Here is a 72,089-nt window from a genome sequence, read left to right as displayed (position 1 = left end):
CACAACCCAAGTATTTCGATTGTGGATGTCAGTCTTTCGTAGAAGTTTCTACGCAATTCATGGTGGAGGGTACATAAGATTCGGCCTGGCCGAACTTATGTCCGTATATACTTGTTTAATTTAATATATACCACGTATGGACTCACTTACAATTTAGAAGACGGTGTTAGGAGGTTTCTTAAATACCTTGCCATCGGCAAGCGTTACCGCAACTCAAGTAGTTCGATTGTGGATGGCAGTGTTTAGAAGAAGTTTCTACGCAATCCATGGCGGAGGGTACATAAGCTTCGGCCTGGCAGAACTTACTGCCGTATATACTTGTTTTTCTTTAGGGTCGCAATGTCCCAGGTTTGATGCGATTTACTTTTTTCCTCGAATATCTTGTTGTTTAACTCAATAAATTGACGTTACCGTTAACCTCTGAAACAGATTCTTTACTTCCCTTCCAAGTGGGGCAAGTATATAACTCTGATCTTGTTCTTCTGCCAGTTTCCTTTCTAGTGACTATAGTTTTGTTCTTTCTTGTAACACTGTCTACATCTGCGGGTACCAAGACACCAATTTTTGGAGGAGTTCACATCCTTCCTATATAAAATCCACATCACATTTGATTTTAGTTGAACTTGGACAAAACAAATTGACAATTCATTTAAAATATAGATGAGGTCAATTGTACGTTCAAGATATAAAATTTCTTAGTCTTTCCAATATCCTATCTAGCATGTCTTGATCGATAAAAAGTATTCTCAATCCTCAGAGAGGGAAGGAGAGAGAGAGAGAAAGACTGACTAGGTTATACATGACCCTTTTGCAATACTACAAGAATTTCTTATGTCCATTCAATTTCATAGGATTTCCTTTAGGAAACAATAGTCGAACATCACACAAAACAATGTCCAAGCAAGCCATCGAAACATTCATTGCATTTCATTGACCATTATGTGAGATTGTATTGGAGTATACAACCATATAAAAAATACACGCATAAGGATTGTTCCTTCACGGGAGGGGAGGGGAAGATTTACTGTTCAACATGTATTCGCATTAGGACAACAATCCAACAACATTAGAAAACTATTGGATACAAATGCTCGTAATAATGGCACCCACTATATGAAGGACAAGCCATTCTACTTAAGTGGCCATAAGTAGAAGTCTTATTTCTCCATTTAAAAGGGGATTAAGGGAGCATTGGGCTCGTGAAGTTACCATTTAGGATTCTTTAATAAAATGTGTGGTTAACTTAAATTTAGCAATAAATAATCGGAAATCTGTTTAAGGTTGTGTGAGAACCTGAAGTGGATTTTGCATAGGCTATGCATGAGAATTAACGGTCGGACTTGGTAGCCATAAGTACAAATCCCTGAAAATCACACTACAAGAATTATGGGTAACAGAAATAGGATTTTTGGAACATCTGGTTCACGGTTCATCAAAATGTACTACATATTCTCAATGAGTCTTAAATCACGGGCTGCCAATATACCTAAAATGGATATGTACCAAATTTCAGGACGATGACGCTATTACTAAAGGCTGTAGCGTGATTACAACTGACAGACGGACATATTTTATCATCTAAGAGGTAACGGGGTGCAATGGTTAGCATGACGGAACACCAAACAGATTTTTAGCGGTTGAATACCACCTCTCAGTAATGCTGGTGACATTTCTGAGTGTTTCAAAGCTTCTCTAAGTGGTTTCGCCGCAATGTGGAACGCCATACGGACTCGGCTATGAAAAGTAGGTTCCTTGTCATTGAGCTAAATATAGAATCGGGCAGCAATCAGCGATAAGAGAGAAGTTCACCACTGTGCTATCACAATGGACTGAATAGTTTAAGTGAGTCAGGCTGCCACCTAACCTAACCTAAAAAAAATTGCAACCAACTTTAGAACGCTATAATTTGTAAACCGCTCATCTAAGCGTGCAAGAAAATTATGAAATAACCCCATGATTATAAATCTAAACTCTGCTGATTTGTATCCCCATTGTTCGAAAAGTAGGAGAAAATCTGAAAATCGGTCTATATGGAGGCTTTACCGAACATAACAGGGATAAAAACTAAATTCGACACAGGTCTTAAATACATCTAAATATCCCTTTTTAAGGAAAATCGAACAAATGCGGTTTCTACCCTTTCAAGAAGGCTAGACCAAAACATGGACCAATACACAACATATTCGGCACACCTCTTCGTGATCCTAAAATATTTTCTAGATATAAATTTTCAGGAAAATCGGAAAAAAATTGCGGCCACTACAAGCTCAAGAAGTCTAATCGGGAGATCGGCCTATATGGGAGCTATATCAAAACACACTATATTCGACACAGATATTTATGGATCCAAAACACCACTAGATTTACATTTTAAGGTAAATCGGAAAAAAGTTGCGGTTTCTAAAAGCCCAAGAAATTGACAGATCGGTCTATATGGGGCCAAATCGAAACGTTCTTGAGTCAACTGATCCTAATTTCTTTAGAATAAACAGAACATTTCTGTGTTCCTTGAACCGCTTTCTTGAAGATTTACCAGCTTTTGATGTCGTTACTTTAGGAAAGATCCGACTTGCCAAAGAGGTGTCGCAACCTGTTGATCCGTCTTCAGTTTATAATTCGAGAAATAAATTGTTACTCGTTCCAAATTTCTAATTTCAGGCAAATCGGAAAAAGCTAGAAGCACAAGATCCCAAATCGGGGTCGGTTTATATGGCGGCTATATCAAAACCTGGACCAATATAGCCCATCTTTGAACTTGGTCTGTCTGCAATCAAAAAATGGATCTGTGCCAAATTTCAAGACGATATTTAAGGTACGTAGCGTGATTGCAACTGACAGACTGGCGGACATGGTTTTATCATTTGGGGGGATCCTTGGTGCAATGGTTAGCATGCCCGTCGTGGATTCATCCACAGTTTCGACGAAACACCAAACATGTTTTCAGCGGTGGATTATCCCCTCTCAGTATAGCTGCTGGTAAATCACTCAGATTTCAAAGCTTTTCTAAATGCCATACCATCGTATAAAAATTACGATGATTTTAATTACACTGAAACCGCACATAAGTGGAACCCAGGGTTGCCCAAGTTATGTCCACATTTGGGTGATGTCTTTAGAGGTTAATTTTAATGCGATAAGATAGCAAAATCTAACGAATATTGTCCACGTTTCTTTCTTTTCAATCCTTTATTGATGACATTTCCTCCCTCCGTAAAGATATTTACTTATCTGGAGCAGGGCTGTGGAGTCGGAGTCGGAGTCTTGGAGTCGGAGTCTGAAGATTTGGCTGGAGTCGGAGTCGGAGTCGTAAAAATTTTGCTCGACTCCGGCTAAACCAAATTTTTTAAAACACTTCACATTTTTGTAACTAAAAAAGTTTTTACGCAAATTAGTTTCCAATGCGTTATGCATTCGATCAATGTACACCACGATTGGAAATAAAAATCAACTTCCAATTACGGCTATCATTTTATGTTTCCTAGAATGTTAGACTAGCAAATGGGCTGGATCGATCCATTTTAATCCCCATATCAATTTATTTGAAATAATTCGAACAATAATTCGAATTTATTGTTTTTAATTTTATTTTAAGGCTATATACCTACACACATATGACAGAAAAAATTGTCAAAGGTGTTTTTTATAGAAAATTTTGTCACTATTGTATTTATATGGAATGTTTTGTCAAAATTTAATTTCTATAAAAAAATTATTCGAAATATTATTACTATAGAAAATTTTTTTCCTATAGAAAATTAAGTCAACATTTATTTCTATAGAAAATAAAAAATAAAACAAGTATATACAGCAGTATGTTCGTCCGGGCCAAATCATAAATACCCACCACCATGAATCAAATATACTAATTTCCTTAGAAAATTTCATGGGGGTTTGATGACAGATCAGTTTAACCAGTTCGCATCCCGAAAATAAATGCAAAGATTTTACCTATCAGATTCCGGATTTATAAGAACTATTTTTGTTTGAGTTTTAAAGGAATCATAAACATATCCTGTAAATGTGCAAGAAAATTAAGAAAAAATACCTTGATTTGAAATCTAAAATCTATAGTACACCAACTGTTTTATGATTACGAGAAGTAATATCTGGCAAATTTACATTCATGGTAAATGCACCTTCTGTATCCTCAATATCTGAAATCGGTCTATATGGAGGCCTTACCAGCGTTGCAACAACGAATTTTTATTTTGGACCAAATTTTTCCAAAATTCGTACCAGGGGACCAGTTTTCTAATTTAAATTAAAATAATTTAAAAGTTACAATTTTTCTAAAATTTTTCTTCGAAAGAAAATTTTTTCAAAATTTTATTTCTATATAAAATGTTGACCTCATTCTATTTCTATCGAAAATTTTGTCCATGTTTTATTTCTATAGAAAATTTGGTCCAAATTTTATTTCAATAGATTTCATTTTAGCCAAAATTTCAATTTAGCCAAAATTTAATTTCTATAGAAAATGTAGCCAAAGTTTAATTCTATTGAAAATTTAGCCAAAATTTAATTTCTGTAAAAAATTTAGCCAAAATTTTATTTCTATTACATATTTAGCAGAAATTTGTACAAAATTTTTGCATAATATTGTATCCCAAAATTTTTTAAGAAGCTTATTTCTATACAAAATTTTGTTAAAATTTTATTTCTATGAAAAATTTGTTAAAATTTTATTTCTATGAAAATTTTGTTAAAATTTTATTTCTATAGAAATTTTTGTCCAAATGTTATTTCTGCAGAAAAATTCCATTTGGTCTGACCATCGGACCAACTTCAATAATTTTTTGGGTCTATTTTGGTCAATCGGACTAATGGGGCTAAGCCAAAAACATGGAAGGATACGTACAGTATTCAGCACATCTATTGTAGTTCTAGAATATAGACTCCAAAACGGAGGGCCGGTTTATAAGGGGACTATATCAAAAACTGGACCGATACACAATATATTCGGCACACCTCTTAATGGTCCTAGAATACCTCCAGATTTCAAATTTCAGGCAAATTGGATAAAAACTACGGATTGTAGAAGTCCAAGAAGTAAACTCGTAACATCGGTCTAAAAGGGGGCTATATCAAAACTTCGTCCGATAGTGACCATCTTCGGCACGCCTTGTAATGGTCCTATAATATCTCCAGATTTCCAACTTCAGACAAATTGGATAAAAACTACGGATTCTAGAAGCTCAAGAAATAAAATCGGGAGTTCTGTCTATATGGGAGCTATATTAAAACATGGTCCGATAATCACCATTATCAGCACTCCTCCTTATAGCCCTAGAATACCTCTAGGTTTCCAATTTCTGGCAAATTGGATAAAAACTACGGTTTTTATAAGCCCAAGACCCCAAATCGGGCGATCGGTTGATATGGGAGCTATATCAAAACCTGGACCGATCTAGCTCATCTTCGACATGACAAACTTATTATACCCCTGTCACCATTCTATGGTGGTGGGTATAAAAATATTTTTATGTAGAAAATTTTGTCAAAAATTTATTTCTATAGAAAATTTAGCCAAAATTTTGCTTCTATAGAAAATTGTGCAAAATTTTATTTACACAAAAAATTTTCCAAAATTTCTATTAATAATTTTTTCAAATTTTTTTCTATAGAAAATTGTGCCAAAATTTTGTTACTATAGATTTTTTTTATACAAAATTTATACAACATTTTATGTCGATAGAAAATTTAGTCAACATTTTATTTTTATAGAAAATGTAGTCTAAATTTCCTTTCTATAGAAAATTTTGCAGCATTTTATTTCTTTAGAAAATTTTGCAAAATTTTATTTACTACACAAAAAATTTTCCAAAAATTTCTATTGATATTTTTTTCAAAATTTTATTTCTATAGAAAATTTTGTCAAAATTTGTTTACTATAGTCTTTTTATAGAAAATTTGGTAAAAATTTATTTATATAGAAAATTTTCTCAAACATTTATTTATATAGAGAATTTAGTTCAAATTTTGTTTCTATAGAAAATTTTGCAAACTTTTATTTACTACACAAAAATTTTTCCAAAATTTCTATTTATATTTTTTTTCAAAATTTTATTTCTATAAAACAATTTGTCAAAATTTTATTTATGTAGCAAATTTTTTTCTTACTGCTACTCACTGCTAAGTCGAAAACAGGTAAAAGTGACTCAAATTTTGCTATATAAAAAATTATGAATGTTTCCCAAATATTGCACGAGATTTTGTAGAAGTCTGATTTCAGATTTTATCAAAATGTTGATCTAAATACAAAGTTGTGCAGAGTATGTTACAATCGGCCCGCCCGACTTTAGACTTTCTTTGCATTTTTATTTTTTGCTATAATTGTGTTACGTCCCATAACGTTAGATTTAAATTTTGGGTACAGAGATTTTCTAGAAGTATATACAATTTTGTCTAAATCGATTCAGATTCAAATTCATGCATATGGGAATATAACCCTTTATAATAATTTTCGTCCACAAATACATATACTGTCGGTATCTTCTCATATTATGATGAGTATTTATATCATTAATTTATTTATTAAACATTGCCCTAAATTTGAAATAAAGAGTTTAATTGGTATAAATGCGAAATTAAGACCTTTCTTGCACACATAAATAAATACGATACTTTATATCGATCCATATATATACCCCATATATATCCCCTCAATAGAACTACAAATTAGTGGTACTAAAATGAGATTTAGTTATATTACCCGGAGTCGACTCCGGAGTCAGAGTCGGAGTCGAGCTGATGAAAAATGCTGGAGTCGGAGTCGGAGTCGGAGTCGAGCAAAATTGGCTCGACTCCACAGCCCTGATCTGGAGTAACAATAATAATCTAAATCGGTGTTTTGTATTCTACCTTGCAACATACTTGCTATCTATTTGTATGGCTTATCCTTGCTATTATAGCCCTGTTCACTCAAGTGTAAGTAAGTTGTATAGTTGCACCACACTTTTTATTTATTTATCTACATACTAGTGTTCTACAGAAAAAAAATCATAATATACGTCAAGGTTACTAACTAGCATGAAAACTAGCAAAGGCAATGTGCCTTTCTTCAAAGTATTTGCATACAAAACATTCTTCAGCCACTCTCACACAATGGGAGAGGTAATGAACATGCTCACAAATCTCACAGATGTTGACTTACATTGTATATGTGTATGGTGAGCAGCTATAAGTTGAACAGGTGAATGGTTTAATCCAGTAATTCAGTCATGTGAGGTGTAAGTAGTCATGATATGTCTTGAGAGACGTTGCGGGGAGAGTATCTGTAGTATGTGAGAGGAAATGAACATTCTCACAAATCTCACAGATGTTGACTTACATTGTATATGGTGAGCTACGAGATGATTAGCTGTATAGTTTATTCCCTACTTCACTCATGTAAGCTGTATGTTGTCATGATATTTCTAGAGAAACGCTACGGGGCGATTGGTGGGTATATCTTATCTTGTCTGTCTTGTTAACATATTTGCCTATGTTTTGAAGAGCCATTTTCAATCCAAAATACATCTTTAACAAATATTCCAAGACTTGTTTACCTTGTTTTTGCACTCATGTACCTTTTGTTGGTCGTTCTAATGTCAAAGTGTCTACATGCCTGTTGGTTTGTTTATTTTTCATTTGACTCCTCACATGACAAGAGTGTGCATGTGTGCAAGAATAAGAATATATTGTGTGTTGTGAACTGAGAAAAAATGTTTTAAGATATTTTGCAGACATGAAGAATAGCTCAAAGGATTATTTTGTGTAAATATTGAAGAAAGAAGAAGAAGGAATTTGATTAAACCGATAGTTCGACCAGGTCGAATTTTATGTACCCTCCACAAATAATAGTACTAAAGACTGCCATTCACAAAAAAAATCACTTGGGTTGTGGTAACAGCAGATAGAAATTATGCTATGCTTAAATTTAAAAAGATCTTTAAAACAAGTCGGGCGGAGCCGACTATATCATACCCTAAAACGCCCCTACTGAATTATTAAAAAAGTTTTAAAGATATTTTTAAATTTAAGCATAGCATAATTTCTATCTGAAGTTGAGTCACGGATTAACGTAAAATTTACAAAACAATGTTAAGAAGATACTTTGTCGTGGGCAACTGTTACCACAACCCAAGTGATTACTTAAGGTATGATAACCCTAAGCCACCCCCACTGAATGACTAAACATAAGCATTTGTTTAGTATTTAAGAAAATTAAGGGGTACATTTTTATGGGAGCTTTATCATAATCTGAACAGAAATGTCTGATAATAGGAGCTATACCCCCATGTTCCGATATTCGGAATTCAAATCGCAGGAATTCAGTTTTCTAAAAAAGAACAAGTATATACGGCCGTAAGTTCGGCCAGGCCGAATCTTATGTACCCTCCACCATGGATTGCGTAGAAACTTCTACTACGGACTGTCATCCACAATCGAATTACTTGGTTTGCGGTAACACTTGCCGATGGCAAGGTAAATTAAAACTTCTTAACACCGCCTTCTCAATTGTAAGTTAATCCATACGGGGTATATATTAAACAAAAACAAGTATATTCGGCCGTAAGTTCGGCCAGACCGAATCTCCACCATGGATTGCATTAAAACTTGTACTAAAGACTGTCATCCACAATCGAATTACTTGGGTTGCGGTAACACTTGCCGAGGCATCCTAAAACTTCTTAACACCGTCTTCTCAATTGTAAATTAAATACCTATATAATTGAGTTTGACAAAATTTTTTATAGAAATAAAATTTTAACAAAATTTTTATTGAAATAAAATTTTGACAAAATTTTTTATAGAAATAAAATTTTAACAAAATTTTTATTGAAATAAAACTTTGACAAAATTTTCTATAGAAATAAAATTTTGACAAAATTTTCTATAGAAATAAAATTTTGACAAAATTTTCTATAGAAATAAAATTTTGACAAAATTTTCTATAGAAATAAAATTTTGACAAAATTTTCTATAGAAATAAAATCTTGACAAAATTTCCTATTGAAATAAAATTTTGACACAATTTTCTATAGAAATAAAATTTTGACAAAATTTTCTATAGAAATAAAATTTTGACTCAATTTTCTATTGAAATAAAACTTTGACACAATTTTCTATAGAAATAAAATTTTGACAAAATTTTCTATAGAAATAAAAATTTGACAAAATTTTCTATAGAAGTAAAATTTTGACAAAATTTTCTATAGAAAAAAAATTTTGACAAAATTTTCTATAGAAATAAAATGTTGACAAAATTTTCTATAGAAATAAAATCATGACAAAATTTTATATAGTAATAAAATTTTGGTAGATTATTTTTGGGGATCGGCTATATATAACATATATCTATAGACCGCTATCAACCATTCAATTTTTGCTTCTCTTAGAGGCTCCGCAAGCCAAATCGGGGTATCGGTTTATATGGGGGTTATATATAAAGGGTGATACGGTCAAAATTTGGTCAAGGGAAAACGCGTGTAAATCGGTGAAATCGTTTATTTAAAAAATCAAATTAAATTTCTTTTTCAAGTTCAATTAGTATAAAATTCAGGAAAAATATTCAGTTAGGCTTTCGCTTTTCCAAATCCGAATTGCCGGGCCTCACGCTTGACACCTGCCATCAGATTTTGTACAGCCAACTTGTCCACCTTCTTCGCCGCAGAAAGCCAGTTTGCCTTGAACTGCTGCTCGTCCTTAGCAGTTTTTTTGGTCTTCTTTAGGTTCCGCTTGACAATAGCCCAGTATTTCTCAATTGGGCGGAGCTCTGGCGTGTTGGGAGGGTTCTTGTCCTTGGGAACCACCTGCACGTTGTTGGCGGCGTACCACTCCATGGCCTTTTTACCGTAATGGCAAGATGCCAAATCCGGCCAAAACAGTACGGAACAACCGTGTTTCTTCAGGAAAGGCAGCAGACGTTTATTCAAACACTCTTTCACGGAAATTTCTTGGTTGACAGTCCCGGAAGCTATGAAAATGCTGCTTTTCAAGCCACAGGTACAGATGGCTTGCCAAACCAGATATTTCTTTGCGAACTTTGACAGTTTTATGCGCTTGAAAATATCTGCTACCTTCCCCTTCCTTTTGCCGTATAAAACTCCTGTCCCGGAAGCTGCTTGTAGTCGGCTTTGACGTAGGTTTCGTCGTCCATTACCACGCAGTCAAACTTCGTCAGCATCGTCGTGTACAGCCTCCGGGATCGCGCTTTGGCCGTCGTATTTTGTTTAACATAGCGATTTGGAGTCACTACCTTCTTGTAAGTCGATAGTCCGGCTCGTTTTTTTGCTCGATGCACGGTTGTAGATGATACACCCAGCTTATTTGCGGCATCTCGGAGAGAAAGGTTAGGGTTTCGTTTGAAACTACCGGCAACTCTCTTTGTCGTCTCAGCGGCTTCCGGTTTTCGATTTCCCCCCCCCCCCCCCTCCAGACATCCTGGCTGTCGACAAACGTTCCCCAAATACTTTAATTACATTTGTAACGGTTGATTTGGCAACTTTTAGCGATTTTGCCAGCTTTGCGTGCGAGTAGCTTGGATTTTCGCGATGCGCGAGCAAAATTTTGATACGCTCCTCTTCTTGCTTGGACGGCATTTTGACAACTGAAGAGTGAATTCCAAAATCAAAATAGGAGCAACATTCTACACACACACACCTTCAAAATGAGGGGTGTTCAGGTTTTTTGAATGCAAAATTGAAAGAAATACGTCAACTTTATATTGACCAAATTTTGACCGTATCACCCTTTAATTATGGACCGATATGGACCAATTCCTGCATGGTTGTTAGAGACCATACACTAAATCCTCGTACCAAATTTCAACCGAATCGGATGAATTTTGCTCATCCATGAGGCTCCGGAGGTCAATTCTGGGGATCGGTTTATATGGGGGCTATATATAATTATAGACCGATGTGGACAAATTTTTGCATGCTTGTTAATGACCACATACTTACACCATGTACCAAATTTTAGCCGGATCTGATGAAATTTGCTTCTCTTAGAGGCTCCGCAAGCCAAGTCTGGGGATCGGTTTATATGGGGGCTATATATAATTACTGGCCGATATAGACCAATTTTTGCATGGTTGTTAGAAACCATATACTTACACCATGTACCAAATTTTAGCCGGATCGAATGAAATCTGCTCCTTTTAGAGGCTCCGCAAGCCAAATCTTGGGATCGGTTCATATGGGGGCTATATATAATTACGGACCGATGTGGACCAATTTTTGCATGCTTGTTAGAGACCATATATTAACACCATGTACCAAATTTTAGCCGGATCGAATGAAATTTGCTTCTCTTAGAGGCTCCCCAAGCCAAATCTGGGAATCGCACAGTGGTTCCAAATCGCTTTTTTTGGAAATAATTCTGTAACTTTTGAACGGATAAAGATATCTGCGTGTGAAAGCTGAAGTGTTTTCCTTTAAGTTTTCCAATTTGTGGGTCCCTAGTGGGTCCACGGTCTGACCTGTAGGCGTTGAAAGTTGGTCACCTCGGGGATATGAAATTTTGTTTTAGCTGTTAACTTCGCAATTTTGAATGCTTTTTTTTCTGGGTAGAACTTGTAAAGTTCGCGTGCGTGTGCAATTATTTTTTACCGTTTGCAAGATATAGGCCCCACAATTTATTTTTTTGCCACAAGGTAAATTTGAGTAAGACACCAATTGCTAAAATGACTCATGAGGTGATTCTGATAGATTTTATGGGGTCTAAAGTCAATATTTCTGTTTATTTTGATTTCCTTTTCAATTCAGTAGGGGCTCAGACCTCCAGATTTGTACAGTGATACAAAGGATTTTATTTATTTATTACATTTACAATAAAATTATAAATATAATTATAAACTTTGACTGTTAGGGTCTTAAGCTTAATCACCTGTTTTATCATTGCCCGATACCATATTTAGACCAATGACAAGAGCTCATTGACAATGATGGAGGTTACATAAGCCTTGCCGAACCTTCTGCTTTATTTACTTGTTCTCTTTAAGAACATTCAGTTTTCTTTTCCAACACACTGTAATTTCCAAAATTTTTATTGTTCCACTTCTTTTTATGGTGTGCTTGCAAAACATCATCATTCACATAAATTCCTATAACACGACTTATTCGTTTTACCATTTCGAAGAAATGGAAATATAATATTTTTACATCAAATCTACAATATGATTTATAATGGCAATACATAAAGAGAATCATCATCAAATATCTGCAAATCGATAATCAGTGACTAAAGAACATTCAAGAAAAAAAAGGAAAATAGAAACGAGCAATCAGTTGTGAGGATTAATTTCCTCTAAGATGACTATTTTGGTTGCTACATAAACATTTAATGGCGAGTCGAAAAACCGAATGATGATGTCGATAATTGTATAGAAATGTATGTATTTTCCCGTCCCCTCCACAACAGCATCCCATTCTCGGAGTATTTTAATAACAATGCCTTCGAAATTCCTTCATATCCAATAGTGATTGAAATGAAATAGCAAATATTCTTTTAATATATTGCCTACACGTGCTATAGAATTATATATTGAAAGTCATTGATTTCATACTGTATCCTTATTGTATTTGGGAATTCTTGTGTGTAATAAGATCACAATAATTGCTTGTTTGATTTATTAAATAAATTCTAATTTAATTTAATTGAAAGACTTGAATATTTATCTTTTACTGTCCCATGGTGAGTATGAGTTATATTAATATAATTATTAATGAGTATACGCTCAGGTGGCCAGACTTTAATTATGCAATAATTACTTAAATTTAATGAAAAATTCATTTAAAATAAATTTGTAATTTCATAGGTTTAAGTATACTGCAAGAAAACTCTTTTTGAAATTTCTATAGTGAAAATATCCCCAAAACGGAAATTTTTGAAACAATTTATTTGTTTGTTTTAACATAAAAATTAATATGTCAAAAATGATGCATTTTTAAAATATATCCTATCATCGGAAAATCCCGCCGATCAGTTTAATGCTACAAAAATTCCGTTAGATGATATGTCACCTGTAACCCTGATTTCGAGGAATATGAACGCCACAAAAGGAATTGAAGAAAACTAACTCTACTGAAGAGACTATGATCAAGAAACCTTGGAACAAGCAAAGCAAGAACCTAAACATCGAGGAATGTATAAAAGTGGCTTTTGTGATTTTGACGATTCAAGTTCGAATCGAAGAATAAACGAGAAAAACTGGAAACGACTCAAGAGTATGTTACAAATGCAGCATTTTTCAGGCGAACGTATTTACCATTGTAAAAGCAGCCGAACTCATTTTGATGAGGCCAACATTCAAAAGCGATATCAGATTCTTCATCGACAGTCAGGAAGCAATAAAGGCCTAGGGTAAACCGAACATAACCTCGAAGGTAGTCAACCGCTGTCGTAGAGAGCTTAGAGCTCTCACTGAACAGTATAATATTTGTAGATAGTGTCTGGACTACGGTTGCCACAGTCTGGACTAAGGTTGCCACAGTCTGGACCACGGTAGCCACAGAAATAAAATAGACTTCTACCATTTTGTAAAATGTTCTATATAAATAATATTTTGAGAAAAATTTTTACATAAAAGAAATGTTCACAAAATTTTCTATAGAAAAAAAATTTGCAAAAAATTTCTATAGAAACGAAATTTTGCAAAAATTTTCTAAAGAAATAAAATTTTGACAAAATTTCCTATAGAAATAAAATTTTGACAAATTTTTCTTTCGAATTAAAATTTTGACAAAATTTTCTATAGAAATAAAATTCTGATTAAAATTTTTACAGAAAAAAAATTTTGACAAAATTTTCTGTAGAAATAAAATTTTGGAAAAATTTTCTGTAGAAATAAAATTTTCACAAAATTTCCTATAGAAATAAAATTTTGACAAAATTTTCTATAGAAATAAAATTTTGCAAAAATTTTCTATATAAATAAAATTTTTACAAAATTTCCTATAGAAGTAAAATTTTGACAAAATTTTCTATACAAATAAAATTTTGAAAAAATTTCCTATAGAAATAAAATTTTGACAAAATTTCCTATAGAAATAAAATTTTGACAAAATTTTCTATAGGAATACAATTTTGACAAAATATAAAATAAAATTTTGCAAAAAATTTCTATAGAATTAAAATTCTGACTAAAGTTTCTATAGAAATAAAATTTTGAAAAAAATTTTTAGAGAAAAACAGTTTCACAAAATTACTAATACAGAAACAACAATTTTCACAAAATTTTCTATAGAAACGAATTTTGCAAAAATTTTCTATAGAAATAAAATTTTTGCAAAATTTTCTATAGAAAAAAATTGTGACAAAATTTTTTATAGAAATAAAATTTTAAGAAACTTTTCTTAAGAAATAAAATTTTAACAAACTTTTCTTTAGAAATAAAATTTTGGGAAACATTTTCTATAGAAATAAAATTTTGCAAAAATTTTCTATCGAAATAAAATTTTCTCATATTTGTTGTTTTGATCTCAGCTTTAAAACCATTGTGTTGACTAAACTACTAGAGTAGCTTAACCAACAGTGGAAAGGAAAGTTTGTCAAAGTTATTTGGGCAAAGCCCTATAGACTGCAAGATGGTTGGATGGACGCACGTTTCGGAATTACCACATTCCTCATCAGCATCCTCAGCAAAACTATCAACCAATTATCAGTAACAACAACAACAGAGAATACACCGATCGCCGCTTCAGTGAGCTCCCGTCGCCCTCTCATGTTCATGTTGCCCAGAGGGCGTTCCGGGACATCATCAACGCAGCAGCCGCTCGCTTCATACCCGCTGGTCGAATTGCCCAAGTGAGGTCCAACTTCCCAGCCGAAGCGGCGGGACTCGCAGACGAGCGTGATGAACGCCGTCGTGCTAACCCTGCTGATCCTAGAATCAGAGAACGAAATCTAGAGATTAGTGAGATAGTCGACGAGCACAAGCGGAACACTTGGTTAGAGCACCTGATGCAATGTATCTTAGGCACAGGAACTGGTAAATTGTGGTCAACAGTGAGAGCCCTCTCGAACCCCGCTGCAAGGGATGATGGGATTTCAGTCACCTTTGGCGACGTGACTGTGACTGATCCGAAGAGATGCGCCAAATACTTCAACCGACAGTTTGTCGAGCATCCCGAGAGTGATAGAGCGAAAGGAGAGCCACTCGTCGCATACGTGGTCTCCGAGCCGACGACATACCACAATTTACTGCAGCTGAAGTTACCAATGTCATCAACAGCGCGAAACCATCCAAGGCGCTGGGCCCCGACGGAATTTCAATGCTAATGCTGAAGCATCTGGGAATACTGGGAGTTGAGTACCTGATCATACTCCTCAATTTGTCCTTAGAATCACTCATTATACCCGATGTCTGGAAGATGGGAAGAGTGATTCCACTACTGAAGCCAGGCAAAGATTCGATTAAAGGTGAATTGTTCAGACCGATATCCCTTCTTTCGTCAGTAGCCAAGACACTTGAGGCACTACTAGTCCCCAGCCTTGTGGAGAAATTTCCAGCTACCAAATACTTCAACCGACAGTTTGTCGAGCATCCCGAGAGTGATAGAGCGAAAGGAGAACCACTCGTCGCATACGTGGTCTCCGAGCCGACGACATACCACAATTTACTGCAGCCGAAGTTACCAATGTCATCAACAGCGCGAAACCATCCAAGGCGGTGGGCCCCGACGGAATTTCAATGCTAATGCTGAAGCATTTGGGAATACTGGGAGTTGAGTACCTGATCATACTCCTCAATTTGTCCTTAGAATCACTCATTATACCCGATGTCTGGAAGATGGGAAGAGTGATTCCACTACTGAAGCCAGGCAAAGATTCGAGTAAAGGTGAATTGTACAGGCCGATATCCTTTCTCTCGTCAGTAGCCAAGACACTTGAGGCACTACTAGTCCCCAGCCTTGTGGAGAAATTTCCAGCTGCCAACCATCAACATGGATTCCGTAAGGTACACAGTACGACAACATCCTTACATGCCTTTTCGACACATATCAATAGGGGACTTAATCAGCCCAAGCCATGTCATAGGACGGTCCTCGTGGCGCTTGACCTATCGAAAGCGTTCGATACGGTCAACCATGCCACATTATTCGAGGACATCGAGAATATGTCCCTACCGGCAGGAACGAAGCGTTGGGTCCTGAATTATATGTGTGGACGCCAGTCGTACGTGGAATTCAGGGACAAGAAGTCAAAACCCCGTAGAGTTAAACAGGAGCTCCCCAGGGTGGGGTGATATCTCCGGCACTGTTTTACTTCTACCTGTCCTCGATTCCACCCCCTCCTGACGACGTCGAGATTGTGTCTTATGCGGACGATTGCACAATTATGGCATCCGGGCACATTGTTGATGACATTTACGATCGATTGAATGTCTACCTCACTGATCTTACCAGTTATTTCACTGTAAGAAATTTGGGGATATCTCCCACCAAATCCTCAGTAGTGTGGCTGAGGATTTCACTACATGGACGGCGGAAGTACGCAGGCAGTTGAATGTTAGAGTCGCTGGAGAAACAATTCCGACAACAAATTACACCAAGTTTCTCGGAGTCACATTCGACAGCCTTTTTAAGTCGTCCGCCCATGCCACTGCAATTTGTGATAAGCTCCGCGGAGAAACAAGGTCCTCAAGTCGCTTGCCGACAGCACTTGAGGTGCGGACAAAGAAACCTTGTTAACTACATATAAGGCAATTGGGCGGTCAGTGGTAAACTACGCAGCGCCAGTGTGGACACCTCAAACGAACGATACGCAGTGGAATAACATACAGAAATGTCAGAACGCTGCCCTTAGAACCGCAACAGGATGTCTCCGCAGTACACCCCTGGATCACCTTTATGCGGAGACCAAGATCATCCCAGTGTCATCAAATCACCATCTTGTGGATAGACAACCTCCACCCAGGAATGTAAGGGTTATTCTTCACCTTCTAGAGCCCGAGATCCAGCGTTAAAAAAGAGAGCCTCTAGATCAGGCAGCATACCAGACAGGTCTGAACAGGATTCATGAGGACACTGTAGCTGAAGCGGTGAGATTCTACAATGTTAATCCTGTTCTCGGAGTCCGACCGCCTCCCATTGCACCGGAGGAGAGAGGCATCCCACGGCAGACAAGTTTTGGCCCAACTAAGATCAGACAAGTGCAGCCGCCTCAATTCATACTTAGCAGTGATTGATAGCAGCGTGTGTCCCATCTGTAATCAGGGTCACCTTTTTGCTTGCCCAGCTAAGCCTACCCGTCTCACTTCTATAGATATAAAATTTTGTCAAAATATCCTATAGACATAAAGTTTTGACAACATTTGTTATAGAAATAAAATTTTGACACACAACTACAAGAGTAGCTTAACCAACAGGGGAAAGGAATGTTTGTCAAATTTATTTCGGCAAAGCCCTATAGACTGCAAGATGGTTGGATGGACGCACGTTTCGGAATTACCATATTCCACATCAGCATACTCTACTTGCAACAAAACTATCAACCAATTATCAGAATAAATTCAGGCAGTTCAAATTCAGTTTTCTATAGAAATACAATTTTGACTAAATTTACTATAAAGGATGATACGGTCAAAATTTGGTCAATATAAACTTGACGTATTTCTTTCAATTTTGCATTTAAAAAAACCTGAACACCCCTCATTTTGAAGGTGTGTGTGTGTGTAGAATATTGCTCCTATTTTGATTTTGGAATTCACTCTTCAGTTGTCAAAATGCCGTCCAAGCAAGAAGAGCAGCGTATCAAAATTTTGCTCGCGCATCGCGAAAATCCGAGCTACTCGCACGCAAAGCTGGCAAAATCGCTAAAAGTTGCCAAATCAACCGTTACAAATGTAATTAAAGTGTTTGGGGAACGTTTGTCGACAGCCAGGAAGTCTGGATCGGGGGGAAATCGAAAACCGGAAGCCGCTGAGACGACAAAGAGAGTTGCCGGTAGTTTCAAACGAAACCCTAACCTCTCTCTCCGAGATGCCGCAAATAAGCTGGTCTACAGCCGTGCATCGAGCCAAAAAACGAGCCAGACTATCGACTTACAAGAAGGTAGTGACTCTAAATCGCGATGATAAACAAAATACGACGGCCAAAGTGCGATCCCGGAGGCTGTACACGACGATGCTGACGAAGTTTGACTGCGTGGTAATGGACGACGAAACCTACGTCAAAGCCGACTACAAGCAGCTTCCGGGACAGGAGTTTTATACGGCAAAAGGAAGGGGAAAGGTAGCAGATATTTTGAAGCACATAAAACTGTCAAAGTTCGCAAAGAAATATCTGGTTTGGCAAGTCATCTGTACCTGTGGCTTGAAAAGCAGCATTTTCATAGCTTCCGGGACTGTTAACCAAGAAATTTACGTGAAAGGGTGTTTGAATATACGTCTGCTGCCTTTCCTGAAGAAACACGGTTGTTCCGTACTGTTTTGGCCGGATTTGGCATCTTGTCATTACGGTAAAAAGGCCATGGAGTGGTACGCCGCCAACAACGTGCAGGTGGTTCCCAAGGACAAGAACCCTCCCAACACGCCAGAGCTCCGCCCAATTGAGAAATACTGGGCTATTGTCAAGCGGAACCTAAAGAAGACCAAAAAAACTGCTAAGGACGAGCAGCAGTTCAAGCAAACTGGCTTTCTGCGGCGAAGAAGGTGGACAAGGTGACTGTACAAAATCTAACGGCAGGTGTCAAGCGTGAGGCCCGGCAATTCGGATTTGGAAAAGCGAAAGCCTAACAGAATATTTTTCCTGAATTTTATACTAATTGAACTTGAAAAAGAAATTTAATTTGATTTTTTAAATAAACGATTTCACCAGATTTTGACCGTATCACCCTTTAAACCGATCACCAGATTTGACCTCCGGAGCCTCTTGGAAGACCAAAATTCATCTGATTCAGTTCAAATTTGGTACGTGGTGTTAATATATGGCCTCAAACACTCATGCAAAAATTGGTCGAAATCGGTCCATAATTATATATAGGCCCCATATAAACCGATCCCAAGATTTGGTTTTGGAGCCTCTTAGAGGAGCAAATTTCATCTGAGTCAGTTGAAATTTGGTACATTGTGCTAGTATATGGACGTTAACAACCATGTCTAACTTGGTCCATATCGGTCTATAGTTATATATAGCCCTCAGATAAATCGATCCCTAATCACACAAAAATTGGTCCATATCAAGTTCATAATTTTATATAGCCCCCATATTTCAATTCTGGCTCCCTACATACCGTGTAAAAGTCCATATCGATTCGTAATTATTTGTAGACTTATTTATACATACCTTTTTTGTCTAATATATACCACGTATGGACTAACTCACAATTTAGAAAACGATTTAAGATACCACAACCCATGTAATTCGATTGTGGATGACAATCTTTTGTAAAGCCGAACTTACGACCGTATATACTTGTTTTGTTTTGTCCTAATATAAAAGAAAATATTCTACTTTTTTATTTAGAGCAATTTTTCATAAAGAAAAATATTTTCAGTAATAAAATTTCTGAATAATTTTATCCCCCTTGGGTCTACAATTTCTTTATATTTCTTCATTATTTTAATTTTAATTACTTGGCAATATGTGTGTGTTTTTTTATACCCTCCACCATAGGATGGGGGTATATTAACTTTGTCATTCCGTTTGTAACACATCGAAATATTGCTCTAAGACCCCATAAAGTATATATATTCTGGGTCGTGGTGAAATTCTGAGTCGATCTAAGCATGTCCGTCCGTCCGTCCGTCTGTCCGTCTGTCCGTCCGTCCGTCTGTCCGTCTGTCCGTCTGTCCGGCTGTCCGTCCGTCTGTGGAAATCACGCTAACTTCCGAACGAAACAAGCTATCGACTTGAAACTTGGCACAAGTAGTTGTTATTGATGTAGGTCGGATGGTATTGAAAATGGGCCATATCGGACCACGTTTACGTATATCCCCCATATAAACCGATCCCCAAATTTGGCTTGGGGAGCCTCCCGGAGCAGCAAAATTCATCCGATCCGGTTGAAATTTGGTACGTGGTCTTAGTATACGGTCTCTAACAACCATGCAAAAATTGGTCCATATCGGTCCATAATTATATATAGCCCCCATATAAACCGATCCCCAGATTTGACCTCCGGAGACTTTTGGAGGGGCAAAATTCATCCGATCCGGTTGAAATTTGGTACCTGATGTTAGTATACGGCCTCTAACAACCATGCAAAAATTGGTCCATATCGGTCCATAATTATATATAGCTCCCATATAAACCGATCCCCAGATTTGACCACCGGAGCCTCTTGGAGGAGCAAAATTCATCCGATACGGTTGAAATTTAGTACGTGGTCTTAGTATACGGTTTTTAACAGCCATGCAAAAATTGGTCCATATCGGTCCATAATTATATATAGCCCCCATGTAAACCGATCCCCAGATTTGACCTCCGGAGCCTCTTGGAGGGGCAAAATTCATCCGATCCGGTTGAAATTTGGTACCTGATGTTAGTTTACGGCCTCTCATAACCATCCAAAAATTGGTCCATATCGGTCCATAATTATATATAGCCCCCATATAAACCGATCCCCAGATTTGAACTCCGGAGCCTCTTGGAAGTGCAAAATTCATCCGATCCAGTTGAAATTTGGTACATGGTGTTAGTATATGGTCTCTAACAACCATGCAAAAATTGGTCCATATCGGTCCATAATTATATATAGTTCCCATATAAACCGTCCCCAGATTTGACGTCCGGAACCTCTTGGAGGAGCAAAAGTCATCCGATACGGTTGAAATTTGGTACATTTTGTCAATATATGGCATCTAACAGCCATGTAAAAATTGGTCCATATCGGTCTTTAGTTATATATAGCCGATGACTTATTACACAAAAATTGGTCCATATCGCCAAAAATAATCTACCAAAACTTTATTTCCATAGAAAATTTTGTCAAATTTTATTACTATAGAAAGTTTTGTCAAAATTTCATTTCTATAGAAAGTTTTGTCAAAAGTTTATTTCTATACAAATGTTTGTCAAAATTTTATTTCCATAGAAAATTTTGTCAAAATTTTATTTCTATAGAAAATTTTGTAATCTACCTAAACTTTATTTCCATAGAAAATTTTGTCAAATTTTATTACTATAGAAAGTTTTGTAAAAATTTCATTTCTATAGAAAGTTTTGTCAAAAGTTTATTTCTATAGAAATGTTTGTCAAAATTTTATTTCTATAGAAAATTTTGTAAAAAAATTATTTCTGTAGAAAATTTTGTCAACATTTTATTTCTATACAAAATTTTGTCCAAATTTTATTTCTATACAATATTTTGTCAACATTTTATTTCTATAGAAATTTTTGTCAAAATTGTATTGCTATAGAAAGTTTTGTCAACATTTTACTTCCATAGAAAATTTTGTCAACATTTTATTTCTATAGAAAATTTTGTCAAGTTTTTATTTCTATAGAAAATTTTGTCAAATTTTTATTTCTATAGAAAATTTTGTCAAAATTTTATTTCTATAGAAAATTTTGTCAAACTAGATTATATACGTATTTAATCGGCCTTTTTTTGTTTAATATATACCCCGTATGGGCTAACTTACAATTTAGAAGACAGTGTTAAAAAGTTTTACGATACCTTGCCATCGGCAAGTGTTATCGCAACCCAAGTAATTCGATTGTGGATGACAGCCTTTAGTAGAAGTTCCTACGCAATCCATGGTGGAGGGTACATAAGATTCGGCCTGGCCGAACTTACGGCCGTATATACTTGTTTTTTTTATTTTTTGTTATGAATGCCAGAATGCTGGAGCAGTGCCTTAAATTTCGCTTTGCAAGCAGTTTTTTTTTATTTGGCTTTAAATGGAACTGCAAAGGTAGACAATAGAGCTTTCTTTAATTGCTGCTGACAAAGAATTTTATTGTTGGAAATGTTCTTTTGTTTGTATTTCTCAAGACGATTTTTTCTCAATTTAGCTCCGAATAAAATAATACTTGGCTGGGCAGGATAAATTTTCTAAAAGGATGAAGAGGTTAAATGTGTTGATGCCGTAAAATTGTTTTATGGTGTTTTGAGAAAAAAAAATAGTCTACAAAGAGTGAATATTTCTCTTGGTTTATGTATTATACGATTTAACTGGGTTAGCAGTCTTATAAAGGGTGATTTGTTAAGAGCTTGATAACTTTTTTTTAAAAAAAAACGCATAAAATTTGCAAAATCTCATCGGTTCTTTATTTGAAACGTTAGATTGGTCCATGACATTTACTTTTTGAAGATAATTTCATTTAAATGTTGACCGCGGCTGCGTCTTAGGTGGTCCATTCGGAAAGTCCAATTTTGGGCAACTTTTTCGAGCATTTCGGCCGGAATAGCCCGAATTTCTTCGGAAATGTTGTCTTCCAAAGCTGGAATAGTTGCTGGCTTATTTCTGTAGACTTTAGACTTGACGTAGCCCCACAAAAAATAGTCTAAAGGCGTCAAATCGCATGATCTTGGTGGCCAACTTACCGGTCCATTTCTTGAGATGAATTGTTCTCCGAAGTTTTCCCTCAAAATGGCCATAGAATCGCGAGCTGTGTGGCATGTAGCGCCATCTTGTTGAAACCACATGTCAACCAAGTTCAGTTCTTCCATTTTTGGCAACAAAAAGTTTGTTAGCATCGAACGATAGCGATCGCCATTCACCGTAACGTTGCGTCCAACAGCATCTTTGAAAAAATACGGTCCAATGATTCCACCAGCGTACAAACCACACCAAACAGTGCATTTTTCGGGATGCATGGGCAGTTCTTGAACGGCTTCTGGTTGCTCTTCACTCCAAATGCGGCAATTTTGCTTATTTACGTAGCCATTCAACCAGAAATGAGCCTCATCGCTGAACAAAATTTGTCGATAAAAAAGCGGATTTTCTGCCACTGATTTTGGTAATAAAATTCAATGATTTGCAAGCGTTGCTCGTTAGTAAGTCTATTCATGATGAAATGTCAAAGCATACTGAGCATCTTTCTCTTTGACACCATGTCTGAAATCCCACGTGATCTGTCAAATACTAATGCATGAAAATCCTAATCTCAAAAGAATCACCCTTTACTTTATCCGTTTGTAAAGAGGTGAAAACTTGCATTTTCTTTTGTTTATGATGTACTCAAATAGCTTGTGCATTTATGATTTATCGGTCGATAGATATGCATTAGAGGTATAGGAACATTTAATTTTGATTCATATGTACAATTTTTCGAATTAGCAACCAAAAATTTTGCCGAAATTTACTATAGAAATAAAATTTTGTCAAAATTTCCTATAGAAAATAAATATTGACAAAATACTCTATAAAAATAAAATGTTGGCAATATTTTCTATAGCGATATAGTTTTGGCAAAATTTTCTATAAAAAAACATCCAAAATTTTCTTACAAATAACATTTTGGCAAAATTTTCTATAGACATAAAATTCTGAGAAAATTTTCTATAGAAATAAAATTTTGGCACAATTTCTATAGGAATAAAATTTTGACAAAATTTTGTATAGATATAAAATTTCGGCAAAATTTTCTATAGAAATAAAATTTTGGCAACATTTTCAATAGAAATAAAATTTTGGCAAAATTTCCTATAGAAAATAAAAATTGACAAAATATTCTATAGAAATAAAATTTTGGCAAAATTTCTATAGAAAAAATTTTTTGGCAAATTTTTCTATAGAAATAAAATTTTGGCAAAATTTTCTTTACAAATAAAATTTGTAAAGAAAATTTTTTCTTTACAAATAAAATTTGTAAAGAAAATTTTTTCTTCACAAATAAAATTTGTTATAGAAGCAAAATTTTGGCAAAATTTGCTATAGAAATAAACTTTTAGAAAAATTTTTTTATAGAAATAAAATTTCGCAAAATTTTGTATAGAAATAAAATTTAGGCAAGATTTTCTATAGAAATTAAATTTTAGCAAAATTTCCTATAGAAAAAAAAAATATTGACAAAATATTCTATAGAAATAAAATTTTGGCAAAATCTTCTGTAGAAATAAAATTTTGGAAAAATTTTCTATAGAAATAAAATTTTGGCAAAATTTTCCATAGAAACGAAATTTTGGCAAAATTTTCTATAAAAATAAAATTTTGGCAACATTTTCAATAGAAATAAAAATTTGGCAAAATTTTCCTTAGAAATAAAATTTTGGCAAAATTTTCTATAGAAATACAATTTTGGCAACATTTTCAATAGAAATAAAAATTTGGCAAAATTTTTATAGAAAATAAATATGACAAGATATTCTATAGAAATAAAATTTTGGCAAAATTATCTGTAAAAATAAAATTTTAACAAATTTTTCTATACAATAACATTTTAGCAAAACTTTCTATAAAATAAAATTTTGGCAGAATTTTCTATAGAAATAAAATTTTAGCAAAATTTTCTATAGAAATAAAATGTTGGCAAAATTTTCTATAGAAATATATTTGCAAAATTTCCTGTAAAAAAAAGTTTGGCAAAATTTTCTATACAAATAAAATTTTCGTAAAACTTTCTATACAAATAAAATTTTGCCAAAATTGTTTGGTGCAGATATATTTATACCCTAAACCACATGTAGCCAGGGTATAATAACTTTGATCTGCCAAAGAATGTGCCTAGTCGAAATATTGATTTTAGACCCCAAAAAAATATATATCGATCGACTCAGAATCACCTCCTCAGTCAATCGCAGGATTCCGGTCGCAATTATTAACCGATTTGGAAGAAATTTGGTACAGGGTGTTTTTTGGGCACAAGGACGAACGCTACTGAATTTGGAAGAAATCAAAATTAGCAAAAGGTTACATTCTGGGGTATCAAACAAATCTGTCATATATCATCCAAATCGTTTCAGATTTAGATATAGCACCTATATATATGCATCGTCCGATTTTATCAAATTTGGCCATATATTTGTGGCATACTAACTCTGTAGGTGCAAAATCAACCGTGGTGCAATGGTTAGCATGCCCGCCTTGCATACACAAGGTCGTGGGTTCGATTCTTGCTTCGACCGAACACCAAAAAGTTTTTCAGCGGTGGATTATCCCCCCTCAGTAATGCTGGTGACATTTCTGAGGGTTTCAAAGCTTCTCTAAGTGGTTTCACTGTAATGTGGAACGCCGTTCGGACTCGTCTATAAAAAGGAGGTCCCTTGTCATTGAGCTTAACATGGAATCGGGCAGCACTCAGTGATAAGAGAGAAGTTCACCAATGTGGTATCACAATGGACTGAACAGTCTAAGTGAGCCAGATACATCGGGCTGCCACGTAACCTAACCTAACCTAAAATCAACTATAGCTCCTAATATCAGACATATCTGTTCAGATTGTAATAAAACTCCCATAAACATATACCCCTTATTTTTTTAAATAGGGACAAGCGGTTTATCTCCCATACCTATACCAATGATGTAGGTCGGACGGTATTGCAAATGGGCCATATCGGTCCACTTTTACGTATAGCCCCCATATAAACGACCCCCAAATTTGGCTTGCAGACCCTCTAAGAGAAGCAAATTTCATTCGATCCGGCTGAAATTTGGTACATGGTGTTGGTATATGGTCTCTAACAATCATGCAAAAATTGGTTCACATCGGTACATAATTATATATAGCCCCCATATAAACCGATCCCCTTATTTGGCTTGCGGAGCCTCAAAGAGAAGCAAATTTCATCCGATCCGGCTGAAATTTGGTACATGATGTTGGTATATGGTCTCTAACAACCGTGCAAAAATTGGTCCACATCGGTCCATAATTATATATAGTCCCCATATAAACCGATCCCCAGATTTGGGTTGCGGAGCCTCAGAGAGAAGCAAATTTCATCCAATCCGGTTGTAATTTGGAACATGGTGTTAGTATATGATCTTTAACAACCGTGCCAGAATTGGTCCATATCGGTCCATAATTATACATAGCCCCCATATAAAACGTTCTCCAGATTTGACCTCCGGAGCCTCTTGGAGGAGCAAAATTCATCCGACCCGGTTCAAATTAGGAACGTGGTGTTAGTATATGGTCGCCAATAACCATACCAAAATTGGTCCAATCACACAAAAATTGGTCCATATCGGTTCATAATCATGGTTGCCACTAGAGCCAAAAACAATCAACCAAAATTTTATTTCTATAGAAAATTTTGTCAAAATTTTATTTCTAGAGAACATTTTGTTAAAATTTTATTCGGTTCATAATAAAATTTTCATCATTGTCAAAATTTTATTTCTATAGAAAATTTTGTCAAAATTTTATTTCTATAGAAAATTTTGTTCAAATTTTATTCGGTTCATAATCATGGTTGCCAAGGGAGCCACCGTGGTGCAATGGTTAGCATGCCCGCCTTGCATACACAAGGTCGTGGGTTCGATTCCTGCTACGACCGAACACCAAAAAGTTTTTCAGCGGTGGATTATCCCACCTCAGTAATGCTGGTGACATTTCTGAGGGTTTCAAAGCTTCTCTAAGTGGTTTCACTGGAATGTGGAACGCCGTTCGGACTCGGCTATAAAAAGGAGGTCCCTTGTCATTGAGCTTAACATGGAATCGGGCAGCACTCAGTGATAAGAGAGAAGTTCACCACTGTGGTATCACAATGGACTGAATAGTCTAAGTGAGCCTGATACATCGGGCTGCCACATAAACTAACCTAACCTATGGTTGCCACTCGAGCCAAAAATAATCTACCAAGATTTTATTTCCATGGAAAATTTTGTCAAAAGTTTATTTCTATAGAAAATTTTGTTAAAATTTTATTTCTGTAGCACTTTTTGTCAAAATTTTCTTTCTATAGAACATTTTTTCAAAATTTTTATTTCTATAGAAAATTTTGTGAAAATTGTATTTCTATAGAAAATTTTGTTAAAATTTTATGTCTACTTTGTCAAACTGAATTATATACGTATTGGATCGATCTTTTTTGATTTAATATATACCACGTATGGACTTACATAAAATTTAGAAGATGGTGTTAGGAGGTTTTAAGATACCTTGCCATCGGCAAGCGTTACCGCAACTTAAGTAATTCGATTGTGGATGGCAGTGTTTAGAAGAAGTTTCTACGCAATCCGTGATGGAGGGTACATAAGCTTCGGCCTGGCTGAACTTACGGCCGTATATACTTGTTTTATTTTCTACTTTACTCACTTGTTATACCCTCCATCATAGGATGGGGGTATATTAACTTTGTCATTCCGTTTGTAACACATCGAAATATTGCTCTAAGACCCCATAAAGTATATATATTCTGGGTCGTGGTGAAATTCTGAGTCGATCTAAGCATGTCCGTCCGTCCGTCCGTCCGTCCGTCCGTCCGTCTGTTGAAATCACGCTAACTTCCGAACGAAACAAGCTATCGACTTGAAACTTGGCACAAGTAGTTGTTATCGATGTAGGTCGGATGGTATTGAAAATGGGCCATATCGGTCCACTTTTACGTATAGCCCCCATATAAAGGGACCCTCAGATTTGGCTTGTGGAGCCTCTAACAGAAGCATATTTCATCCGATCCGGCTGAAATTTGGTACATGGTGTTGGTATATGGTCTCTAACAACCATGCAAAAATTGGTCCATATCGGTCCATAATTATATATAGCCCCCATATAAACCGATCCCCAGATTTGGCTTGTGGAGCCTCTAAGAGAAGCATATTTCATCCGATCCGGCTGAAATTTGGTACATGATGCTGGTATATGGTCTCTAACAATCATGCAAAAATTGGTCCACATCGGTCCATGATTATATATAGCCCCCATATAAACCGATCCCCAGATTTGGCTTACGGAGCCTCAAAGAGAAGCAAATTTCATCCGATCTGGCTGAAAGTTGGTACATGATGTTGGTATATGGTCTCTAACAACCATGCAAAAATTGGACCACATCGGTCCATAATTATATATTGCCCCCATATAAACCGATCCCCAGATTTGGCTTGTGGAGCCTCTACGAGAAGCATATTTCATCCGATCCGGCTGAAATTTGGTACATGGTGTTGGTATATGGTCTCTAACAACCATGCAAAAATTGGTCCATATCGGTCCTTAATTATATATAGCCCCCATATAAACCGATCCGCAGATTTGGCTTGGGGAGCCTCAAACAGAAGCAAATTGCATCCGATCCGGCTGAAATTTGGTACATGGTGTTGATATATGGTCTGTAACAATCATGCAAAAATTGGTCCACATCGGTCCATAATTATATATAGCCCCCATATAAACCGATCTCCAGATTTGGCTTGCGAAGCCTCAAAGAGAAGCAAATTGCATCCGATCCGGCTGAAATTTGGTACATGGTATTGGTATATGGTCTCTAGCAACCGTGCAAAAATTGGTCCATAATTATATATAGTCCCCATATAAAACGTTCTCCAGATTTGACCTCCGGAGCCTCTTGGAGGAGCAAAATTCATCCGATCCGGTTCAAATTAGGAACGTGGTGTTAGTATATGGTCGCTAACAACCATACCGAAATTGGTCCAATCACACAAAACTTGAAACTAGAGCCAAAAATAATCTACCAAAATTCTATTTCAATAGAAAATTTTGTCAAAATTTTATTTCTAGAGAAAATTTTGTTAAAATTTTATTCGGTTTATAATAAAATTGTCATCATTGTCAAAATTTTATTTCTATAGAAAATTTTGTTCAAATTTTATTCGGTTCATAATCATGGTTGCCACTCGAGCCAAAAATAATCTACCAAGATTTTATTTCTATAGAACATTTTTTCAAAAGTTTATTTCTATAGAAAATTTAGTTAAAATTTTATTTCTGTAGACATTTTTGTCAAAATTTTCTCTCTATAGAAAATTTTGTGAGAATTTTTATTTCTATAGCAAATTTTGTGAAAATTTTATTTCTATAGAAAATTTTGTTAAAATTTTATTTCTGTAGAAAATTTTGTCAAAATTTTATGTCTACTTTGTCAAACTGAATTATATACGTATTGGATCGATCTTTTTATACCCTCCACCATAGGATGGGGGTATATTAACTTTGTCATTCCGTTTGTAACACATCGAAATATTGCTCTAAGACCCCATAAAGTATATATATTCTGGGTCGTGGTGAAATTCTGAGTCGATCTAAGCATGTCCGTCCGTCCGTCCGTCTGTCCGTCTGTCCGTCCGTCCGTCTGTCCGGCTGTCCGTCCGTCTGTGGAAATCACGCTAACTTCCGAACGAAACAAGCTATCGACTTGAAACTTGGCACAAGTAGTTGTTATTGATGTAGGTCGGATGGTATTGAAAATGGGCCATATCGGACCACGTTTACGTATAGCCCCCATATAAACCGATCCCCAAATTTGGCTTGGGGAGCCTCCCGGAGCAGCAAAATTCATCCGATCCGGTTGAAATTTGGTACGTGGTCTTAGTATACGGTCTCTAACAACCATGCAAAAATTGGTCCATATCGGTCCATAATTATATATAGCCCCCATATAAACCGATCCCCAGATTTGACCTCCGGAGCCTCTTGGATGAGCAAAATTCATCCGATCCGATTGAAATTTGGTACCTGATGTTAGTATATGGTCTCTAACAACCATGCAAAAATTGGTCCATATCGGTCCATAATTATATATAGCCCCCATATAAACCGATCCCCAGATTTGACCTCCGGAGACTTTTGGAGGGGCAAAATTCATCCGATCCGGTTGAAATTTGGTACGTGGTCTTAGTATACGGTTTTTAACAACCATGCAAAAATTGGTCCATATCGGTCCATAATTAAATATAGCCCCCATATAAACCGATCCGCAGATTTGACCTCCGGAGCCTCTTGGAGGGGCAAAATTCATCCGATCCGGTTGAAATTTGGTACCTGATGTTAGTTTACGGCTTCTAATAACCATGCAAAAATTGGTCCATATCGGTCCATAATTATATATGGCCCCCATATAAACCGATCCCCAGATTTGACCTCCGGAGCCTCTTGGAAGAGCAAAATTCATCCGATCCAGTTGAAATTTGGTACATGGTGTTAGTATGTGGTCTCTAACAACCGTGCAAAAATTGGTCCATATAGGTCCATAATTATATATAGTTCCCATATAAACCGTCCCCAGATTTGACGTCCGGAACCTCTTGGAGGAGCAAAAGTCATCCGATACGGTTGAAATTTGGTACATTTTGTAAATATATGGCCTCTAACAGCCATGTAAAAATTGGTCCATATCGGTCTTTAGTTATATATAGCCGATGACTATTTACACAAAAATTGGACCATATCGCCAAAAATAATCTACCAAAACTTTATTTCCATAGAAAATTTTGTCAAATTTTATTACTATAGAAAGTTTTGTCAAAATTTCATTTCTATAGAAAGTTTTGTCAAAAGTTTATTTCTATACAAATGTTTGTCAAAATTTTATTTCCATAGAAAATTTTGTCAAAATTTTATTTCTATAGAAAATTTTGTAATCTACCAAAACTTTATTTCCATAAAAAATTTTGTCAAATTTTATTACTATAGAAAGTTTTGTTAAAATTTCATTTCTATAGAAAGTTTTGTCAAAAGTTTATTTCTATAGAAATGTTTGTCAAAATTTTATTTCTATAGAAAATTTTGTAAAAAATTTATTTCTGTAGAAAATTTTGTCAACATTTTATTTCTTTACAAAATTTTGTCAAAATTTCATTTCTATACAAAATTTTATCAACATTTTATTTCTATAGAAATTTTTGTCAAAATTGTATTGCTATAGAAAATTTTGTCAACATTTTACTTCCATAGAAAATTTTGTCAACATTTTATTTCTATAGAAAATTTTGTCAAGTTTTTATTTCTATAGAAAATTTTGTCAAATTTTTATTTCTATAGAAAATTTTGCCAAAATTTTATTTCTATAAAAAATTTTGTAAAGGTTTCATTTCTGTAGAAAATTTTGTCAAAATTTTATTTCTATAGAAAATTTTGTCAAACTAGATTATATACGTATTTAATCGGCCTTTTTTTTGTCTAATATATACCCCGTATGGGCTAACTTACAATTTAGAAGACAGTGCTAAAAGTTTTACGATACCTTGCCATCGGCAAGTGTTATCGCAACCCAAGTAATTCGATTGTGGATGACAGCCTTTAGTAGAAGTTCCTACGCAATCCATGGTGGAGGGTACATAAGATTCGGCCTGGCCGATCTTACGGCCGTATATACTTGTTCGATTTAATATATACCACGTATGTACTTACATACAATTTAGAAGATGGTGTTAGGAGGTTTTAAGATACCTTGCCATCGGCAAGCGTTACCGCAACTTAACTGCCACTTGTGGGTGGCAGTGTTTAGAAGAAGTTTCTACGCAATCCATGATGGAGGGTACATAAGCTTCGGCCTGGCCGAACTTACGGCCGTATATACTTGTTTTATTTACATTTACTCGTATTCCATTTTACTATTTTTATACCCACCACCATAGAATGGTGACGGGGGTATAATAAGTTTGTCATTCCGTTTGTAACACATCGAAATATCGATTTCCGACTATATAAAGTATATATATATATTTTTGATCAGGGAGAAATTCTAAGACGACATAGCCATGTCCGTCTGTCTGTCTGTTGTAATCACGCTACAATCTTCAATAATGAAGCAATCGTGCTGAAATTTCGCACAAACTCGTCTTTTGTCTGCAGGCAGGTCAAGTTCTAAGATGGGCTATATCGGTCCAAGTTTTCATATAGTCCCCATATAAACCGACCTCCCGATTTGGGGTCTTGGGCTTATAAAAACCTTAGTATCTATCCAATTTGCCTGAAATTGGAAATCTAGAGGTACTTTATGACCACAAAGAGGTGCGCCAAAAATGGTGAATATCGGTCCATGTTTTGGTATAGCCCCCATATAGACCGATCTCCCGATTATATTTCTAGGGCTTCTAGAATCGATATTTTGTATCCAATTCGACTGAAATTGGAAATCTAGAGGTATTTTAGCAACATAAAGAGGTGTGCCAAAAATGGTGACTATCGGTTGATGTTTAGGTATAGCCCCCATATAGACCGATTTCCCGATTTTATTTCTTGGGGTTATAGAAACCGCAGTTTTTATTCATTTTACCTGAAATTGGAAATCTAGAGGTATTGTAGGACCACAAATACGTGTGCCAAAAATTGTGAATATCGGTCCATGTTTCGGTATGGTCCCCATATAAAACGACCTCCCGATTTGGGGTCTTGGGCTTATAGAAACCGTAGTTTTTATCCAATTTGTCTGAAATTGGAAATCTAGAGGTATTGTAGGACCACAAATACGTGTGCCAAAAATTGTGAGTATCGGTCCATGTTTCGGTATGGTCCCCATATAAAACGACCTCCCGATTTGGGGTCTTGGGCTTATAGAAACCGCAGTTTTTATTCATTTTACCTGAAATTGGAAATCTAGAGGTATTGTAGGACCACAAATACGTGTGCCAAAAATTGTGACTATCGGTTGATGTTTAGGTATAGCCCCCATATAGACCGATTTCCCGATTTTATTTCTTGGGGTTATAGAAACCGCAGTTTTTATTCATTTTACCTGAAATTGGAAATCTAGAGGTATTTTCGGGTCATAAAGAGGTGTGCCGAAAACGGTGAGTATCGGTCCATATTTTAGTATAGCCCCCATAAGAACGATCTCCCGATTTAACTCCTTGGGTTTCTAGAAACCGGAGTTTTTATCTGATTTTCCTATAATTGTAAATATTCTGGTATTTTAGGCTCACAAAAACGTGTATCGGATTAAGTTTTTATCGGTCCATTTGGTAAAGCCTCCATATAGACCGACTTCACTTCTTGAGGGTGTAGAAGGCGCACTGATCATGAAAATTGCTTGAAACTCAATGTAAAATTAAATTTCCAGATGTTACTTCTACAGATTTAAGATTTCAAATCAAGACGTTATTTTATAATTTTCTTGCACATTTACAAGAGATGTTAATGATTCCTCTAAAACTCAAACAAAAATGGTTCTTATAAATCCAGAATCTGATATAGTCCTCATAGGTGAAATCTTGAAATTTATCTTCGGGAAGTGTCCTCAAGCCCTCCTGAAATTTCAAAGGAAACCCTAATATTTGGTTCATGGTGGTGGGTATTTAAGATTCGGCCCGGCCGAACTTACTGCTGTATATACTTGTTTTCATTCATTTACTTTTATCCAATTTTTTTACTCTTCTTGAAATGTCTCTCATTTATTATTTTTTCGCATGAGTAAAGTAAAGGAACACAGCTATTGTATAAAGAAGATTTCAATATTTGATTTCCTACAGTAGTCCCATTCTCATTTGTCATACATAACTGTCATATTCATATATTTCTCTCCATTGTATTTTCTACACTATATTTTTTCAAATACATACATAAATATATTTTTTACACAAGATAACTAACTATTCCAATGGATGAAACAAAGGATGCAAATTCCTTAAAAACTCTCACTTCTCTGGATAAACTGAAAGGCAAAGGTAAAGTTTTGTCCAAACTATCACCAAGAAATATTGATTCAAAAACTGATGACATTATAAGCTATCAAAAGTAAGATTCCATATTAATGATATCTATGAGTTGTGAGAAATAATTATAACTAATTGAATGTTTGTTCAGTTCACAGTTTTCAGCTACTTCGGAATCTTCAGAGTCTGCTGAATCGAAGAATGAAAAAGAAGTTATGGTCCATCAACTGAATTCCAATGGTAAGTATCAGTTTTTTAAATTGACAATGGGAATGAAAAATTGATTGAGATGTATATAGACCAAATCGTATACAAAGTCGTAACGATTTTTGTCTGTTGTAATCAATCTAAAGGTATGGTCACATTAGGGAAATATTTGACAATAGTCAAACCTTTTCCCCATTTTCTATTTTCGAAATAGTTGGATGCCGTTTTTTTTTAATATTCCTATCGTGATATTATAGACCCAATTTGAGATAAAACTATTTTTTGATTTCTATCAAATACTTTCATAGTGTGATCGTACCGTAAGACCTGAATGATGGAGATATCGCATTTTATACCCACCTCCATAGAATGGTGATATGGGTATAATAAGTTTGTCATTCCGTGTGTAACATATCGAAATATCGATTTCCGACTATATAAAGTATATATATTCTTGATCAGGGAGAAATTCTATATATATATATATATATATATATATATATATATATATATATATATATATATATATATATATATATATATATATATATATATATATATATATATATATATATATATAATGGCGGTATCGTCCTGAATTTGGCATAGATTCGTTTTCTGTTTACAGGCAGGTCAAGTTCGAAGATGGTTCAAGTTTTGATATAGTCCCCATATGAACCGACTTCCCGATTTGGGGTCTTGGTCTTATAAAAACCGTAGTTTTTATCCAATTTTCCAGAAATTGAAAATCTAGAGGAACTTGAGGACCATAAAAAAGTGTACCGAAAATGGTGCCCATCGGTCCATGTTTTGGTGTAGCCTCCATATAGACCGATCTCCCGATTTTGCTTTTTGGACTTCTAGAAACTGTATTTACTATCCGATTTGCCTGAAATTTGAAATCTAGAGGTAATTTGGAACCATAAAGAGGTGAGTCGAAAATCTCCGTATCGGTTCATGTTTTGGTGTAGCCCCCATATAGACCGATCTCCCGATTTTGCTTCTTGGACTGCTAGAAACTGTATTTTCGATCCGATTTGCCTGAAATTGAAAATCAGGAAGTATTTTTGGACCATAAAGAGGTGTGTCGAAAATCGTCCGTATCGGTCCATGTTTTGGTGTAGCCCCCATATAGACCGATCTCCCGATTTTTATTCTTGGGCTTCTACAAACTGTATTTACTATCCGATTTGCCTGAAATTTGAAATCTAGAGGTATTTTGGAACCATAAAGAGGTGAGTCGAAAATGGTCCGTATCGGTCCATGTTTTGGTATAGCCGCCATATAGACCAACCTCCCGATTTTTATTCTAGGGCTTCTATAAACTGTATTTTCGATCCGATTTTCCTGAAATTGAAAATATGGAAATATTTTTGGACCATAAAGAGGTGTGTCGAAAATGGTGCCCACCGGTCCATGTTTTGGTGTAGCCCCCATATAGACAGATCTCCCGATTTTGCTTCTTGGACTTCTACAAACTGTATTTACTATCCGATTTGCTTGAAATTGAAAATCTGGAAGTATTTTTGGACCATAAAGAGGTGTGTCGAAAATGGTCCGTCCCGGTCCATGTTTTGGTATATCCGCCATATAAACCGATCTCCCGATTTTGCTTCTTGGACTTCCAGAAAGTGTATTTACTATCCGATTTGCCTGAAATTGGAAATCTAGAGGTATTTTGGAACCATAAAGAGGTGAGTCGAAAATGGTCCGTATCGGTCCATGTTTTGGTATAGCCACCATATAGACCAACCTCCCGATTTTTATTCTTGGGCTTCTATAAACTGAATTTTCGATCCGATTTGCCTGAAATTGAAAATCAGGAAGTATTTTTGGACCATAAAGAGGTGTGTCGAAAATGGTCCGTATCGGTCCATGTTTTGGTATAGCCCCCATATAGACCGATCTCCAGATTTTTATTCTTGGGCTTCTATAAGCTGTATTTATTACCAGATTTGCCTGAAATTGGAAATCTAGAGGTATTTTGGGACCACAAATAGGTGTGCCGAAAGTGAGGTGTATCGGTCCATTTTTTGGTATAACCCCTATATAGACCGATCTCCCTATTTTACTTCTTGGGTATCTAGAGACTATATTTTCTAGCCGAATTGCTTGAAATTGCAAATCTAGAAGTATTTTAAGATCACAAATAGGTGTGTCGCATACACAAAGTCGTGGGTTCGATTCCTGCTTCGACCGAACACCAAAAATTTTTCAGCGGTGGATTATCCTACCTCAGTAATGCTGGTGACATTTCTGAGGGTTTCAAAGCTTCTCTAAGTGGTTTCACTGCAATGTGGAACGACGTTCGGACTCGGTTATAAAAAGGAGGTCCCTTGTCATTGAGCTTAACATGGAATCGGGCAGCACTCAGTGATAAGAGAGAAGTTCACCAATGTGGTATCACAATGGACTGAATAGTCTAAGTGAGCCTGAAATATCGGGCTGCCACCTAACCTAACCTAACCTAGGTGTGTCGCAAATGGTACCTATCGGTCCATGTTTTGGTATAGCCCCCTTATAGACTTATATCCTGACTTTATTTCTGGGGCTTCTAGAATCCGTAGTTTTTATCCAATTTGCCGGAAATTAGAAATCTTGAGGTATTTTAGGACCATAAAGAGGTGTGTCGGTCCATATCGGTCCATGTTTTGGTATAGCCCCTATATGGACTGATCTCCCGATTTTACTTCTTGGGCTTCTAGAATTCGTAGTTTTCACCCAATTCGTCTAAATGTGGAATTTTAGAGGTATTTGAGGAACATTAAAAGGTGGTGAGTATTGGTCCATGTTTTGGTATAGTCCCCATATAGACCTAACTCGTATACATCCTATTTTGATTTTTCTTTATCAGAATTTTGTGGTTAGTATGCAAAAATGTTTTTTTTTTTTTTTTTTTTTTTTTTTTTTTTTTTTTTAAAGAAATGTATATTTAAGTTATTTCAATTACTACTTCTATCAAGAGGGAGAACTTTTTCACAACGGACTTTGATAGTAGGACCTTACACGAAAATTAAAAGTTTTAAAAATATTGAATTTATAGAAAATGTTATCAAATTTTATTGCTATAGAATATTTTATTAAAATTTTATTTCTATAGAAAATTTTGTCAAAATTACATTTCTATAGAAAATTCTATCAAAATTTTATTTCTTTTTTATTTCAGCTTAAAACCATACATTGACTAAACTACAAGTGAAGCTTAACCAACAGAGGAAAAGTATACTTGCCAAATTTATTTGGGCAAAGCCCCATTGGCTGCAAGATGGTTGGATGTACAGCTTTTTCGGAATTACCTCCACATCAGCATCCTCTACTTGCAGCAAAACTATCAACCAATTATCAGAGTAAATTCGGGTAATTCACTCAACCCAAAGTGAACCATACTTGAACATTCCGAAAAAAAGGTTTGATAGTCGGCTACTGCCTAAACATATTTGAAAGCATATCTCTTTTCCTTTCAAGTGTAGTTCAATGCATGGTTTTAAGCTGAGATCAAAAACTACATTAATGATTGAAGAGAAACTAACAATAACCAACAAAACGAATGAAAATTGTATTTCAATGGAAAACTTTTTAAAATTGTATTTCTATAGAAAATTTCTATAGGTAATTTCTCAAAATTGTGTTTCTATATAAAAATTTCTCAAAATTTTATTTCTATTGAAAATATTGTAACAATTTTATTTCTATAGAAAATTTTGTAACAATTTTATTTCTGAAGAAAATTTTCTCAAAATTTTATTTCTAAAGAAAATATTTTTCAGAATTTTATTTCTGTAGAAAATTTTATCAAAATTTTCATTCTATAGAAAATTCTGTCAAAATTTTATTTCTATAAAACAAAATTTATCAAAATTGTATTTCTATAAAAAATTTTGTCAAAATTTTATTTCTATAGAAAATTTTGTCAAAATTTTATTTCGGTTGAAAATTTTCTGATAATTTTATTACTATAGAAAATTTTGTAAAAATTTAATTTCTATAGAAAATTTTGACAAAATTTTATTTCTAAAGAAAATTTTGTCAAACTTTTATTTCTATAGAAAATTTTCACAAAATTTTATTTCTATAGAAAATTTCTCAAATTTTTATTTCTATATAAGAATTTCTCAAAATTTTATTTTTATAGAAAATATTGTAACAATTTTATTTCTATAGAAAATTTTGTAACAATCTTATTTCTATAGAAAATTTTGTAAAAATTTAATTTCTATAGAAAATTTTGTAAAAATTTCATTTCTATAGAAAATTTTGACAAAATTTTATTTCTATAGAAAATTTTGTCAAACTTTTATTTCTATAGAAAATTTTGACAAAATTTAATTTCTATAGAAAATTTCTCAAAATTTTATTTCTATATAATAATTTCTCAAAATTTTATTTTTATAGAAAATATTGTAAGAATTTTATTTCTATAGAAAATTTTTGTAAAAATTTAATTTCTATAGAAAATTTTGTCAAACATTTATTTCTATAGAAAATTTTGTCAAAATTTTATTTCTATAGAAAATTTTATCAAAATTTTATTTCTTTTTGTTGTTTTTTGATTTTAGCTTAAAATTTGATTTTTTTCGGCATAAGCCGGCTATCATACAAAACCTTTTTTCGGAAGGTTCAAGTGTGGTTCATTGTTGGGTTTAATGAGCTGCCTGAATTTATTCTGATAATTGGTTGATAGTTTTGCTGCAAGTAGAGGATGTTGATGAGGAATGGGGTTATTCCGAAACGTGCGTCCATCCAACCATCTTGCAGTCCATAGGGCTTTGCCCAAATAAATTTGACAAACATTCTTTTCCTCTGTTGGTTAAGCTACACTTGTAGTTTAGTCAATGTATGGTTTTAAGCTGCAATAAAAAACAACAACACAATTTTTTTTGTATAGAAAATTTTATCAAAATTTTATTTTTATAGAAAATTTTGCACAAAATTTTATTTTTATAGAAAATTTTGCAGAATATTTTATTTTTGTCTTATTTCTGTAGAAAATTTTGAAAAAATTTTATTTTTATAGAAAATTTTGTCAAAATTGTATTTCTATAGAAAATTTTATCAATTTTTTTTTTTGTATAGAAAATTTTGCACAAAATTTTATTTTTATAGAAAATTTTGCAGAATATTTTATTTTTACAGAAAATTTTGCACAAAATCTTATTTCTATAGAATAATTTGTCAAACTTTTATTTCTATAAAAATTTTTTAAAAATTTTATTTTTATAGAAAATTTTTAAAAAATTTTATTTCTATAGAAAATTTTCTCAACATTTTCTTTCAATAGAAAATTTTGTCAAAATTTAATTTCTATAGAAAATTTTCTCAAAATTTTATTTCTATAGAACAATTTGTCAAACTTTTATTTCTATAACAATTTTTTAAAAATTTTATTTTTATAGAAAATTTTTAAAAAATTTTATTTCTATAGAAAATTTTGTCAAAATTTTATTTCTATAGCTGAAAAACTATTTGGTGTTCGGTCGAAGCAGGAATCGAACCCACGATCTTGTGTATGCAAGGCGGGCATGCTAACCATTGCACCACGGTGGCTCCTCATCTCGAACATTTGCATGTGTTTATTTTTTACAACTTTCGTCTTGGATTAACTCAATGAGAGTGCATCGATTAACTTAATTCCAGTTTTGGCGATGAACTTCCTTCAAGGACTAGTGTTTATCGTTGGCGAATTCGAACGAGCTCGTAGTTCACGATTGAATGTTTATTACTGTACGTAAAAACAAAATGAGAGGTCAACGTGTTTCGATAGCTGAAGAAGCAATTGATGTATTCGAAATGCTTATTTTGGAGATAGAGATCAGAATGGCAAAAGTAGTTCGACAATTTTTTCGTTGTCTTTAAGGAAATATTTAGTTAGATTGGTTCCTTTTTTTCTTATCGGAATTATTAATATCGCTGTTTTCTTATTTTATATAGCCTTGCAACAGATCAAACCCGCATCAGGACAAATAGCAAGCATACGAAGTTCAGAAGAATCATTACGAAAACATGAAAATAATCCATCACCGGATTCAATTGGGAAATCTCTATTCGATATGGGTCTTAAGACTAACGAAGTAGAAAATTGGGAAAATATTTACCTATCACCCAAAAACAATCTTTACGAGTTGATGCGGGATATGCTGGAAAACCATCTAAAACCCAGTGTTCTAATTAGAATCGATAAATTCGAATTTCATTGTCATCTCATTGTATTGCGGTGTTATTCGGAATTCTTTATGGATGTCAAAGGTGGTATTGACATCATTGATTTGCCCCCGGAAACGGTTACCACCAAGGCATTTACATTAATCTATGAATGGATGTTAGCCGATAAACCACAAATCCAGAGAGAGGGCTTTGTGGAAGTATTCAATGCAGCCAATTTTCTTGGTATAAAACAATTAGTCCATCAATGTTGGTGTTGTCTTGATAATGAGACCTATCTCACCGAGGATACAGCATTTGCTTTATATTGGGAAGCTCGAAATTACAATTTGCAGACGGTCGAACAATTAATGATGTCCAGAATATGTAAATTCTTTCTAACATTGGTGGCTTCCAAAGAATTTCTACACTTAAGCTGTAAAGAACTGTGCAAATTACTAAGTGCTAACACAATTGGGGTGAATTCCGAAGTTGAGGTGAGTTTTTTTTTTTCAATGGACTATGACTACACATGAAATTGGATAACTGATTTATGGTTGACTTCCAATTTTCAAAAACTACTTAAAATATTTTTCCTGAATCTATGAAATTGGGTACTCTACTATTGGTGTCAACAAATCATCGCCAAAATCGATTTTCTCTAGCTCGGCTGCTTTAGAGAATTCCTTCTCTTGCCTTGTTCATAAGAAAGCAACTCGAGAGTGTATGTTTCAAGTCATATTCCTCAAAAAATTCAGGAGTCACATCTGTTTGTCTCCCGTATCTGGTAATTATGGAGATAGTTACCAAATAGTTACCAGAGCCACTACGCACCTGTCATAAATAGAGATTTACCTTACCATAAGGTCTACTTATCCACCTCCTTATATTCGGAATAAGTTAATAGGCTTCCTTTTTGACGCGCCTTTTCTCTGCTGACAGTTGAGGTAAAATGTTCTGCATTGATGCTAAATATCTCAGACCTTTCCGTTATCATAAGATCCAATGGAGAGATCCCAAGGAGGACTGATGGTTCAAATGTCCAGATTTGACAGAACGCACTCTTTTTCTAGGATAGTTTTAGGATAGGCCAGCATCATCTTCAGACTAAGTTACGTTCCCCTGTAGTTTTCTGATAGTCTGTCCAGGATTTCCCATATATGACATTACTCTCGCTCTCGGTTCGTCATAGTTACCAGAGCTTTGTCAGTTATGATCCTAAAATACTCCTTCATATTCAGACATTTAAGGTATTCCTTGATGACAATCTCGTTTCCAGCCAGCTATTTTCGTCTTTCTATATCCCATCTCCCTTGTCATTTATTCTAAATTCCTCGACGAACTTCCCTTTTGATAAACCTTTTCTCCACTGCTGGTTGAGCAGAGCATTTGGTGGCGGATTTCTCTCAAGCGCCACGAGAACCGTTCTGTGACCTGGTTTGGGCTGATTGAGTCCCCTATTTTTATACCCTCCACCATAGGATGGGGGAATATTAACTTTGTCATTCCGTTTGTAACACATCGAAATATTGCTCTAAGACCCCATAAAGTATATATATTCTGGGTCGTGGTGAAATTCTGAGTCGATCTGAGCATATCCGTCCGTCCGTCTGTTGAAATCACGCTAACTTCCGAACGAAACAAGCTATCGACTTGAAACTTGGCACAAGTAGTTGTTATTGATGTAGGTCGGATGGTATTGAAAATGGTCCATATCGGTCCACTTTTACGTATAGCCCCCATATAAACGGACCCCCAAATTTGGCTTGAGATTGCTCTAAGAGAAGCAAATTTCATCCGATCCGGCTGAAATTTGGTACATGGTGTTAGTATATGGTCTCTAACAACCATGCAAAAATTGGTCCATATCGGTCCATAATTACATATAGCCCCCATATAAACCGATCGCCCGATTTGGCTTGCCGAGCCTCTAAGAGAACCAATTTCATCCGATCGGCTGAAATTCGGTACATGATGTTGGTATATGGTCTCTAACAACCATGCACAAATTGGTCCACATCGGTCCATAATTATATATAGCCCCCATATAAACCGATCCCCAGATTTGGCTTGCGGAGCCTCAAAGAGAAGAAAATTTCATCCGATCCGGCTGAAATTTGGTACATGGTGTTAGTATATGATTTTTAACAAGCGTGCCAGAATTGGACCATATCGGTCCATAATTATATATAGCCCCCATATAAAACGTTCTCCAGATTTGACCTCCGGAGCCTCTTGGAGGAGCAAAATTCATCCGATCCGGTTCAAATTAGGAACGTGGTGTTAGTATATGGTCGCTAACAATCATACCAAAATTGGTCCAATCACACAAAAATTGGTCCATATCGGTTCATAATCATGGTTGCCACTAGAGCAAAAAAGAGTCTACCAAAATTTTATTTCTATAGAAAATTTTGTCAAAATTTTATTTCTAGAGAAAATTTTGTTAAAATTTTATTCGGTTCATAATAAAATTTTCATCATTGTCAAAATTTTATTTCTATAGAAAATTTTGTTCAAATTTTATTCGGTTCATAATCATGGTTGCCACTCGAGCCAAAAATAATCTACCAAGATTTTATTTCTATAGAAAATTTTGTCAAAAGTTTATTCTATAGAAAATTTTGTTAAAATTTTATTTCTGTAGAAATTTTTGTCAAAATTTTCTTTCTATAGAAAATTTTGTCAAAATTTTTATTTCTATAGAAAATTTTGTGAAAATTTTATTTCTATAGAAAATTTTGTTAAAATTTTGTCAAAATTTTATGTCTACTTTGTCAAACTGAATTATATACGTATTGGATCGATCTTTTTTGATTTAAGATATACCACGTATGGACTTACATACAATTTAGAAGATGGTGTTAGGAGGTTTTAAGATACCTTGCCGTCGGCAAGCGTTACCGCAACTTAAGTAATTCGATTGTGGATGGCAGTGTTTAGAAGAAGTTTCTACGCAATCCATGATGGAGGGTACATAAGCTTCGGCCTGGCCGAACTTACTGCCGTATATACTTCTTTAGTTTAATATATACCACGTATGAACTATGTGGTATATATTACGGTGTTAGGAAGTTTTAAGATACCTTGCCATCGGCAAGTGTTACCGCAACCCAAGTAATTCGATTGTGGTAGATGTTTCTACGCAATCCATGGTGGAGGGTACATAAGCTTCGGCCTGGCCGAACTTACGGCCGTATATACTTGTTTTATGTTGAAATGTCATTGCAAAACCGTGGTCGTTCTTTGCGGAATCGATGTTGATGATTGGCAGCTGGAAAAATTCTCCACAAGCCTGGGAAGGAATAGTGCCTCAAGTGTCTTGGCTGCTGGCGAGTGAAGGAGAATCGGTCTGTACAATTCACCCTTGCTCTAGTTTTTTTGCCTGGCATGGGAAGAGTGCTTCCCATTTTCCAGACATCGAGTAAAATGAGCGATTCCAAGGACAAATTGAGGAGTCTACGTCAAGTACTCAACTCCTAGTATTCCCAGATGCTTCAGCATTAGCATAGAGATTCCATGGTCGTACTATGTACTTTAAGGAATCCATGTTGATGATTGTCAGCTGGAAATTCTCCACAAGCCTGGGAAGGAATAGTCCCTCAAGTATCTTCGCTACTGGCGAGAGAAGGGAAATCGGTCTGTACGATTCACCCTTGCTCTAGTCTTTGTCTGACATAGATCACTCTTCCCATTTCCCAGACATCGAATATAATGAAAGATTCAAAGGACAAGTTCAGGAGTCTAGTCAAGTACTCAATTTCTAGTATTCCCAGATGTTTCAGCATTAGCATAAAGATTTCATGGTCGTACTATGTACTTTGAGGAATCCATGTTGATGATTGTCAGATGCAAAATTCTCCACAAGCCTGGGAAGGAATAGTGCTTCAAATATCTTGGCTACTGGCGAGAGAAGGGAAATCGGTCTGTACGATTCACTCTTGCTCTAGTCTTTGCCTGGGACAGATCACACCTCCCACTTTCCAGACATCGGATATATGAAAGATTCCAAGGACAAATTCAGAAGTCTAGTCAAGTACTCAACTCCTAGTATTCCCAGATGCTTCAGCATTGGCATAGAGATTCCATGGTCGTACTATGTACTTTGAGGAATCTCTGTTTATGATTGTCAGCTGGAAAATTCTCCACAAGCCTGGGAAGGATTAGTCCCTCATGTATCTTGGCTACTGGCGTGAGAAGAGAAATCGGTCTGTACGATTCACCCTTGCTCTAGTCTTTGCCTGGCATAGATCACTCTTCCCATTTTCCAGACATCGGATATAATGAAAGATTCCAAGGACAAATTCAGAAGTCTAGGCAAGTACTCAACTCCTAGTATTCCCAGATGCTTCAGCATTAGCATAGAGATTCCGTCGAGCCTAGCGTATTAGATGGTTTCGCGCTATTGAATACTTGGGTAACCTTGACCGTGGAAAATTGTGGTGTGATCGGTTCGAAGACCACGGATACGACGAATGTCTCTCCTTTCCTCTCTACCACTTTCGGGATACTCGACAAACTGGCGGTTGAAAAATCTCGCACACATCTTCGGATCAGTCACGTCGCCAAAAGTGACTTAAATCGCATCATTCTTAGTAGGGAGCCACCGTGGTGCAATGGTTAGCATGCCCGCCTTGCATACAAAGGGCCGTGGGTTCAAACCCAATTTCGACCAAACACCAAAAAGTTATTCAGCGGTGGTGACATTTCTGAGGGTTTCAAAGCTTCTCTGAGTGGTTTCATTGAAATGTGGAATGCCGTTCGGACTCGGCTATAAAAAGGAGGTCCCTTGTCATTGAGCTTAACATAGAATCGGGCAACACTCAGTGATAAGAGAGAAGTTCACCACTCTGGTATCACAATGGACTGAATAGTCTAAGTAAGCCTGAAATACCGGGCTGCCACTATACCTAACCTAACCTAGTAGCGGGGTTAGAGAGGGCTCTCAGTATTTACCACAACTTAACCGTTCCTGTGCCTAGGTTACATTGCTCCTGATGATGTTCCGTTTGTGCTCGTCGACTACCATACTAATTTCTAGATTCAGTTAGCACAACGGCGTCCATCACGCTCCTCTACGAATCCTGCCGCTTCTGCTGGGATGTTGGGCCTTGCTTGGGCGATTCAACCAATGGGTTTGAAGCGAGCGGCTGCTCCGTTGATTATGCCTCGGAACACACTCTGAGCAACGTGAACAAGGTAAGAGGAGCAGGAGCTCACTGAAGTGGAGTATTGTTTGAAGCCTTCCCAGATGGCTTTCTTTTGGTTGATAAACGTTCGGCTTTCAGAAGTTATGAAATCGGAGGGTCAGTTAATGGTGAGAATTATGGGGAGGTGGTCTAATCCCAGTGAAATGATGTGTAGCCACGGTACGTCATTTATCAGACCAAGTGGCGCTAAAGATATATCTGGCGAACAGCTGCAATCACCAATAATTCACGTGGAGGCCTCTTCGTTCACCGTGCAAAATGTGAACTCATCTCTTTGCTCTGTCAAAGCTTTTCCTCTCTTGTCATTACCAAGGAGAGAATGCCAAAGTTCATAATGGGCATTAAAGTCTCCTACCACCAATCGGTTATGCCCACACAACAGCCACACAACGTTTGGACTATAACGTGGAGCACAGCTACCAACTGGAGCTATAAACACCTTGTATAGCTCTATCTCGGCAGCTCCAGACTCAAAAGCTACCCCCATACATTTCATATACGGGTCACTAGTATCTGGCACAAGCGTCATAGGTCTATACTGCGTCGAACGGTGTAATATGAAAGCCAGACCATCGTCTTCACTTCTTGTGCGATCCGTACGTAGCGCATTGTGTCCGTCATAAGGGCGCAAGCAACAGGTGTCATTCAGCGTCGTCTCTGGGATCGCTGCGGCCATGATTCTCTTCCGCATCATAAAGTCCATAATCTCTTTAATCTTAGCTCAGAGCCTGTTGCAATTAAATTGCAAAAATGATGAACTTTCCGAAACTGGACCAACAATATTGGGTGTCAGATTGGGGGTGGGGATTATTGGTGTGCGGGAGATATCGGGGGTCGCATAGTCTGATGACCCTTTGCTGCTGTCGTTGGCACAGCATACTGCCATGTAGTCAGTATGACCATGCTCCCGTAGCGATGTTAAGCACCCATTCCATTCCGATGTGTGGGATCCATCGGGTCAATCTGTGGGATTGACTTGTTCATCGACCACTGTCCTGTTTTCTTAGTCCGGGCGGGAGGGACTGAATGTCTAAAAACCAACCTTAACACTTCCTTAATCTGTAGGTGCTAAAACTCCCGCCATCACTAGGCCTCAGCGCTTCATCATTTGTGGGTTGATCGTTAACCTGTCTCTTTACATAGGACTGGATGGACTGAATGTCTGAGTCTGGAATAACAGGTTGCCTCTAGAACCTAACCGAACCCTCCATTAATCTACAGGTGCTAAAATCCCCGAGTTGAGGCGGAGAATATTATTGTGCGGGAGTTTTCGGGGGGTCGCAAAGTCTGATGACCCTTTGCTGCTGTCGTTGGCACAGCATCCTGCCACGAAGTCAGTATGACTATACTCCCGAAGCGTTGTTAAGTACCCATACCATTCCGATGTGAGGGATCCATTGGGTCAATCTATGGGATTGACTTGTTCATCGATCACTGTCTTGTTTTCTTAGGCCGGGCGGGAGGGACTGAATGCCTAAAACCTAACCTTAACACTTCCTTAATCTATAGATGCTAAAACTCCCGCCATCACTAGGCCTCAGCTTGGTTTGTGGGTTGATCGTTAACCTGTCAACCTAACAATCCCTAAAATCCCCGAGTTCACTTGGCCTCATGACTTTTGGATCGATCACTACCATGTCTCCTTACAGAGAACGAATGTGTCTACTTAAGTCTGTAGTAACAAGCTGCAACTAAATCTTAACCCAACCTTTGCTTAATGTACAGATGCTAGATCCCCGCATCTACTGAGTCTATGAGGTTTAATGACCTATGGATCCATCACTTGTTTTCCGCAGATTCGGTATTAATAAATTATTTTATTGTTGGTTCGCCCGATGTACAAAAAAACTTCCCCGTACGCACCACACCTGGTACATGTCCATCTATCTTCAAAGCGTCACCCCATTTTCCTTTATAATAAATAGATTTATTACTGGATCTTTTCAGGTTCTTATGGCAGCAGTAAGATGGCTATCATACAAATGGAAAGAGCGAAAGCCATTTATATTGGATGTTATCAGTTGTGTTCGATTTGGTTTAATGCCTCCCATATATTTGGTTACATTGAATAAGGACTTGGATTGTCCCCATTATGAAGGTATATTCGAAATACCTGAGATCAAGAAAATGATACAAGATGGCTTATTGTAAGTGGACCCTACACGGAAAAATTAAATTTATTTCTTTTTATACCCTCCACCATAGGATGGGGGTATATTAACTTTGTCATTCCGTTTGTAACATATCGACATATTGTTCTAAGACCCCATAAAGTATATATATTCTGGATCGTGGTGAAATTCTGAGTCGATCTGAGCATGTCCGTCCGTCCGTCTGTTGAAATCACGCTAACTTCCGAACGAAACAAGCTATCGACTTGCAACTTGGCACAAGTAGTTGTTATTGATGTAGGTCGGATGGTATTGCAAATGGGCCATATCGGTCCACTTTTACGTATAGCCCCCATATAAACGGACCCCCAAATTTGGCTTGCAGACCCTCTAAGAGAAGCACATTTCATCCGATCCGGCAGAAATTTGGTACACGGTGTTAGTATATGGTCTCTAACAACCATGCAAAAATTGGTCCACATCGGTCCATAATTACATATAGCCCCTATATAAACCGATCCCCCCATTTGGCTTGCGAAGCCTCTAAGCGAAGCAAATTTCATCCGATCCTGTTGAAATTTGATACATGGTGTTAGTATATAGTCTCTAATAACTATGCAAAAATTGGTCCACATCGGTCCATAATTATATATAGCCCCCATCATAAGCGTAGGAAGGCCTCTGGGGAGGGGGCTTAGACCCCCCCAGAATTTGAAACTCTATTTATGATTTTCCATTTTTCAATAAATGTCAATAGTTTTTTTTTAATTTTTATAAAAATTACACAAGTATATACAATCGCACAAAGTTCCGCTAAAGACTTTCATGAACAATCGAATTACTTGGGTTGTGGTAGCAGTTGCCGATGGCAATGTTTCAAGTCAGATATTTATGAAATAAAGCTGTGGTTGAACTTATGATTGATTTAGTTTAGTCAATTTAATTAAACAAATAGTAATTGATATTAAAACTATTTTTTCATAAATTAATATCTTAATAATGCTGCGAAAAAGCGTCGCCAAAAAAGTAGTGAAAATGTTCTTTTTGGTCTAGAAGTGGTGCAAAATTGGCGGAGAAGCAATGAATGTAATATGAGCTTGTCATGGGACAAATGTCCACCGTTTCAACAGCCGTTGCAATGAATTTGCATCACTTCTTAATGTGAGATCCGAATTCAGTGTTTTGAATGTGAATTAAAAAATTTTGTCATATTTTCCTAAATAAATAATTTTTATATTGTTTTTATGATTTTAATGCATTCTGACGCTTGTTTGAAACGTTTTTCCTCGAACAATTTCCAAAATTATCGATTTTTTTATAATGGATTTAGCAGTTTTGTGGCAAAATTTGAATAATTTGTACCAATTTATTTATTCTTACTCTTTTTTTAAACTATTTGAAAAAAAAAGAAAACAAAAAATTACACATTAAAATATGAAAAAAATCAAGTAAAAAACTTCCTGTGTAGTTAAAATAATTGAGGACATTTTTGGAAGTACTTTAGAACAACTCACAATTTTTTTGCTGGGAAAAGTGTGGAACTACTTTTAGTTGCTTTATTATAAATTAATTGACGAGTTATTTTGATGTCTAATTTTTTATTAAATTTTATGAAATAAAACATTAATTGAACCTATAAGTTCAGTCCATAAATTTTTAGCTAGGGGAGCTATAGCCCCCCCTAGGAAAATTGTCTAGCTACGCTAATGGCCCCCATATAAACAGATCCCCAGATTTGGCTTGCGGAGCCTCAAAGAGAAGCAAATTTCATCCGATCCGGCTGAAATTTGGTACATGATGTTGGTATATGGTCTCTAACAACCATGCAAAAATTGGTCCACATCGGTCGATAATTATATATAGCCCCCATATAAACCGATCCCCAGATTTGACCTCCGGAGCCTCTTGGAAGAGCAAAATTCATCCGATCCAGTTGAAATTTGGTACATGGTGTTAGTATATGGTCTCTAACAACCATGCAAAAATTGGTCCATATCGGTCCATAATTATATATAGTTCCCATATAAACCGTCCCCAGATTTGACGTCCGGAACCTCTTGGAGGAGCAAAAGTCTTCCGATACGGTTGAAATTTGGTACATTTTGTCAATATATGGCCTCAAACAGCCATGTAAAAATTGGTCCATATCGGTCTTTAGTTATATATAGCCGATGACTTATTACACAAAAATTGGTCCATATCGCCAAAAATAATCTACCAAAACTTTATTTCCATAGAAAATTTTGTCAAATTTTATTACTATAGAAAGTTTTGTTAAAATTTCATTTCTATAGAAAGTTTTGTCAAAAGTTTATTTCTATACAAATGTTTGTCAAAATTTTATTTCCATAGAAAATTTTGTCAAAATTTTATTTCTATAGAAAATTTTGTCAAGGTTTCATTTCTATAGAAAATTTTGTCAAAATTTTATTTCTATAGAAAATTTTGTCACACTAGATTATATACGTATTTACGGCCAATTTCATGTAGCTCCGTTAGATTTTAACTGCCAGTTAAGAGAAAATAAATTGCAAATATCTTCTCTCTGGTTAACTTTAACTGAAAAATTGTCAGCAGTTAAGTTTCTAACTGACATATGCAATATATAGGCAAGATGACAGATATGTCCATAGTGCGGTTTAAAAGTTCGTTAGCTAACGTAGCACTAACGGAGATTCATGAAAATGAGGGTTAATCGGCCTTTTTTTTTGTTTAATAAAAGGTGATTTGTTAAGAGCTTGATAACTTTTAAAAAAAAAAAACGCATAAAATTTGCAAAATCTCATCGGTTCTTTATTTGAAACGTTAGATTGGTCCATGACATTTACTTTTTGAAGATAATTTCATTTAAATGTTGACCGCGGCTGCGTCTTAGGTGGTCCATTCGGAAAGTCCAATTTTGGGCAACTTTTTCGAGCATTTCGGCCGGAATAGCCCGAATTTCTTCGGAAATGTTGTCTTCCAAAGCTGGAATAGTTGCTGGCTTATTTCTGTAGACTTTAGACTTGACGTAGCCCCACAAAAAATAGTCTAAAGGCGTCAAATCGCATGATCTTGGTGGCCAACTTACCGGTCCATTTCTTGAGATGAATTGTTCTCCGAAGTTTTCCCTCAAAATGGCCATAGAATCGCGAGCTGTGTGGCATGTAGCGCCATCTTGTTGAAACCACATGTCAACCAAGTTCAGTTCTTCCATTTTTGGCAACAAAAAGTTTGTTAGCATCGAACGATAGCGATCGCCATTCACCGTAACGTTGCGTCCAACAGCATCTTTGAAAAAATACGGTCCAATGATTCCACCAGCGTACAAACCACACCAAACAGTGCATTTTTCGGGATGCATGGGCAGTTCTTGAACGGCTTCTGGTTGCTCTTCACTCCAAATGCGGCAATTTTGCTTATTTACGTAGCCATTCAACCAGAAATGAGCCTCATCGCTGAACAAAATTTGTCGATAAAAAAGCGGATTTTCTGCCAACTTTTCTAGGGCCCATTCACTGAAAATTCGACGTTGTGGCTCGTTAGTAAGTCTATTCATGATGAAATGTCAAAGCATACTGAGCATCTTTCTCTTTGACACCATGTCTGAAATCCCACGTGATCTGTCAAATACTAATGCATGAAAATCCTAACCTCAAAAGAATCACCCTTTATATACCCCGTATGGGCTAACTTACAATTTAGAAGACAGTGTTAAAAAGTTTTACGATACCTTGCCATCGGCAAGTGTTATCGCAACCCAAGTAATTCGATTGTGGATGACAGCCTTTAGTAGAAATTCCTACGCAATCCATGGTGGAGGGTACATAAGATTCGGCCTGGCCGAACTTACGGCCGTATATACTTGTTTGATTTAATATATAGCACGTATGGACTTACATACAATTTAGAAGATGGTGTTAGGAGGTTTTAAGATACCTTGCCATCGGCAAGCGTTACCGCAACTTAAGTAATTCGATTCTGGATGGCAGTGTTTAGAAGAAGTTTCTACGCAATCCATGATGGAGGGTACATAAGCTTCGGCCTGGCCGAACTTACGGCCGTATATACTTTTTTTTTTGAGAAACGAAACTTTAAAGCAACGAAGGGGATAAATATAGACCGATATGGACCAATTTTTGCTTTGTTGTTAGATACCATATACTAGAACCCCGTACCAAATTTCAACCGAACCGGACGAATTTTGTTCCTTCAAGGGGCTCCGGAGGTCAAATCTGGAGGCCGGATAGGTTAGGTTAGGTGGCAGCCCGATGTATCAGGCTCACTTAGACTATTCAGTCCATTGTGATACCACATTGGGGAACTACTCACTTACCACTGAGTGCTGCCCGATTCCATGTTCAGCACAATGACAAGGGATCTCCTTTTTATAGCCGAGTCCGAAGGGCGTTCCACATTGCAGTGAAACCACTTAGCGAAGCGTTGAAACCCTCAGAAATGTCACCAGCATTACTGAGGTGGGATAATCCACCGCTGAAAAAATTTTTGGTGTTCAGTGGAAGCAGGAACCGAACCCACGACCTTGTGTATGGTGGTTCCCCACGCAAAAAATAATTCTTTCCTCCCAAACGAAATTTTAGACAAAGTTCGTTTCTCATTTGCTTTTCGCTGTAAGGAAGTGTATTTGGAAGGAAAGTATATACTTTTTGTGATAAACGTTTATTCTTTTCCAGGATGTAAAAACAATTTCATAAAGACAAACTCAAAAAAAAACAATTAAGGAAAGTCTAAAGTCGGGCGGGGCCGACTATATTATACCCTGCACCACTTTGTAGATCTAAATTTTCGATACCAAATCACATCCGTCAAATGTGTTGGGGGCTATATATAAAGGTTTGTCCCAAATACATACATTTAAATATCACTCGATTTGGACAGAATTTGATAGACTTTTACAAAATCTATAGACTCAAAATTTAAGTTGGCTAATGCACTAGGGTGGACACAATTGTAGTAAAAAAAATATGGGAAACATTTAAATCTGAAGCAATTTTAAGGAAACCTCGCAAAAGTTTATTTATGATTTATCGCTCGATATATATGTATTAGAAATTTAGGAAAATTAGAGTCATTTTTACAACTTTTCGACTAAGCAGTGGCGATTTTACAAGGAAAATGTTGGTATTTTGACCATTTTTGTCAAAATCAGAAAAACATATATATGGGAGCTATATCTAAATCTGAACCGATTTCAATCAAATTTGGCACACATGACTATATTACTAATTGTACTCCTAGTGCAAAATTTCAACCAAATTGGGCCAAAACTCTGGCTTCTGGGGCCATATAAGTCCATATCGGGCGAAAAATATATATGGAAGCTATATCTAAATCTGAACCGATTTCAATCAAATTTGGCACACATGACTATACTACCAACTGTACTCCTTGTGCAAAATTTCAAGCTAATCGGGATAAAACTCTGGCTTCTGGGTCCATATAAGTGCATGTCGGGCGAAAGATATATATGGGAGCTATATCTAAATCTGAACCTATTTCAACTAAATTTGGCACACTTGACTATACTACTAATTGTACTCCTAGTGCAAAATTTCAACCAAATTCGGCCACAGTGTGGCGCAGGGTATAAAAAAACATTGTTTTCTTGCTAATTGCATTTTCCCTCACATCTTTCTCACATCCACGAGGTTTTTAGTTCTTAACACCTTTTCCTGTAATACCAACAATGTAGAAGAAATTATGTATACGATTTTAAAAATTTTTAAAATTTTTTACCTTTCGCCTGGACGGAGAATCGAACCGCGGACCATGCACTTTGTAAGCCAACACACTAACCACTGAGCTATGTACCTGTTATGGTCATCAATAGATAAATATCCATATAAGTTATATTTATATAGCATAGCTTGCGGCGCCCACGAACTGAATGAACAAAGTTTTTTTTTTTTAACAGAAACAAACATTTAGTTTGCCACCGTGGAGCAGTGGTTGCTACGTCCGACTTGCATGCCAAGGGTCGTGGGTACGATCCCTGCTTCGACCAAAGTATTTTTTTGTTTTTTTTTTTTACACATATTCCAGATATGTTCGGCAGATTCCGAAAAAATGTTCAACATTACATTGTAGTATCCCGTGTAAAAATTGAGAGATCTAATCATGTCTAATCCCGTGTAAAAATCGGTGGATCTGATCATATCTAATAATATCTAAGTATATATAATTACATCTGTTCAGATATGGTTGTGGATATAAATAGATCTACGGAGATATGTTATATATAGTGTTCTATATAATTAGATCTGATTCAAGATCTCATTATATATATTGTTATATCTAATTGTATCAGTCATATCTGGTAAGATCTAATTGTATATCTTTATATATGACATCATATCTAATTATATATACTATATATAGCTCCATATCTAATTATATGTATCGCATTAAGTCATGAACCAGTACTGCTATACGGATAAAAAAAATATGTGTATGTTTGGGTGTAAAATTAATATGTTTGTTACGAGAATGTTAACGTGATACATATTGTTACAATTAAATATGTTTGGTCACACATCACAACTAGTGGTGAACATAATCAAACAATGTTTATATATTGTGACAGTTCGAAGAAACCTTTTTCAATATCATTTTAAAAATTCAAAATTTCTTACGTTCAGACACAACTGTCTGTTTGTTTTCAAAAATATCATCACATAACAATCACCATTAGCAACGGTTGTTGTTATTAAATTTAAAACAAAATGTTGGTATCAAATATTGGATAATGCGATATTTTGAAATTTTTATGTTTTATTCATATAAAAATTTAATGTATTCTCATTTTTCGACGAAGATCAAGGAGTATGAGAAGTGATGAGGTAAGTTTATCGTTTGGGTCCTATTTTTATATATTTAATATTTTCCCTTTCTAGTTGGACGAAAAGATTAAGGAGACCGAGTAGCAACGTGATGATTTGTAGCCACGCCATTTTCGAATTTGCGATAGAATGTAGTATTATCCAAGTCAAAAAGATAAAATAATGATTTGGAGATGGTTTGCATCATGAAACGGATATATTATTCATGTATGGTATTAGGGACTTCGCACAAACGATTCCTTATAGCGTTGGTTTGAATTATTGGGCACAAGAAGCAATTATTGGTAAGTATATGTATTATTTGTATTTATTTCAGTCTTCTGTATTTTTATGTTATATTTTTCAGAGTTTCATTCCGAGTAGCCAAAGAGAGGAACTGGGAGACTAATGTAAAAAAATGTGTGAAGAGAGCAATGCCACAATGCCTTGGACAATTTAAACGCCAGAAACGCCGCAGAAACGTAGTGGCTATGTATATATATTTTTAATTGAATTCTTATACTTTTATTCCTAGGCGTAGATATAACGTAAATAGGTTTGAGCCAACTTGCTGTATTAAATACACTTTCATTATAAAACCTAAAATAAATCTTTTTATTAATTACTGTAATTTCAGTAATAATGGAAATTTATAGATAAAATTATATATACTTAGATATATTAACATCTAATTATATCAAATTAGATGTAATTAGATGTGGGCCAAATTTGAGATCTGGTCAGATCTAATTCCTTTAGAATTAGATCTGATCAGATATTACCATTTTTCGGATCTGACCAGATCTGCCTACATATACTATCATATCTAATCAGATATGGCAGGAGATCTAATAATATCTGGCCAGATCCACCAATTTTTACACGGGATAATATCAAAGTATATATAATTATATCTGCTCAGATATGGTTGTAGATATAAATATATCTACGGAGATATGTTATGTATAGTGTTATATATGATTAGATCTGATTCAAGATCTCATTATATATGTTGTTATATCTATTTATATCAGTCATATCTGGTAAGATCTAATTATATATCTTCATATATGACATCATATCTAATTATATATACTATATATAGCTCCATATCTTATTATATATATATCGCATTAAATCATGAACCAGTTGTGTAACACGGATAAAAAATATTTGTATATGTTTGTGTGTAAAAATAATGTGTTTGTTACGAGAATACTAACGTGATATACTTGGTTCCAAGCACGTATGTTTGGTCGCACATCAAAACAAGTGGTGAACATAACCAAACAATCTTTGTATGTTGTGACAGTTTCAAGAAACCCTTTTAAAAATAATTTTGAAGTGTCTTCATAAAATGCTTAACTTTCAGACACAACTGTCTTTTTGTTTTCAAAAATGTCACCCCATAACTATCACCATTAGCAACGCCTGTTGTTATTAAATTTAAAAAAAAAATTATATCAAATATTTGATAATTCGAGTTTCATATATTTATTTCATATAAAAATCGAATGTCTTCTCATTTTTCGAGGAAGATAAAGGAGTATGAGAAGCTGTGATAAGGTAAGTTTTTTGTTTTGTTCCTATTTTTAATTATGAATATTTTCTCTGTTTTAGGAGGATGAAATTGTGATAGTCCAGGAAAAGATTAAAAGAAGACAGCGGAGCAACGTAAAGATTTGTGACCAGGCCATATCCGAAGTTGCGACAGAAGGAAGTATTATCCAATATCAAAAAGAATACAAATTTGGAGATGATATGCATTGTGAACCGGATACATTCCCGTGCAATTATTCATAGCGCTGGTTTAAATTATTGGGTACGAGAAGCACATTTTGGTAAGTATATGTATTATTTGCAAATATATGTATCTCTAAATAGACTGATAATTCTTCTGTAAATTTTATATTTTTCAGAGTTTTCATTCCGAGTAGCCAAATAAAGGAATTGCGAGACTCATTTAAAGAACTGTTTGCAGAGAGCAATGTACTAACGCCTTGGGAAATTTGAATGCCAGAACCCTTCGTGGCTATGTATATATATTTTGTTTTTGTTGTTTTGTTGTTTGTTTTTTAATTCTCAGACTTTTATACCTAGACATATATTAATGTACATATGTTTGATCCAACTTATAATATTAAATACTCTTTTCATTATAAAACCATAAAATAAATCTTTTTTATAAATTACTGTAATTTCACTAATTTTGGAAATTTGTAGATAAAATTATATATAATTAGATATATTAACATCTAATTATATCAAATTAGATATAATTAGATGTGGGCCAAATTTGAGATCTGGTCAGATCTAATTCCTTTAGAATTAGATCTGATCAGATATTACCATTTTTCGGATCTGTTCAGATCTGCCTACATATACTATCATATCTAATCAGATATGGCAGGAGATCTAATAATATCTGGCCAGATCCACCAATTTTTACACGGGATATTAAATTTTGAAATGTGTCTTATTAAAGACCTAAAGTCAAAAAAGAACAGTGTTTGATATAAACGAAATGGACTGTGTTGTTGTTTCAAAAATAACTTTTTTTATTAAAAAAATAAAAATTTTGTAACAAACGAATTTTTTTGGTGATAAAAGTTTAAAATTTTCGAAGCAGTTCAAAAAACTCTAACAAAAGAAAAACGTTTTCCAAACGTTCTTTTTCTTTGTGTGCCGGGGGCCGGTTTATATTGGGGCTATATATAATTATGGACCGATATGGACCAATTTATGCATAGTTGTTAGATACCATATACTAACACCATGTACCAAATGTCAACCGGATCGGATGAATTTTGTTCGTTCAAGAGGCTCCAAAAATCAAATCTGGGGATCGGTTTATATGGGGGCTATACGTAAAAATGGTCCGATATGGCCCATTTGCAATACCATCTGACCTACATCAATATCAACTACTTGTTCCAAGTTTCAAGTCGATAGCTTATTTCATTCGGAAATTAACGTGATTTCAACAGACGGACGGACGGACGGACGGACATGCTCAGATCCACTCAGAATTTCAGCACGACCCAGAATATATATACTTTATGGGGTCTTAGAGTAATACTTCGATGTGTTACATACGGAATGACAAAGTTAATATACCATTCCCCATCCTATGGTGGAGGGTATAAAAATCGTTCGTCTAAAATTTCGTTTCATTGGAAAGAATTTTTTTTATAGTCTTTATTATATTTTAGGATTTTTTTCATAAAATTCCTTCTTTTCCAGATTAACCACAAATCAATCTTATTATGCTGAAAATACAAAAGAATTTTTACATCAACTTGAAAAGTATAACTTGGTGGCACCCGCTCAACGTCTCTGGATATATGATCCGCAATGCAATTATCATAGTTGCCCAAAATGTCCAAATTGGAATTGTTTTACGTATAAATCATTTTTGGAATATTTGGAAATGATAACCACAAATGGTATGAACTATTGGCGAACCCTTGAAACATTTAAGGACCTAACAATGTCGGAGCATTATTGTGGACGTAAAAATCATCAAAATCATGAAATTGAAAATACCAAAGTGTGTGTTTAGTTCAGATATTAAAACACCAAAGTAATTTCTAAAATTGGAAATTTCGTTTAACTTTTTGAAATAAAAAATTGAATTTTATTACACAATGTCATTATGGGGGAAATTCTTCTATTACACACAAAAAAAAAATTTTTTCTGAATCAATCACGAAATTAATTGATCCAATTAATTATTTAATTGAAATGTCTTCAATCACAGAAATGATAGTATCAATTAAAAAATTAATTGACAGTCAATTAAAAAATTAATTGATCCAATTAAAAAATTAATTGATACTATTAATTTGTGTGATTGATTTTTATTTCAATTAAAAAAATTGTTGATTCAATTAAATTTTTAATTGAATATTTTTTAAAACTCAATTAAGATTTTAATTGGAAAAATTTTCGTGAAATTTTTTTCTGTGTATGCAGCCTAAATATAGTTTTTATATTTGTACCATGGTCAGGCCATAATAGCCATAAAAAATGCCAATTTTAACAATTATATATGACCTTATATTCGGCCTAGCCGAATCTTACATACCCACCACCATGAATCAAATATAATAGTTTCCTTTGAAAAGCCTTCAACGTAGTGGGTTATTTGAAAATATCTAGAATTTCAGGGGGATTTGATGACAAATACTCTTCCAAAACATATCGGTTCAAATGGTATGATTCCCGAAGGTAAATCTTACCCTAGATTTATTATTTGAGAACAATTGAATAACAATCTAGAATTCTCAGAATTCAAAACGGGAGATCGGTATATGTGGGGTCCTTACCAAAATAGGGACCAATGTAAATCAAATCCGACAAATGTTTTTTTAACTATATTACCTCCAGATTTCCAATTTCAGACCAATCATATAAAAATTCGGATGTCTAGAAACTAAAGATTCAAATCGGCAGATCGGTCTGTATGGGGACTATACTAAAACATAGGCCGATACACCTCTTTGTTGGCCTAAAATACCTCTATATTTTAAATCCGATAAAAATTAGTCAAATCCGATAAAAATTGGCCTCTATTGACGCTCAAGAAGTCAAATCGGGAGATCTACCTAAATGAGGGCTATAGCAAAACATGGCTCAATACACACCTCTCTGTGGTTATGAAATTGCCCAAGATTTCCAATTTCAAGCAAATTGAAAGAAAATTGCGATGTCTAGATGATCGGTTTATATGGGGACTATATCAAATTCTGGACCGATAGGGACCAACTTCGAACTTGACCTGCATGCAGGCAAAAAAAAACGAATCTGTGCGTATTTCAGGACGATACAACAGAAATACACACGGACATTATTATAACATTCTAGAATTTGTCCCTGATCAAGAATATATATAATTTGTATATTCGGTAATCGGCATTTCGATTTGTTACAAACGGAACGACAAATTTATTATATCCCCGTCACCATTCTATGGGTTCACCACTGTGGTATCACAATGGACTGAATAGTCTAAGAGAGCCTGATATATCGGGCTGCCACCTAACCTAACTTATAGTGATGGGTATAAAAATGATTGATTTGCACAAACTTTATCAGTTCAGTATATACCGAAGAAGTCCAAAACATATTGCTAGAGTTTTCTTCTATAAAATTTTGAATTTTTCCAAAACAGGTTAATCGTGTTGGTATTATTTGCCATTCAAGCCAAAACTAATCTACCAAAATTTGGAGAAACATTTACCAAAAAAGTACTGTTTAGTGTAGTTTTGAAAATATTGAGTTAAACCTTGAATTAACATTGAATTTCTATTATAAACATAAATTAAAATGAATTTCCTTTTTTAGACTAGTCGTTAACATGTAATAGATTAGAGTTTTAAGCTGTCATAATTTTAAGTAGCAACCCTGCTTTGTATTTGCTTTCCTTTTTCTTCTTTTCTGAAAAACTATGAATTCATCTGTCAAATTTAGTCTAAGTTTCCGGCCTCTTTCTTCATCCAGCCATCGACGGGATAACATCATCAATAAAATAGTATATCTTTACGAAATCTCTCTTTCTCCTCTTACAAAACCGGTAAATCCCATGTAAGTAATAAATTAAATGAAGGTAATAAATTAAATGACCCATTAGCCCAGGAGCCTAAGTTCCATCGTCCAAAGCATAATCTCGAGGAACCTTAGTTCCCCATTTTTCCACTCAACTTCTCATCTTGAGCTTTAGCTCTTAATTTAAAACCCGTAATATATTATTTAAGTACCAAACAAAAAATGTATAGAAAATTTTGTCAACATTTTATATCTATAAACAATTTTGTCAAAATTATATTTCTATAGAAAATTTTGTCAAAATGTTATTTCTATAGAAAATTTTGTCATAATTTTATTTCTTTAGAAAATTTTGTCAAAATGTTATTTCTATAGAAAATTTTGTCAAAACTTTATTTCTATAGAAAATTTTGTCAAAATTTTATTTCTTTAGAAAATTTTGTCAACGTTTTACTTCTATAGAAAAGTTTGTCAAAATTTTATTTTTATAGAAAATTTTGTCATAATTTTATTTCTTTAGAAAATTTTGTCAAAATTTTATTTCATTAGAAAATTTTGCCATAATTTTCTTTCTCTAGAAATTTTTTTCAAAATTTTCTTTCTTTAGAAAATTTTGTCAAAATTTTATTTCCATAGAAAATTTTGTCAAAATTTATTCCTATAGAAAATTTTGTCAAAAATTTATTTCTATAGAAAATTTTGTCAAAATTTTATTTCTATAGAAAATTTTGTCACAATGTTTTTCTTTAGAAAATTTTGTCAACATTTTATTTCTATAGAAAAGTTTGTCAAAATTTTATTTCTATAGAAAATTTTGTCAAAATTTTATTCCTATAGAAAATTTTGTCAAAATTTTATTTCTTTAGAAAATTTTGTCAACATTTGACTTCTATAGAAAAGTTTGTCAAAATTGTATTTTTATAGAAAATTTTGTCATAATTTTATTTCTTTAGAAAATTTTGTCAAAATTTTATTTCATTAGAAAATTTTGCCATAATTGTCTTTCTTTAGAAAATTTTGTCAAAATTTTATTCCTATAGAAAATTTTGTCATAATTTTATTTCTATAGAAAATTTTGTCATAATTTTATTTCTATAGAAAATTTTGTCATAATTTTATTTCTTTAGAAAATTTTGTCAAAATTTTATTTCTATAGAAAATTTTGTCAAAATTTTATTTCTATAGAAAATTTTGTCAAAATTTTTTTTAGACAGAAAATTTTGTCAAAATTTCATTTCTATAGAAAATTTTGTCAAAATTTTATTTCTATAGAACATTTTGTCAAAATTGTATTTCGTTTTGTTATTGTTGGTTTTGTTCTTTAAGCATTGTTGTTGTTTTTTTATTTCAGCTTAAAACGATACATTGACTACACTCCAAGTGTAGCTTAACTAACAGAGGAAGGGAATGTTTGTCAAATTTATTTGGGCAAAGCCCTATAGACTGCAAGATGGTTGGATGGACGGACGTTTCAGAATTACCACAATCCTCATCAGCATCCTCTACTTGCAGCAAAACTATCAACCAATTATCAGAATAAATTCAGGCAGTTCATTAAACCCAACAATGAACCACACTTGAACCTTCCGAAAAAAGGTTTTGTATGATAGCCGGCTTATGCCGAAATAAATTCGAAACAAACATACCTCTTTTCCTATTTATTTCGGCATAAGCCGGCTATCATGCATAACCTTTTTTCGGAAGGTTCAAGTGTGGTTCATTGTTGGGTTTAATGAACTGCCTGAATTTATTCTGATAATTGGTTGATAGTTTTGATGCAAATAGAGGATGCTGATGAGGAATGTGGTAATTCCGAAACGTGCGTCCATCCAACCATCTTGCAGTCTATAGGGCTTTGCCCAAATAAATTTGACAAACATTATTTTCCTCTGTTGGTTAAGCTACACTTGTAGTTTATTCGATGTATGGTTTTAAGCTGAAATTAAAAAAAAGCAACAAAATTTTATTTCTATAGAAAATTTTGTCAAAATTTTATTTCTATAGAAAATTTTGTCCAAATTTTATTTCTATAGAAAATTTTGTCAAAATTATATTTATTTAGAAAATTTTGTCAAAATTTTATTTCTTTAGAAAATTTTGTCAAAATTTTATTTGTATAGAAAATTTTGTCAAAATTTTATTTCTATAGAAAATTTTGTCAAAATTTTATTTCTTTAGAAAATTTTGTCAAAATTTTATTTCTTTAGAAAATTTTGTCAAAATTTTATTTCTATAGGAAATTGTGACAAAATTTAATTTCTATAGAAAATTTTGTCATAATTTTATTTCTTTAGAAAATTTTGTCAAAATTTTATTTCTATAGAAAATTTTGTCATAATTTTATTTCTTTAGAAAATTTTGTCAACATTTTACTTCTATAGAAAAGTTTGTCAAAATTTTATTTTTATAGAAAATTTTGTCATAATTTTATTTCTTTAGAAAATTTTGTCAAAATTTTATTTCATTAGAAAATTTTGCCATAATTTTCTTTCTTTAGAAAATTTTGTCAAAATTTTATTTCCATAGAAAATTTTGTCAAAATTTTATTTATTTAGAAAATTTTGTCAAAATTTTATTTCTTTAGAAAATTTTGTCAAAATTTTATTTGTATAGAAAATTTTGTCAAAATTTTATTTCTATAGAAAATTGTGACAAAATTTTATTTCTATAGAAAATTTTGTCAAAGTTTTATTTCTATAGAAAATTTTGTCATAATTTTATTTCTATAGAAAATTTTGTCATAATTTGATTTCTTTAGAAAATTTTGTCAAACTTTTATTTCTATAGAAAATTTTGTCAAAATTTTATTTCTATAGAAATTTTTGACAAAATTTTATTTCTACAGAAAATTTTATATCTATAGAAAATTTGGTCAATTAATTTGAATAAAATGAAATTGATCGAGATAGCAGAGGCCTTAAAGATATCAAAGGAATGTGTTGGTCATATCATTCATCAATATTTGGATATGCGGAAGCTATGTGCAAAATGGGTGCCGCGCGAGCTCACATTTGACCAAAAACAACAACGTGTTGATGATTCTGAGCGGTGTTTGCAGCTGTTAACTCGTAATTTCTAAGAAATTTTTTTTTAACTTTTTATTTCTATCGAAAATTTTGTCAAAATTTTATTTCTATAAAAAAGATAGTCAAAATTTTATTTCTATAAAAAAGATTGTCAAAATTTTATTACTATAGAATTTTTTGTCAAAATTTTGTTTCTAAAGAACTTTTTATCAAAATTTTATTTCTATTTATTTGTATAGAAAATTTTTTCATAATTTTATTTCTTTAGAAAATTTTGTCAAAATTTATTTCTATAGAAAATTTTGTCAAAATTTATTTCTATAAAAAAGATTGTCAAAATTTTATTACTATAGAATTTTTTGTCAAAATTTTGTTTCTAAAGAATATTTTATCAAAATTTTATTTCTATTTATTTGTATAGAAAATTTTTTCATAATTTTATTTCTTTAGAAAATTTTGTCAAAATTTATTTCTATAGAAATTTTTTCAAAATTTTCTTTCTTTAGAAAATTTTTTCAAAATTTTATTTCTATAGAAAATTTTGTCAAAATTTGATTTCAACAGAAAATTTTGTCAAAATTTTATTTCTATAGAAAATTTTGTCAAAATTTCATTTCTATAGAAAATTTTGTCGAAATTTTATTTCTATAGAAAATTTTCTCAAAATTTCATTGCTATTACAAATTTGTTAAATGCCTCTTATTTGGGGAGAAATATTTAACAAAATCTACCAAAACATCGAATATTGCTACCAACCTGGCAAACAGTAAAAAATCTATTATTTTTGGTAGACTTCTACCAACTATGGCAACCGTGGTCCCAGACCGAAAATAACCTTCATGCATTTGAGAAATCTAAATTTGTATGTCAAAAATATTTTGCTCATATTTCCTAAGCTAATACGGCGTTCTCACCAAGCATGTTTTGGGGTTTGAAATGTTTTTCTTATAAGCATTTCAAAACCATATAAAAAATCAAGTCCAAAACACAAGTTTTCCTCAAAAACACGTCAATTTTAGAATGTGAACCCACCTAATTTGGAATATACCCCGAATAAAATACCCTTTTAACAATATATGTCAAAATATTGAAATAAGTTTCATAGAAAAAAAGGAATAAACAAAGGCTTTGAAGAACATGGACATGTGAAAATAACTTAAAAATTTGTTTCCCTTTGCGCTTGCGGTAATTATTTGAACATACGTTGCATATATGTGAATTTAGAGTAAATGGGAATTTCGAGATTCCATGGCAACCGTCAAACTAAAACATCTCAACTCGGTGTGAACGGTGAAATGTTTTGGAAAAACGAATGAGGAAAACGAGTCAGTGGGAACATAGCATAAGAGTCGTCCCAAGAAAATCAAAAAATTCAAATTTTTATATTAAAAAAAAAACTTATTTTGTTATGTCGTCTAGGCTAAAAATTAGATTAATTCACGATCACACCCAAAGAATATCGTAAATTCTATCGAAATTCTGAAAAAGTCTGAATTTTTATATGTAACATAAAACATATGTTGGCTGTGTCCTTGAACAAAACGGAACTCAATTCGTGATAACCCCCCGGAAATCAAAATTTTTATATAAAACAGTTGGTTTGCTCATATCTCCTAGACTAATGGTTATAGAGCGAAAAGGAGCTTAATTCGTGATCACCCACAAAAAATTTAAAATTCAATCAAAATTCTAGAAAAAAAATTTGTAAAGATCGAAAAGGGGCTTAAGTTGTGACACCCATCAAGATATGGAAAATTACATTCAAGTCCTGAAAATTCCGAAATTTTTATATACAGAACTTATTTTGGTCATAACTCCTACACTAGGCTTTGCAAAACAAAAATGAGATTAATGCGTTAACACTCACAAAATCGAAATTTCTTATATTTTCTATTTTACTTATATCTCTCTAGAGCTCTAACACCCTTACAAAAAGCACAAAAATTCCATGCAAATTTAGAAACCCCTAAATTTGTATAAGAAAAACTTATGTTGCTCTTATCTTCTAATCCTAGTGTTCTAACACTTGAAGGAGCTTAATTTGTGATCACCCTCCAAAAAATCACCCTCGAAATTATTTAATTATTAAATTTTTATACAAAAAATGTGTTTTCCCCATATCGCCTAAACTACTCGTCGTAGGTCGATAAGGAGCTCAATTCGTTCCCATATCCGAAAAATCGAAAATTCCATTCAAGTCCTAAAAAATTAAAATTTTTATACAAAAAATTTATTTTGCTCGTAAAAATTCGTAATCACCCCCAAATAATCCAAAATTCCATTCCCGCAAGAATCCATATTTTCTCATGCAAAAATTTATTTTTCTTATGTCTTCCTAGAGTAAAAAAAAACAAAAATTTCGATTTTCCACATATTTAAAGGAATTTTGGATTTTTTGGGATAAATAGCAAATTAGCGTTGGTGAATTTTCATTTAAGGCCTTTCGATGTTGGTGTTGCCAATGTATGGATAATACCAAAATATGCAAAATTTGTGAAGGGTATTAGAAGTATATAGAATTTTTACTATTTCGTAAAATGGGATTGTCTTTTCTTCACTTTCAACACTTTTGATATCAGAGACATATGCAAAAACGTCATTCTCTGACAAGAAAATCAATATTTGTACATCGATGCAAATGCAGACAAATCCTATTGGGGAAAAAGTATTAAATGCCAAGCACCAATATCAAGCAATTCGACAGGAGAAAAATTTCCAACACACACCCAAGAGGAGTGTTGAGTTCAAAAACCCTTTCAAGGGAATTACAACAACGACTACTGAACACACAAATGGTCCTAAGCGAACATTTACAAACCATGTGAACACTGCTAAAGCCAAAGGAAATGACCTCTTTATGACTTCTTGCGATAAGTGAAACAATAAAAACCAAAGAAATATTACGTTCAGACCATCTTCAACAAAGAAGTCATGAAAATTATTCTAATTTAATTGCTGCTTGGCCATAAAAGGATTAGAATGCAAAAGTTGTTTTCACTTTGAGGGAAGGCAAATTGTACAAAAGAAAACATATAAGTAAAATTACTTTTATAAATATGACCAAATAGTTCATCTATTTTCTATAGACATAAAATTTTGACAAAATTTTCTATAGAAATAAAATCTTGACAAAATTTTCTATAAAAATAAAATTTTGATAAAATTTTCTATAAAAATAAAATTTTGAGAAAAATTTCTATAGACATAAAATTTTGAGAAAATTTGTAATAGCAATAAAATGTTAACAAAAATTTTTATTGAAATAAAGTTTTGAGAAAAATTTTTATAGAAATAAAATTTTGAGACAATTTTTTTATAAAATTTTGAGGACAGTTTCCTATAGCAATAAAATTTTGAAAACAATCTATAGAAATAAAATTTTGACAAATTTTTTTAAAAATTAAATTTTGCGAAAATATTTCTATAGAAAATTTTCGCAAAATTTTGCGAACATAAAATTTTGATCAAATTTTCTATAGAAATAAAATTTTGAGAAAAATTTCAATAGACATAAAACTTTACGAAAATATTCTATAGGAATAAAATTTTGACAACATTTACTATAGAAAAAAAAATTGACAAAATTTTCTATGGAAATAGAATTTTGACAAAATTTTCTATGGAAATAAAATTTTGACAAAATTTCTATAGAAATAAAATTTTGACAAAATTTTCTATAGAAATAAAATTTTGCAAAGAATTCCATAGAAATACAATTTTGACAAAATTTTCTATAGAAATAAAACTTTACGAAAATATTCTATAGGAATAAAATTTTGACAACATTTACTATAGAAAAAATTTGACAAAATTTTCTATGGAAATAGAATTTTGACAAAATTTTCTATGGAAATAAAATTTTGACAAAATTTCTATAGAAATAAAATTTTGACAAAATTTTCAATAGAAGTAAAATCTTGACAAAATTTTCTATAGAAATAAAATTTTGATAAAATTTTCTATAGAAATAAAATTTTGAGAAAAATTTCTATAGACATAAAATTTTGAGAAAATTTTCAATAGCCATAACATTTTGATAACATTTTCTATAGAAATAAAGTTTTGAGAAAAATTTCTATAGAAATAAAATTTTGAGAAAATTTTTTATAAAATTTTGAGGACAGTTTTCGATAACAATAAAATTTTGAAAAAATGTATAGAAATAAAATTCTGACTAAATTTCCTATAGAAGTAAAGTAAAAAAATAAAATTTTGACAAATTTTTCTTAGAAATAAAATTTTGCGAAAATACATATTTGCGAAATTTTGATCAAATTTTCTATAGAAATAAAATTTTCATCAAATATTCTACAGAAATAAAATTTTGAGAAAAATTTCAATAGACATAAAATTTTGAGAAAATTTTCAAGAGCAATAAAATTTTGAGAAAATTTTCAAAAGCAATAAAATTTTGACAAAATTTTCTATAGAAATAAAATTTTGCAAAGAATTCTATTTTCTATAGAAATAAAATTTTGACAAAATTTTTTTTTTGCAAAGAATTCTACGGAAAAAAAAATTGCAAAAATTTTCTATAGAAAAAAAATTTGCGAAAATTTTCTATAGAAATAAAATTTTGAAAAAAAAATTTCAATAGACATAAAATTTTGAGAAAATTTTCAAGAGCAATAAAATTATGAGAAAATTTTCAAAAACAATAAAATTTTGACAAAATTTTTATAAAAATCAAATTTTGGAAAGAATTCTATATATTTTTTCTATAAAATGTTGACAAGAAATAAAATTTTGACAAAATTTTCAATAGAAATAAAATGTTCACAAAATTTTCTAAAAAAAAAAATAATTTTGACAAAATTTTGTATAGAAATACAATTTTGACAAAATTTCCTATAGAAATAAAATTTTGACAAAATTTTCTATAGAAATAAAATGTTCACAAAATTTTCTATAAAAAAATAATTTTGACAAAATTTTGTATAGAAATAAAATTTTGACAAAATCTTCTATAGAAATAAAATTTTGACATAATTTCCTATAGAAATAAAATTTTGACATAATTTCCTATAGAAATAAAACTGTGACAAAATTTTACTATAGAAACAAAATTTTGACAAAATTTTCCTCTAGAAATAAAATTTTGACAAAATTTTCTATGGAAATATAATTTTGACAACATTTTCTATAGAAATAAAATTTTGTCAAAATTTCCTATAGAAATAAAATTTTGACAAAATATTCTGTAGAAATAAAATTTCGACAAAATATTCTGTAGAAATAAAGTTTTGACAAATGATCCATTATGGAAAACATTTTCTTTTAAGGAGAAGGAAAATTCTTTTGGTGAAGTGTATATTATTATTTCTAATATGGTAATCCTTCGTTCGCCCTCCTTTAAATCCTTACAACATATTTGCTTTAGAATTTTCCCGCTGAATAGCAAACCATATTCCTTTTGCCGCTCTTATCATTCGTCAACAGCTGTTTAACTGCTAATTCTTTGAACATTCAACCAACATCTGAAGTAATCTGTAAAGCATAGCTTTGTGGCCAACCACCAGAACAGAAAAGGAAAAATCCTATTGAGACCATCAGCTTTTAACGCATGGTGTGTAAATTTAAACATCCGATTTTGCTCTTCAATAATCCAAACCATCATCCAAACCAAAACCCAGACAACACACAGACAAAAGAATTTATGAATCTAAACGAACATTTGCGGATACATTCTCTAGGATATTTGGCAAGATAGAGAGAGAGAGGAAGTAACGATAAAATTCTTCAAGGAGTAAAAATAAAATTCTTAACACGAGTATAGCTATAATTTAAATAAATGATGTCGCTGTTATTGCTACTATAGAGATTTGTTTGTTATTGTCGATATCCTTGATTTTGCTAGGATATTGTTATTGACACATTTCTCAAAGTTTCCTAGGGATATGAGACAAACTGACTGTATGATTGAGAATGATTTACATGTCACAAATAGATAGAAATTTTTCTTGACAGTTTTGGATATTTATTCTGGACCAAGTTGTGGATGTATGTATATTTTGTTTTCTTCTTGGTTTCAAATAATATCACCATTGAAAAAATCTATTCATTTTCTGGCCAATCAAAGTTAAAAGAATTATAAATTTGTCTCCATTGATGGAGGATTGACTAATTGGTTAAGGTACAATTATGGTTTATTAATTAATTAGAGAAATTATTAAAAGCTCCAAAATAAATTTTATTAATGCTATTTTATATGGTCTAATTTCGAATTACATGTGATGGGTATAATCAGTTCGTGCATTTTTATGCGACGCCAAGAAGGACTAGTTGGATACCATTCTATTAGTATACCGATCGTCTTAGAATTAAATTCTGAGTCGATTTAGCGATGTCCGTCTGTCTGTCCGTCGCTTCATATATTTTTGTGTTCAAAATATAGATCGCAGTTTTGGATCGATTGATCTCAAATCTGGGTCTTATTACCCTCAAATTTGGATCTTATTTCGGCTCAAAGACAATCGCTGTCATATATAGTTATCACCGATCTGGTCATAAAGGGTGATACGGTCAAAATTTGGTCAAGGGAAAACGCGGTGAAATCGGTGAAATCGTTTATTTAAAAATCAAATTAAATTTCTTTTTCAAGTTCAATTAGTATAAAATTCAGGAAAAATTCTCAGTTAGGCTTTCGCTTTTCCAAATCCGAATTGCCGGGCCTCACGCTTGACACCTGCCATCAGATTTTGTACAGCCACCTTGTCCACCTTCTTCGCCGCAGAAAGCCAATTTGCCTTGAACTGCTGCTCGTCCTTAGCAGTTTTTTTGGTCTTCTTTAGGTTCCGCTAGACAATAGCCCAGTATTTCTCAATTGGGCGGAGATCTGTCCTTGGGAACCACCTGCACGTTGTTGGCGGCGTACCACTCCATGGCCTTTTTACCGTAATGGCAAGATGCCAAATCCGGCCAAAACAGTACGGAACGACCGTGTTTCTTCAGGAAAGGCAGCAGACGTTTATTCAAACACTCTTTCACGTAAATTTCTTGGTTGACAGTCCCGGAAGCTATGAAAATGCTGCTTTTCAAGCCACAGGTACAGATGGCTTGCCAAACCAGATATTTCTTTGCGAACTTTGACAGTTTTATGTGCTTGAAAATATCTGCTACCTTTCCCCTTCCTTTTGCCGTATAAAACTCCTGTCCCGGAAGCTGCTTGTAGTCGGCTTTGACGTAGGTTTCGTCGTCCATTACCACGCAGTCAAACTTCGTCAGCATCGTCGTGTACAGCCTCCGGGATCGCGCTTTGGCCGTCGTATTTTGTTTATCACCGCGATTTGGAGTCACTACCTTCTTGTAAGTCGATAGTCCGGCTCGTTTTTTGGCTCGATGCACGGTTGTAGATGATACACCCAGCTTATTTGCGGCATCTCGGAGAGAGAGGTTAGGGTTTCGCTTGAAACTACCGGCAACTCTCTTAGTCGTCTCAGCGGCTTCCGGTTTTCGATTTCCCCCCGATCCAGACTTCCTGGCTGTCGACAAACGTTCCCCAAAAACTTTAATTACATTTGTAACGGTTGATTTGGCAACTTTTAGCGATTTTGCCAGCTTTGCGTGCGAGTAGCTCGGATTTTCGCGATGCGCGAGCAAAATTTTGATACGCTGCTCTTCTTGCTTGGCCGGCATTTTGACAACTGAAGAGTGCATTCCAAAATCAAAATAGGAGCAACATTCTACACACACACACCTTCAAAATGAGGGTTGTTCAGGTTTTTTAAATGCAAAACTGAAAGAAATACGTCAAGTTTATATTGACCAAATTTTGACCGTACCACCCTTTAGGATGGGGGTATATTAACTTTGTCATTCCGTTTGTAACACATCGAAATATTGCTCTAAGACCCCATAAAGTATATATATTCTGGGTCGTGGTGAAATTCTGAGTCGATCTGAGCATGTCCGTCCGTCCGTCCTTCCGTACGCCCGTCTGTTGAAATCACGCTAACTTCTGAACGAAACAAGCTATCGACTTGAAACTTGGCACATGTAGTTGTTATTGATGTAGGTCGGACGGTATTGCAAATGGGCCATATCGGTCCACTTTTACGTATAGCCCCCATTAAACGGACCCCCAAATTTGGCTTGCGGGGACTCTAAGAGAAATTTCATCCGATCCGGCTGAAATTTGGTACGTGGTGTCATCTTATGATCTTTAACAACCATGCAAAAATTGGTTCACATCGGTGCATAATTATATATAGCCCCCGTATAAACCGATCCCCCGATTTGGCTTGCGGAGCCTCTAAGAGAAGCAAATTTCATCCGATCAGGCTGAAATTTGGTACATGGGTTTAGTTTGTGGTCTCTAACAACCACGCAAAAATTGGTTCACATCGGTCCATAATTATATATAGCCCCCCATATAAACCGATCCACCGATTTGGCTTGCTGAGCCTCTAAGAGAAGCAAATTTCATCCGATCCGCTGAAATTTGGTACATGGTGTTAATATATGGTCTCCATAATTATATATAGCCCCCATAGGTTAGGTTAGGTTATGTGGCAGCCCGATGTATCAGGCTCACTTAGACTATTCAGTCCATTGTGATACCACAGTGGTCAACTTCTCTCTTATCACTGAGTGCTGCCCGATCCCATGTTAAGCTCAATGACAAGGGACCTTCTTAGAGAAGCTTTGAAACCCTCAGAAATGTCACCAGCATTACTGAGGTGGGATAATCCACCGCCGAAAAACTTTTTGGTGTTCGGTCGTAGCAGGAATCGAACCCACGACCTTGTGTATGCAAGGCGGCCATGCTAACCATTGCACCACCGTGGCTCCCTAATAGCCCCCATAAAAACCGATTTGACCTCCGGAGCCTCTTGGAAGACCAAAATTCATTTGATTCAGTTAAAATTTGGTACGTGATGTCAGTATATGGTATCCAACAACCGTGCAGGAATTGGTTCATATCAGTCCATAATTATATATAGCCTCCATATAAACCGATCCCCAGATTTGACCTCCTGTGCCTTTTGGAGAAGCAAAATTCATCCGATCTGCTTGAAATTTGGTACGTGGTGGTAGTATATGATATTTAACAATCATGCCAAAAGTGGTCCATATCAGACCATAATCATATATAGCCCCCATATAAACCGATCCCGAGATTTGGTTTTGGAGCCTCTTGGAGGAGCAAATTTCAGCCGAGTCAGTTAAAATTTGGTACATTGAAGTAGTATATGTCCGTTAACAACTATGCCTAACTAGGTCCATTTCGGTCTATAGTTATATATAGCCCTCAGATAAATCGATCCCCAATCACACAAAAATTGGTCCATATCAAGTTCATAATTCTATATAGTCCCGATATAAGCGACCCCCATATTTCAATTCTGGCTCTCTACGTACCGTGCAAAAGTCCATGTCGATTCTTAATTATTTGTAGACTTCCTATACATAACTTTTTTGTCTAGTATATACCACGTATGGACTAACTCACAATTTAGAAAACGATGTTAAGAAGTTTTAAGATACCACAACCCAATTAATTCGATTGTGGATGACAGTCTTTCGTAGAAGTTTCTACGCAATCCATGGTGGAGGGTACATAAGATTCGGCTTGGCCGAACATACGGCCTTATATACTTGTTTTTTTTTTT

The 72,089-nt window shown here is 34.2% G+C and overlaps 1 protein-coding gene and 1 long non-coding RNA gene across 2 annotated transcripts; both read left to right on the top strand.

Moving 5' to 3' along the window:
- Positions 1 to 33,263: 33,263 nt before the first annotated feature.
- LOC142230668 (kelch-like protein 6) lies at positions 33,264 to 57,558 on the top strand. The gene is made up of 5 exons (XM_075301305.1): positions 33,264 to 33,503; positions 33,573 to 33,661; positions 39,557 to 40,263; positions 46,924 to 47,123; positions 57,149 to 57,558. Exons 1-5 carry the CDS (start codon positions 33,367 to 33,369, stop codon positions 57,465 to 57,467), a joined length of 1,452 nt encoding a protein of 483 aa, XP_075157420.1. The 5' UTR covers positions 33,264 to 33,366; the 3' UTR covers positions 57,468 to 57,558.
- On the top strand, positions 55,190 to 56,029 carry LOC142230487 (uncharacterized). The gene is made up of 2 exons (XR_012720704.1): positions 55,190 to 55,746; positions 55,825 to 56,029. It is a non-coding gene; the product is annotated as an uncharacterized LOC142230487 (long non-coding RNA).
- Positions 57,559 to 72,089: the final 14,531 nt, after the last annotated feature.

This window comes from Haematobia irritans, chromosome 3, assembly GCF_050003625.1.
Source record: "Haematobia irritans isolate KBUSLIRL chromosome 3, ASM5000362v1, whole genome shotgun sequence".
NCBI classification, from domain to species: Eukaryota; Metazoa; Arthropoda; class Insecta; order Diptera; family Muscidae; genus Haematobia; species Haematobia irritans.
This window is presented reverse-complemented; position numbering and strand designations above follow the sequence as displayed.

What these genes read in the sequence shown, in the direction of transcription:
- LOC142230668 (XM_075301305.1), top strand. Translation starts at nt 33,367, where the DNA reads ATGGATGAAACAAAGGATGCAAATTCCTTAAAAACTCTCACTTCTCTG. An exon ending in GGGTGAATTCCGAAGTTGAG is followed by an intron (nt 40,264 to 46,923) that starts GTGAGTTTTTTT and finishes GGATCTTTTCAG; the next exon opens with GTTCTTATGGCAGCAGTAAG. An exon ending in ATGATACAAGATGGCTTATT is followed by an intron (nt 47,124 to 57,148) that starts GTAAGTGGACCC and finishes CTTCTTTTCCAG; the next exon opens with ATTAACCACAAATCAATCTT.